The following is a 72,089-nucleotide window of genomic DNA, read 5'->3' as shown; positions in this document are numbered from 1 at the left end:
AGGAGTTATGAACAAAATTAATTTTATTCAGGGCGACATCTTTTAAAAAAAAAGAAATCAAGCTAGATATTTGTAATTAAAAACGCCCCAGTAAAAAAGCAATAGAGTTCAAAATTAGAGTTTTTAAGTTTATTTTTAAATATTTTAACTTGCTATATTATCCTTGCCTCAAAATATGTAAGTGTACACATTTTCAGCTTTTCGTTGCACATAGAATAAAAACAAAGACCAAACCATTTTTTAAAACGGCGGATTATGCTGTTTCAACGCAAAGTTTGAATGTTCATATCTTTGACACTAGTTAAAATTTGATAACAAAATTTTGGAAATGTTTATAACTTATTAAAATCCTTGAGTGGTGTTAAAATCGACATAATCTAAGACTTCGGGTTGTATGACCTGGATGATTTTACATGGATTGCACGAAACTGATTTTTCAATTGCGGAGAAGTGAGAATGATCTTATAGTAAAAATGATCCTAATGGTTAATGCTAGAATGCTTTCTGAATATTTTTACCACTCTTAATTATGTTAACTAAATTTGCCTTTACATTTATTATAGTGGATGTGCTATTAAGGTGGAACTCAACATTTTCCATGTTAGAAAGTCCACAAAAAATAAAAATAAAATATTTCTTACATTTTTATGAGGAATTAGGTATGCAATGCCTCCATTCTTACAGAAAATCAATAATTGTTATCATAATTCACATCTTAATTTTGAAATATTATTTGTTTTTAAGAAAAATCAATAACAGCAAACAGCTGTTTATTTAAATGGCTGTTTATACTGTGTTTTTTTTAAATTAAAATTTAAGTAAAAAAATTAAAAACTTGAACTTTTTTCATGTGTAAATTTTATTTCAATATTAAATTAAATTCTATTTCAATAATATAACGAGTTTTAACTGCGTTAAGTTTCATTCAAGCTTTATATTGTTAGAATTTAGAACTGAAAGTTTCTTTACAGTTTTTTAAGTTACAAACAGGATTTAAACTCCCCTCTAACGAAATCATCGTAATGAAACTTATGGACAAAATTTTGATAAAAAGCCAAAAAAACAAGATATGTTGTTAGTATATATGATAAAACTGACATGAAAAAATGGGAATTATTATAATTTTAGGTTCATGCAGTTCGCATAATTGTATGTATATATATATATATCTATATATATATATATATATATATATATATATATATATATATATATATACATACATTATATATATACATATACATAAATACATATATACAGAACATGTAGCAAATCAAAAGGATTTAAGATTCAGCAACTGCACTAAAGCTGCATTAATATATATATATATATATATATATATATATATATATATATATATATATATATATATATATATATATATATATATATATATATATATATGTATGTATATATATATATATATGTATATATATATATATATATATATATATATATATATTAATGCAGCTTTAGTGCAGTTGCTGAATCTTAAAATCTTTTGATTTGATACATGTTCTGGCCTAATAAGCACCATTGATAAGGAAGTAGGTGTGAAATTCCTGGTTAAATGCTTTCGGCAGTGCTCTGTGATAAAAATGTTAGGTCTTCTTGAAGCACCTAAGAAGCAAAGAAGTCTGAATGATCTCCGATCACCTAAAATATATAATTATATTTTAGGTGTGTTTGTTATCTTAATTCTTCAAATTTGTTAAAGTTAATTTCAAACAACAAAGAAGTGTGAATAATCTTTTAGCAAAGGCTAGCACAGTTGTGAAACATTTTTTTGATTCTTTGTTTTCTATGAACATGCTTCATGAAATGAAGCAACAGCTGAGTTTATCATTACATTCAGTTCTAAACATTTTCCATTCTAGGTAACCAACTTTTTACATGCTAAGGTAACAAATGAAACAACAATTTGTTTCAGTCAATAATTTAGTTTCTAATTCAATTTAGTTTCTAATTCAATTTAGTTTCTAATTCAATAATTTGGTTTCTAATTCAATTTAGTTTCTAATTCATTAATTTAGTTTCTAATTCAATTTAGTTTCTAATTAAAAAGTCAATAATTTAGTTTCTGCTATCTTTCAGCTTACAATCAATGGTTGAATCACTTAATTTATATCTTAACAACTTAAAATCAAAAACTGAAGAGCATTATATGAAACTAAATAACACTGATTTTAAAAACAAACCTTTCTTTACTGACTTGTTTGTATTTTTTTTTAATAATGAATACATTGACTTTTGCGGAGGTTTGGGAAAATGAATATAGTTAGAAAAAAAAAGAAAATGTATCTTATATTTAAAAGTGAAACTAGCACTGCTATTACTTATCAAAAGGGTTTTCTATTCAAACTAGTTATAAGTATATTTAATCAATGTATATTTTCAATGATTGATTCATAAATAAACAAAATTTTTAAAAAGTCAAAAAAAACATAAAACGAAAATGGAGAAAAGTGCAATTTAATCTCAAATCGGTCCTTATATGAAATACTGTTGCCATATCCGGAGCAGATCTTCCAATGATTTCCTTTCTCTTTTAGGCAAGGTGCAAAAACGCATTGTTTACAACTGCATTTGCAGCAAACTTTCAACCATTGTCTCATTGTTGTAACATTGCTTCTCTTTCTCTTTTCTTTAAATACTTTAATTGGCGTTGTTCTAAAGTAGCTCTTTAGCATCTTTTGTGCTATTTACTAAAAATCATTCTTGTGTTACTCGTCATTCAATAAAGTCTCATTCTTTTACTGTGTTTGTTCTTCAGTGCTCCAAAAATTCTTATTAGTCTTTTTTTTCCCTCAAACATCAGTTTTTTGGAATTCGCTTCCTTTTTCTTGTTTTCCTGATGTATATAATTTGCAATCTAATAAGTTGTCTGTTAATCATTATCTTTCTTTATAAACTTTGTATTTTCTCTTCCAGTAACTTTCAATTCTAAAAATGGTTTTTGCAGCCTTGTTGGATGTAATGATGTTAAAAAAATTTAAGATGAGGCTATTGGAATATTTGCAAACCAAAGGATAGTACCTATCAATACTGAGATCAGATAAAAGTACAGTTGAGTTTAAATTAGGTATACAATGATCAAGCAAGTCTGTTGAATTTAGCATGGGATAAGATTTATATTATGGAAGGTTACTTCAAACACCACATAGTTCTTTGAAAGGTTAAAATTGAACCAGTTATCTGGTAGAAATGATTTTTATGTTTAATATTTTAGGTTAATTTAGGTATGATTTAATTTTAAAAATAACTTGTTTTATTTGTAGATAGAGCCTGGCATCCAAAGCAATGAGCTATGCAATTGTCTAAGTCCTGCTAGTTAACCTGAAGTTGTAACATAGGACTTTTTGTGTGGCACATCAAATCTAACAGGGACATAATCCATGCGCAACATTAAACTGTTAATACTCTGATACTTTACACCTGTTGGTAGATTCAGCCTCTCTATATGTATCTATATGAATAAATTATAAATTCATATTTAAAGAAAGAAATTATTACTTGAAAAAAATATAATAATTTTTATAAAACAGAATAAAAATTTAACTAAAACATGTTTATTGTAAGTAATACTTCCTTTGTCAGAAGTAAGATGATAAAATGGAAAATTTGAAGGTTTTCTAATAGCCCTGACCATATTGCTGCTCAACCCAAACTCTCTGTTGATATTAAACTACTTTTTATTATCTTGTTCCAAAATCAATGTGTGTACTGAATCCTTTGGGCTCCTTACCCTATTTCTTTACATTATTTCCACACTTTTTGTTAAAGAGTTCTGGATATCAGCGTTTCTCTAAATGCTGTAAATCTTTCATTGAAATTATTTAATTTAAGTAAATTCCAGAAATTCACGTAAGTATTCATTTAATTAAGAACATATCTTAAACAATTTGTCACTCTCTCAGAGATTTTGTTATGCAACTCTAAAGGAGATTCTTTTTGTCCGCCTTGTAACTAGTTTTCATTAAAAAGAAAAAAAAGTACGGTTATGCAAAGAATAAGAAAGCGCTGAGAAAATCAATGCTAAAGAAAATGAAATATCAGATATTGATTAAAAAAAAATGCAATATTACCAAAAGATTTATTTGTTAAAAAATGTTTGTTGCTCTGTCTATAATTAACAAAACTATTTAAGTTTATCTCGTCAGGGGCAAAATGGGTATTAAATGCAAATTTGTTTTGGGGCGTAAATTATATTACTAAGATGCCATAAACTTATGAAAAGAATCCAAAAGTAACATACAATAAAAAGAAGTTAAAGCAGCCTGTTAATAAAAAGGAACAAGGCAAGTTGTGTCAAAAATAAGAAAGCACTGAGAAAATCAATGTTAAAGAAAATGAATTATCAGAGTTTGATAAAAAAAAGACTGCAGTATTACCAAAAGATAGAGACTTATTTGTTGTTAAAATTAAGCAGTGTACAAAAAATGGCTGGCCTTGTAAAAGATCTGCAAAAAAGAAAAGACATGCTTAAACGGGAAGGAGACAGAATATAAGAAATGTATTTCATTTAAGCAAAAAATGAGATCATAACTGCAGAAGATTTAAGACTATGGTAAATAAAAGAAGAGATTTGTCTTCTTTTATTTACCTTTTTCAACCAAAACTGCTGAAAATCAAACTAAAAAAAACTTTATCTAAAAAAGATTTCATCAGCATTCAGCATTTTCAATGCTGAATGCTGCTGAAATTATTGTTTATAAACTGATACCCTAGTCGCAGGGTAAAAACACCTTCAACTTTATAGTTATACTTAGTCCCATAAAGAGCAACACAAAAAATTGTAATAACTTCCTTGCAGAGTGTATAATTTTATGTCTGCATAGTTAAGACACTATATTACATTATCAGACTGTATTACAATCTTCAAAACTTTGGCTTTAAACATAAATGATAAAATATGTCTTATAGGTACCAGATGTAGTCAAGAGATGTATTCAAGACCAATTAATTATTGCTCAGACCAAGACATAACACTTTAAGATCAAAATCAAGACCAAGACATCACAAAATTAACCAAAAAACAAAAACAAGGCTTTTCACAAGACCAGGATTTAGATTTAGACTTATAAATGTCCAACACAAGAAGGATTCACACCTGCTTGAATACTACTAGGCCGTTAGCTAATGTATTGTTTTACCATTTATTCATCTTGTAAAAGTACCCATTTTCCTTTTACTTATAAATTTAACAAAATAGAGTAAACCCTACTCTACTGTTTTTGTTTATACTATAACATTAGCTTTTGTAATAAAAAAAAACTGGGAATGACTTTTATTTTGTCCTTTTTAACTTTTACAAAGTATATGAAACATTTACAAAAAAGTAAAACATGCTGTTTGCCATTGTGGGTTTATAATCATTTATAAAAATAGTGTTTCTTTTGTGCAATTTAGCATTATGATGTTATTTTACAAATGGTGCAAGCTCAATATGTGAAGAAGTGATTTAAAAAATATATATGGACACACTTTCTTCTGCAAATAAACTTAGAATGATGTGAGTTCAACCACACTTTATAATTTAGATGTTTCCCTTCGGTCTAATAACCTAGTATTGCACATTTAAAACGCCAAAGAAGAAGAAAAATACTGGGTACTTTGTTTACAACAAGTAAAATAGTAAAACAACCTGATAAATAAAACCACTATAAATTAAAAACCATTCTATTCTTTTTGTAGTGATGTTAACATATTATTTGCAGGAGTAAAAATAAGAAATAAAGAAAACAAATAGTTTAACCTAAAAAATATTTTTTTCAGAAATTCATTTTTAATTTTAGGTTGATTTTGACAATAGAACTGTAATATTTCTTTAAGAAACAATAGTTCTTTAAAGTCTATGTTGTTTATGAAAAAAATTTTAAACCATAAAAGTTGTTTAAAGATTTAAATTCAGCATACAAAATAATCAATTATAGAAATAAAAACAACATATTAAAAAAATTATAGAAACAAAAAAAATATAAATACAAAAAATTTAAATAAAATGTGTGAACAATCTTTTAAAACTGATAATGACTTTATTTTAGAAAAATTAATATTTTAAGTTATTTCTTCAAAATGCTATTACAAAAATTAATGCTTGTTCATATAAACGTAGTTTAAAATAAACTTTGCTCTCTAAAAGTTTTTCGATGAAGGTTTTTTTTTCCAAAAGGAAAAAAATTTAAATTTCTTGTCAAAGAGGTTTCTAAAGTGATTTCATGCTAAGCAAAAAATTTAAGTTTTTTGAAGTCTCAAGTGAACTCAAGACATATATTCCTCTTGTGAATAATTTAAAAAAAGTATTTATATGTACTAAATCAAAAACAAAACATTTTAATTAACACTTATTTACAAATAACTTACAAACACTACAATTAACTTACAAACACTGCAATTACTTACAAACACTAAAATAACTTATAATACCTTATTAATGATAATAAAAAAGATATTTTGTCCGCAAAAAACATATTTTCGTATACGTAAATATATGAAAAAATATTTGAAGGTTTAAATTATTTAATTAAGGGTTTAATTAATTTTTAAGGATTAATATACATATATAAGATTTGTGCAAACAGTTAGGAAATTTTTAAAAAATTTGTTTCTAAAAGATTTTTTTAACCCTATTTTAAAAATGCACCCCCCCCCCTCCTCTAAAAAAGTTGAATTAACAATTAAAAAGTCCAATCTAAAAATAACCAAAACCACATCATTACCTTCAGCATTTATGAAGCGAGCAATATTAACAGAAATAATTTTTTTTGTCAAATTAGATAAAATTTATATCTTTGAATTTTTTTAGAAAACTTGCCTATCATTCTGAAACATATCAAACATAAAATAATATTTTATACCATTTAATACATTGTAAAAATAAAAACAAAGTGAAAAGCTTTTTATAAGGGCTTCCCAACCTTTTTGTACTCTAGAGCACACTCTAAAACATTGGTAGGGTGGCGGGCACCACCTATATTTAATCGGGATGGTACGAGCATTTGGCTACTTCAATAGCAATCCCGTTCCAGGCCATAGTCTGGCCCGCAACTAGACAAGTAGCGACAAGTACTGTCAGCAAAGGATGCACTCATACATACAATACCGCAAACAGATGAATGTTTTTAATAAACCTAGGCACTGAAAAAAAAAAAATTTTAACAAATAAATAAAAATATATCACATTTTAATCATTATTTATGACAAAAAATTTCCACTGTCGAATAAAGGATGGCACAAATCATTCCACAGGCGTCTTGGTGCCCGGGACAACAAGGTTGGGAACACCTGCTCTATATTATTTACATCTTTTTGAACACCTGAATGACTAGCTAAAATTGCCTCACAGCAATGAAACAAAGTTTTTTGAACTTACCCAAAATCGGAAACAAAATTGAAGATTCTTTATAGGATTTATTTTGAAGGATCCAGGTTAACAAGAAACTTTAATAAACTTTTGGGTTTTTATTTGTTAATCCACAAATCATTAATAAGCAACTCTTCAGCTTCTCATTGGCCATAGTGTCATCACTACTTAAACAATTATATGCATATACAGATGCACAAAACTCCATTATTGTCAAGTGTGCAAACTGATAATAACAACTGAGATCTGTTTCAATCCTTCCTATAAATCCAAAAAAATTACCTTCATTTCTGTCAAAGTTATTAATAAAACCTTGTATTTCATCTTTGGAAAAAAATATTTTATAGTTAAACATTTTATATGCAATTTTACAAATATTTAAAACATATTTTTTATTGAAACTGTCTTCCATTATCTCTTTTATAAATTTATTATTATTATTGTTTTTAATGATGTGTTTTCGCAAAAAGTATAAAAAAAGATGTGTACACAAATTAATCATTGTTAAGAATAAATTTTCATCAGTTTTTTTCGAATCACTAATAATTTTACACATAGAAGATAATTAAAACGGAACAGATGCCATGGCTTTTGTAATCGGAGACTCCTTTAAAGTTGTTTTTACAACTTCTTTTTTTTCTTCTATAACATGATTTTCTACATAATTATTTATTCCATTTTCATTAAACCCCATTATTTGAATGGTTAACTTATCGCTATGTGCTATAGATATACTTTGGTATTGATCTATTGTATAAACTCTTCCAGCAATTACATATTTGTATTTTTGAATTTCTGCTAAAGCATTAACAATCGGATAGTTACAAGTCAAACTTGGGTTTAGTAACTCATTAAAATATCCAAACTCATCTAATCCATCAATTATAAACATTGCAGTATGATTACTAATGTTAAAGTCGTTTACAATGTCGTTGTAGGAAATATTTAGGACAATATCCAAATATATTTAATATTTATTATTTTTAAATATATTTGGATATTGTTTAATTCTCTTGCAATACAAATAAAAAACAAGTTCAACATTTTTCTAAATTAAACCATTCGACCAATCAAGCAAACATTTTCTAAAAAACCATGTTTTTCTAATACCAGCTATTCCAGATATTAATATTACTGAGTTTTCTTTCATAATTTTTTCATTATATGGAATTGGTGTGTTACGCATTTGCGCTTCCAGATATTTCTTTCGTTCAACACTAAAAACAGCATTCACTTGAGCATTTACTGCATCAACAATACATAGATCAACATATTTTTGTATCAGATCAACATTTACAGATGCTTTTAATAGTGGTTGAAGTTCATCAATTTTCCCATAATTCTTAAGATAAAACTTTTTAGTTTAGCAGACAATCTTGATAAATCTAAATAAAACAAAACATTTTCTATTAAAGTCATAATCATAGTTTTGCTAATGTTCATGATCATGACAATACTGATCATTATTACTTTAATTTTATACAAACATAAAATGATTACCATAATATACTTTTTATTTTATAATTTTCTGATGAATTTAATGAATAATTTTTTGTAAATTTGATCTTTATTAACTTAAGATTGAAATCATTTTGAACAAACTTTTTATTTAGAGTTAATGCTCTAAAAACTCTTATTCCACTAGTTTTTTTTCCTTGAACCTTATATCTTTTGAATTCGTTTCCTTCAACTTGCATTCCTAACTCATATAATTTGCAATCTGTCAATCGTTATCTTGCTCTACAATCTTCATCTTTTCTTTTCCAGTAACTTTCAACTCTAATTGTGGTTGCTTGCAGCCTTGCTGGAAGAGAAGATGTAAAAAAAAAAAAGAAAAAAAACAGAAATAAGGTGCAGATGATACACATACTGATTGTGTTTGTTCTTATCAACAAATTGTCTTATTGCTAGTGGATGCCGTAAATAAGGTAAAACATAAGGATTTTAAAAACTGTTTGTTCAGTAAAAAACAAAGAATGTTTTATTGCAGACAATAGTAGTTAATCAGAAAACTTACCTGTAAAGACTTGAAAATAAATAGAATAAAAAATGTATAAAAAAAACTTCGTAAAAACAACATTTTAAAATTGGACTATAAAGTAAAAAATAAACTATTTCATGGGAACTAAGGACTTTGTATGTACACAACCTGAAATATCCATTAAAGTCAATGACTAAAAATACTGGGCGCCAAAAGAAACAAGTTGTACTTAGTTGCCCAATATTTTCAGTCATTGACTTTAATGGATATTTCTGGTTGAGTACGCACAAAAAGTTCTTGGGTCCCGTGAAATAATTTTTTTTTTACTTTTCAGTCCATTTTTAAAATGTTGTTTATAAAAAGTTTTTTTATATTTTTTTTTATTTTTCAACGGCGATTATATTTATCTACGCTAAACTAAAGATCAAAAATTTTGTTGTTTATTGCTTGTTTTAATTACTTTTCTTAACGTTTTCTTTTATTTATGCTAAATAAAGTCTAATTTGCGTTGTTTGTTAATTACTTTTTTTAACGATTTCTTTTATTATTACCGCTGACCTCGTATTTATTTTGCGCGGACACCAAAAAATAAATAAACCGACAGGAAAGCAAATTAAACAAAATGTTGTAAAAAGACTTACGTTAACTTTATTTTGGCATATTTTAGAAATTTTTAGATTTTTTCAAAGTCGAGGAGAATTTAGTTTAGACATTATTATTTAGATATAATTCTCTAATATGATAAAAGTTAATAAAAAACCCTTTTAAAAATAGAACTCTCCTGATAATACTTCTACAAATAATAAGACACTTTTTATTGAGGGAGATATATTGTCATGTTTATAAGGTTATAATTTCTAAACTGCTGCAATTTAACCTAAATAATGCAGATAACAAAAAATTATATGACTTTAAAATTGTCTGTTTTTATGATTTGTAGATTTAAAAGGAAACTTTGTTGTGTTTATAAAGCTATAAATTTTAAGCTATTGCACTTGGAATTCTGAAAAATCAAATATAATCTAGGCCTTCCCAGGAAAGCTGTTCAGTCGCATGCCTTGGTTGTCCAGGCATGAAACAATTTTTTCAAGATATTTTTTAACTTAAAAAGCAATATAAAAAATACAGTAACTTAAAAAATATAGTGAAAATAAATGCACATTTTTTATTGTTGAAATAAGCCTCTCTCAAAACAGTAGCATCATGACTCTAAACTTCAACAACAAAACTCAAAACTCAAAAAAAACAAAAAAAACCTCAAGTGAGTTAGAATGATAATTTTAATAAGTTGCTTTTAAACTTGTTCTAGTTCAATTGCAAGCATACTTTCCAAACAATTAGAATACTTTTAGAGCAATGGCCATTTCACAAAGGAACATTATTTATAAATTTATCACAGGCTGAAAATATATTAAAGCGTCTCTTTAGTAACCGATTCCCCTAAAACCACCTACAAAATTGATAGTCCATCTAGATATATCTAGATCAATGTTTATCAATAAAAAAAACATTCATGTCAGATAGGATTTGTTGTTGTTAGCTATCAAAATAAAGAGTTATTTATCATTACTATATAAATTGTGATACTGCTACATCTAGGAGTTATAACGTACTTGATGAATTCAATTAACATCTGATTATTTTATTTTATTGTGTTAACACTTTAGAAGCCAAAGTGGCCACTAAAAAAAATCTTTAAAAAATTGCAGTAAAAGTAAAAGCACATTTTTTGAAATATATCTCAAAGCATCACGACATTAAACTTGAGCAACAAAAAGACTTCACCTTGACAACAAGCTATCTTCTTGTTAATGATATTACCATCGACTTGGGGTCTTATTTATAGTTTTAGATAAGAATAAAACAGTTAATTGCAATTTTTGTTTTATCTATATCAACCTTAATAAATTATATAAGAAATTTATTTTTAAAAATACAGATAATGCAAAACTTAATATAGTAATACAAGAGATTTTTGTTATTCATCAGTAAATTATTAAGTGAGCATTACATAAAACCTATTGATTTAAAGCGACCAATGAGATATGAGTTTACATAAGCCAGTAACACAATGAACAAAATTGATGATTAGTAACAATAATAAAATAAGCAACTGAAGTAAACATTAAAAACGCATATTTAATGAAAATTTAAATAAAAAAATTAAGATTTATTGAAAGGAAATTATTTGACATAAAAAATTTTCCTATTTTTAAAGCAACCAAAAAGTAAAACAATTTAAATAATTACCTTTTTTGGAACAAACATTGGAATTTTTGTTTGGTGAACTTGAAATCTCTAAAAAAGATAAAGTTCTTACTTAAAACTAAAACTTTAATTAAAAATATGGAGTTGAAAAAAACTACAACACTGAAAATGTAGAACTATATAAAAAATATATCGAAACGGGTTTAACTCATTCCCGCAAGGCTTAATTACAAAGGTATGAAACTACAAATGTATGAAATTACAAATTATTTTTTTTTTTTGTAATTTACCTCCCCAATGCCAAGAAGGCCAATACAGATTAGGAGGCTACTTGTGGTTATAACCCTCTCCCAACTCTATAATTCCGAAACACGAACCTTGACGAACAAGGCCGCTGCGCGGAGAAATAAGTTGAGCGCGGTACCACCAGGGACGTGGTGGGAACCGAACTCGGAAACTCTCACATATGAAGCGAGCGCTCTACCACTACACCACTATTGCATGTATGTACTACAAATGTATGAAACAAGTTTGAAGCTGAAACTCAAAACAAAAACAAATGAAACTGCACCCAACAAACTGAGCAAAAAGAAAATAGTGTTGTAAACTTACAAAAAGCCTAATAATTTATCAAAGTCATTCAACTTTATCCATGACTTTATCAAAACTATAATTAAGTCATAGAAAGTGTCTGTAAAAATGCTAAGAGCTTACGGACAAATCAGGTCAGGCTGCTCGCCAAGACTAGATGTCTAGCTTTTACATAAAAGAATACTTTTAAAAATAATACTTTTTTCTTCATAGAAACCTGAAAACAACAATCCTAGTTAAATATGTTTTAAAAGAGCATTTCACTGTTTGTCATTTACTTATACCAATGCCGATTTCAAGGTGTGTATATATGACCTAACCCAATCCTAATAAATTGATTTTGCCCAACTGCTCTCGTAACATAAAATGTGACTCATCTGAGATGATTATCCTGCAATTTGTACACAATTAGGTTAATATTGGTATAATATTTGTATAATATTTATATAAGTGTCTTGTAAAATCCTTACCTAAAAAGGAAAACACCAATGTTTAATTCTTCCTAAAATTAACATTAGTGTTGTCCATGTAGGAAATTCAACGGCAGGTTTATAACGCTTACAGCGCTAAGTGCTGTTTCTAACAGTTTAGTGAAGTAAACAGAGTATTGTTCCTAAAAGTATTTTACTAACCTTATTTTACTAGCTATTGGTGAAATACTGATAAAATGCATTTAATTGTTAAACTTTTAATTGTTAATGATCTTCTGATTGTGTCCAAGTAATCCATAAATGGCAAACTGTTTAATAGAGCAGACAAAATGAGTTTAGTCATAATGAGCACTAAAAAAAAGCGTAACGATGACTGCTTTTAAATATGCCAGTAAACGTCACATCAAATGCTCACTCATTATTTTGACATAATTTTGTACAAATTGTGGCATTCCTACCCACCACTTGTAGGCATCTACTACATCCCTGGTAGTGCTGTGCTCAACTCACTTCGTTTTAAAGCAGTCTTGTTTGTCAAGGTTTGTGTTTTGGAGTTGAGAGAGGGTTGTAACCATAGTTAAAGTACCCTCCTTGACCATAGTTACACTCTTGACCTTTGGGAGATTTGACATAAAAAAAAAATTCTACCCACACTAAGAAAACTATGTTACAAGAAAAAAAAAATGAAATTTATAAACGCTGGTAAAAAAAAAAAGGGATTTTTGAGACATAATCTAATCTTTTTAAAAAGAATATGGATTAAATTGGTAAGATCATACAACTAGAAAGAATACTCAGAACAATAAATAATCTGAGAAATAAAAACATGGATAGATAGAAGACATAAAAGATAATATATTAGTTAAGATATATAAGAATAATTTATATAATAAGATAAAATTAAGATAAATGGAAATAAGATTTAAGTTATTACTAAAGTATTAGAGTTGATCACTAGTTTAAAAAACAAAAAATTAGAGTTGAAATTATTTTAGTTTTACTAAAATATCAATAATTGTATTTACATTTGTATTTGAAAAACTCTAATTACATATATTTGCATTTAGGAATTTAGAATTATGTATTAGAATTTGATCAAATGTATTTGACCCCAACCTTGGTTAGTAGTCATAACTTTATTATATCACTTAGAAACATCAACTTCGTCAGAAAAAGACACTAGGATTTCCGCCAAGAAAGATAATTGTAACACTAGTTTTTGTAAAATTACTTAAAATATAGAAACATCAAGATTATAAAACATAGAGACCCAGAGAATTGTTAATAAATAATTATTAATAATTGGGTTTTGGTGTGTTTTGTTCTTTTAAAAAGTTAGATAAAAATGAATTATAGTTTATTCAATTTTTATTAGTTCGTTTTATTTTTATTTATTTTTTTATTTTATTTTTTTTATTTTTATTTTCCATTTTTAAATACTTATTAAAAAAAAGTTATTAATTTTGTTTTAAACAAAAATACAAAATAATACGAACAAAAGATAGAAGTTCATAAATTTGCTCCGTATTTATTTTAATGTGGAGGTTTTTGAATGTTCAGAGTAATAACTTTAGATTGTCCAGAAATGTGAATAGTCTTTCTGCCACAAAAAAAAAAAAAAAAAAAAAAAAATGAAAAGTAAAAAAGGTAACCAAAAAATAGTTATTAACATTGGTGTTTCTGTTTGTTTTGTTCATTTAATTAAATAATAATGAATTTTAGTTTGTGTCTGCTCAGACCACGTATGTGTCTGCTCAGACCATGTATGTGTCTGCTCAGACCATGTATGAGTCTCAGCCCGCAATGTGGCATAACAATTTAATACAGTGTTTTAGAGCCTGTAGCTTCTGATAAAGGATTGAAAAAGAGTAATGAGCACATCATAGTAGTGCCAGGTCATTGGCATCACTCCAGGAACAGTTGAAGTAGTGGCACAAAACACTAGAATTATCAACAAAGATATCCACCATTTTGCCGTCAACCATACTTTTATCTGTTTTTACAAATAAAACCAATATCTGAAAGAATATGTTAAGTTGCATTTTTTTGCCAGTTTACTAAGAGATGGTTCAAAATAACTCTTCCCACTATCGCTAGTTAACTTTGCTTTCACTAGAGCAACAGGACTGGCATAAATAATTGAGTTAAAGATTTGATTAGTTCAGATTTCTAGGTTGTTTGCATCTTTAATTTTAAGAGGACACCAATAGAAACTAATATAATTTGTCAGCATCTTCAGGATCAGAAATCTGATGTTGATGATTATGGTTTCAAGTCTGTTTGAAGATATCCCCGTCTCTATGTGTCTCAGCTCTTAAGGAAAAAGTATAAAATATAAATGTACATTTTTAAAAGTATTCTTTAAAAATAATAAATATCACCCAATATATGTATGAAATACATATATATGCAGCATTCAAACAACTAAAGTTAATAATGTGTATGTAGTTGCAATATTTATAAAAAATTTAACCTGATATTTATTCATAAAAAGATATAAGTTATACACTAAAGGAGTACTGATATTGTTAATTTTAACTCCTTTCCACATCAATGCTCACGTCTCTGTTGAGTTTTTTTAAGAATGCTGACTTATCTATTCTTATCTATAATCTATACTTATCTATTATCTATTCTTATCTATTACCTTTTCTTATCTATTATCTATACTTATCTATTATGTTTTCCTCAATATCCACAAAATCATTTAAATTTTGTTGTAGGTTGATTTCTTAGGTTGATCACTGAATTAGATAAAAATGTATTTTAATATAAAATTAAGTAAAAGTAAAAAATATAGATTTTAAAATTGTGTTTTTTTTACCTTCCGTCAAAATAAACATGTTAAAATATCCGGGCTCTTTTAAGGTACAATTTGTAGCCAAATATTTATGTTAGAAAAATAAATTAGTTTTTATCGCCGTTTATAAGCCTTATTTGGTTTCTCCTTTTTTAGTGACTGTCGTTCTCTTTTCTGCCATATCACCAGCCACTTCTGCAGCCGCTGGAGTTGGATTACCAGCCACTAGAATTTTAACTTCCTCCTTCTGAGCTTTCCGCAAAAAGTTTACTCACTTTTACTTAAAAAAACTTTAAATTTAATCAAACATACTTTATTAAATTTGATTAAATTTTAAAATATGAGTTAACAGTTTTTTCTGTGCATTTAAAAATACTGAAAAACGTTTTTCTATATATTTAAATGTAAAAGTAATTAATTAAAAAAGATTTACATAATGAAGCATACTAAATTTACCTAAGTCTGATTACATATATTTTTGAAATTATAGTTTAGAATTGAAAAGTTTATATTTATTTAAATGTCTAAAGTTAGAAATAGCATGTTTATACTTGTTTAAATGTGTTTGACCCCAAGCCTTAATATTAGTAATAACTTAACTATATTTTTTAGAGACATCATGTTCATCAGTAACAGATAACAGAGTTTTTGTCAAAAAAGGCAATTATAATACCGTTTTTTTTTTTAATTTAAATTATTTAATATTGAATATATTTCAAAATAATAATTAAAAATTAAGGATCTGTGTGTTTTGTTCACTTTAAAAGTATGATTTAAACAAATTTGAGTTGTTTCATTTATTATTTAATTGTTTAACTTTTATTTTATTTTCTTATATAAAAATGTGTTACGTCGATAGAGTAATATTACTTACTACTTTTTTGATGCTCTTTTGAATAAAATTTTTTTTGTACTTTACAATTTTAATAATATTTATGATCTCAAAGTTTTACCTTTTTTATAAACAAAACTTATAACTGCATTTGCGATTTAACGAAATTTTATGAATAATCATTTAATTAAAATTAATAATCAAATAAACATTCAAAAATTTCAAAGCGACTGAACACAAACATGCATATGCGTAGTGAAGTACGAGTGGATGAGCACCATACCTGAACTTCAAACAAAACATACCTTCATATAAAGTGACTTATGGGTAAACTAGCAACTTGCCAGAGGTCCATACAGAACAAAAATACACAGATATGTAAAGTGGGTTTAAGTTAAAATTAAAAAGCCCACTCGCTAATCTTTATTTGCAGTATTATGAAACAGTTCGGCATCCTCTTCATAGATTTTTTTTACCTTTTTAGTGTAACCATAAAAGTTTGCTTTCAAATAATTTGATGCGATAGTAAATTTCTTTTCGTTTGCTAAATAAAAATCAAAGTTATAATTTATTTAGAATGTATTATGCTCAAATATATTAATTTATAATATAACTTATATCATGATATATATATATATATATATATATATATATATATATATATATATATATATATATATATATATATATATTATATTAAACACCCAATAATTACATAAATTATAGGTAAAAAAAAAACAAATAAAGAAAATGCTATGGGCGTTCTTGTACTGTTCCTGGAATGTTTTCTGCCATCAAAGTTCTAAATATAAGTCTTTGTTCCTTTATATTCCATAATTGGACAGATTGTTTTAAAATTGCGGCGACATTGGCATCTAACACTTCCTTAGGGTGTGCAGTTTTAATTTTATTGCCCTCGATCATACATTGCAACATATTAATACCAAATTGCTTGCATATATACCAATGGTAAAAAATAATGTTGTTAAATGTGTATTTAGTCTTCAGTTTGGATACTGATTATTTTAGACCGCTGAGGGTCTAGCAAATTGCCAAATTTTATAAAAATTGAAAGACGTTGCAAGAAAAAAAAAATCATTACAATAATTCTATAGTAACTTAATTGTTTATTTATTTATTTTTTTCATCTTACTATGATGAATTGTTTCATGTATTTTAAACTTTTCAAACTAAGCAAAGCTTGAAAGAGTTACAAAATATACTGACTTTATTTAATAAATAGTTCAAATAGCATTAGTTTTATTAAAATCTTGTTAAAATAAAACATAAGTACATAAATAAAAGGAATTATTTTATATTCTTTGAAATTAAAAAAATGTTTTTTTCTTTATTAAACGATCATTAAAAGTAAGTAACAATCGTTAAAAGTAACTTTTTCTAAAATATGATGCCTAAATTTATAAAATATTATAAAAGAATGAAGTTTAGAACTTTTTATTTCTAAAAATAATTTGTTTTGTTTTAGTTTTTTGTTTGTTTAGAATTCTTTTCTTTTTTAATTAATTTTTTATTTTAATTATCTTATTTTTTAGAATATTTCTTCTCCCAGTCAAGTTAGGCTTTTTTTATCTAATAAAATGTTCTCAAAAAATCTGAAAAGCTGTGGCCAAGATATCTTAACTAAATATTATATGCGTGGTTAGGAATAGATAGTGATTGCACTCGCTTCTCTTAAATATAGTAACTATTCAAAAAAAAATCTTGTTCCAAAATCAAAGTCTATTGTTTAAAATTTTCTAAATTTTGGGTGATTTTATGATTTTTCTTTAAACATCTTTACATCCAACAAGGCTCCAAGCAACCACTATTAGAACTGAAAGCTACTGGAAGAAGAAAGATAAGCAAATTATATGAATCAGGAAAACAAGATGAGCAAATTCCAAAGAACTGGTGTTAAGGTAAAAAACCAGACAAAAAAAATATTTAGAGCACTTTGGAACAGTTGCAGTAAAAAGATGAGACTTTGAGGAGTATCATAAGAACGATTTTTAATAGATGGCACAAGAGGCGCTAGCTCTTTAGAGCAGCGTCTCTTGTGGCGTCTACTAAAATACATTTATTTATAGAAAAGAGAAAGAGAAGCAACATTATAAAATTGTGAGGTTGAAGGTTGGCTTCAAGGTTCAACTATGTTTACATTGCGTTTTTGCACATTGTCTAAAAGAGAAATGGCACCATTTTAAGATCTGCCCCTGATATGGAAAACACTATTCCATACAAGAACAGATTAGAGATTTATTAAGATAAAGAATCCTGAGTAAGAAAGTGGCAAAATAAAGAGATGCAACATTAGATGCTTATTTTGCAATGGATTTGATATATAGTTTCTCAGAAAGATCAGAAGTAAGAGTTTTATGTTCAAATTCATTTACCCTTTATCTTTCAATTCTTCAAGACAAAGGGTAAATGTCTCATCGAGTAAAGTAACATTCATAAAAATAGATCTAACTTATTATGATAATGATTTGCTAAAAAAAAATGAGTTTTTATCTGAATTAGAATTCACGAGCCACTGAGAGCCCCATGCTGTAGCAGAAGTGAGATCCTTTTCAAGCTATAATGTCAAAAAATCTAACTAAATAATCACTTCAGATTCAGAAGCTGAGTGAGATACAAATGAGAGTGATACAAATGTCAAGCAATGGATCAACCTGTTTATTGGCTATATCATGTAGAATTTTACTCGTGGAATCAAGAGATGTTGTAAGATAAAGTGAGAAGAACTTAGCAAACAATTTAGCTTTGTCTTTAGGTGAGGTAACAAATATTTGGAGATGACATACCAAGTTTTGTAAAAGGTTTTATTTTTTTTTATAAAATTGTTGCTTAAGTACATTCCTAGTTACATTACAAGTTAGTTTTATGTTTGAGCAAAACTTACATAACAATTAAATGTTAATGCGTTATTTTTAATACTGCTTAGAAAAGAAATTAGAAAATATAAAAATAATAAACCTTGAAGGATTTGATTTGTTTAATTTAGATAAACCTAAGATATATACTTTCTATCTTTTAAAAAAAAAAAAATTTAACTGGGGCTGTTTGAAAAAAATAATTTTATTGCATTTGATTTTTAAACTTTTTCTCCATTGCAAGGAGTTATTTACCACTTCTTTCCAATATTTCGAACTGCTAAATTTTTAAGTAATTTTTTGGATTTTATATCAAGAGTGTTTTATTGATTTTCTTAGATGTGTTGGTGATGCCTCATATTTTATAAATGATCCTCCACTGTTCAATATGATGGTTTTTTGAGTGTTCCTTTCCAACCAGAATGGGTTTTTTAATTAATAAACAGTGTGTATAATTGTATGCAGGATTATATATATGGAAACCCAAAAAAAAGCTCTTAAAAAAATTTTTTTGTTTTGGATTTTTTATTAAAATTAGGAAAAAAGTTTCAAATTCAGATGTTAGATTTAAAAAAGGAGTTAAAACTTATTACAAAACTTAATTTAAAAAATTTTTTAAAAGTTAAAATAAATTTAAAATATTCATTGAGAGGAAAGTTTTTTGTTTATTTGTTGGCAATCAAGAATTTACTGTTATTTTATACTAAACAAATAAAAGTAAAATGTTCCTAATAAGTAGTAATTAATAACAATTATATAGACAATATAGTAATCTATATTTTATATATATATATATATATATATATATATATATATATATATATATATATATATATATATATATATATATATATATATATATATATATATATATATGTATATATATATATATATGTATATATATGTATATATATATGTATATGTATATATATATATATATATATATATATATATATATATATATATATATATATATATATATATATATATATATATATATATTATAGGTTACTATATTGCCAAGAGTCTGGAGGTTTCTCCAATATAACTGGCATTACAGACAGTGCAAGAAAATTTATAGACAACATTAGATTTAAGTAATTTAGGAAGTGACTCTTTTGTGTAATTAGAGTGCATTCCAATCATGTATTTTATTAGTAGTGAAAAATAATTTTATTAGAACATCCTTGCAATAATATGAACAATTTTTGAAATTTTCATCTTAGTGTAATTAGAGTGCATTCCAATGTATGGAAGCTTAAAGTATCTTATATTTAAGCTGTTAACAATGTTAGAAACAGATGAGTTCATTTTCTTTTCAATATAGAATTTAATTTCATAGTCAATACCTTTTTGTGGAAGTTTATTATTTTGTAAAACTAATGATAGATTCTGAATATCTTTATCAAAACCAACCCAAGAATTATTAGTTTTCAATGTACGATCAATCAAACAACGAACAAGTCCAAATTTGTGGCAAGAGAGAATAAAACTAAAAAAAACTATTTAATTTTACTGTCAGTTTATTTATTTAACTATTTTTTTTGGAGTCGGTTATTTTGATTGGTTATTTACCGAGTTATTTTGCAAAAAATGTATTGGTTTATTATGTATAATTTTTTGTCCGTTAATTTTTCTCTATAAAGACTTCTATTTTTATTATTGTAAAATATACTTTTGAAAAAAGATTATTTTATAATAATAAAAAGATTATTTTACAATAATAAAAGAGTCTTTTATTATTGTAAAATAATCTTTTGAAAATGTAAATAATTGTTACAAAACATGTCAAGAATAAAAAACATCGTGTTATTTTTAAAAATAATTACTTATTTTATGCTATTACAAGGTTCAAGAAATATATTTCACGATTTAGCAAACTCTTCACAAACAGGTTTAACTTTGCATATTTTACAAAAACTTGAAAAACTTCATATTAAAAGCAACAAAGCTCGCTTAGACAGAAACTTTTTACAAAATTGCAAACTATTTAAAGTCTGTCATAAATATGTTGGTTTCAACATACCACATGCAAATTATAATGATATAATCTCGGTTAAAAAGCGATTGCTTAAAAGTGCTTTACATAAAATAATATACAAAAAGAAATTACTGGACAAAGAGTTAAAAAATTTAAAATCTTAAGTAAGAAAAAACTGTTTAACTTTGTTCAAATTTACGCGTTACCTAAGATGCATAAAATTAGTAAAGATAGTTCTCTTCCAACATTTCGACCTATCATCTCAACAATAAGAACATATAACTACAACCTCGCCAAAATTTTTTCTCATTTATTGTATACCTAAACAATTTTGCACTTCAAACTCATTTTTCTTATGTTGAAGAATTAAAACAAATTAATATAACTAATAAATTTATCGTTTCATATGATGTTGAAAGTTTGTTCACAAATATTCCACTTAAGGAAACCATCAAAATTGCAACTGATTTATTTTTTAAAGATAAAACTAACTTAAAACGTTTTTTAAAACTTCACTTTAAAAAATTACTTCAGATTTCCATATCCGGTTCACATTTTCTATTTGGCGGAAAATATAACGATCAAACAGATGGTGTTGCTATGGGTTATTCTTAAGCGCCCATCTTAGCTTATATTTTCGTTGAAAATCATGAACAAACATGGGTCAATAACTCCTCCCTTACAGCATCATTTTTTTATAAACGGAATGTGGATGACATAATTGAAATTTTTAATTCTGAATATGAAGCTCAAGAATTTTTCAAACGCCTCAATAAACAACATGAAAATTTGAAAATTACTATGGTAAAAGAACAAGATAACCAGATTGCTTTTTTATAAGTACTTTTTAAAAAATCCAAATCGTTTTTGACTTCAGTTTATCTCAAAAAAAACGTATACAGGTCTTTTACAAAAAATTTTTAGTTTCATTCCCTCTTGCTACAAATTTGGACAATTTTGTTTTGACAAATTTGTTTGTTGTTTAATTGATCATACATTTAAAATTAATAATTCTTGTTTATTAAGGGTACATAAAAATTTATAAAAAGTCCCATTGTTTTATTCTAGTTAGAATAAACTAATGGGACTTTCGAATAGACTTTTCTTAATTATTCTTTTCAACGACAAATTCGAATAGACTTTTCTTAATTAGTCTATTCAACGACAAATTCGAATAGACTTTTCTTAATTAGTCTATTCAAATTTGTCGAAGTCAGTTTTATGTCTTTTGCAATTAAGTTTTTTCAACATTTTTTGCACATTTAGGAATCATTTTTTGACATTGCTTCTAATTCATCCCATAAAAGTCTGATAGAAGAAAGCTCTCGTGAGTGGGGAAGCCAAATCATTCTATTCAATATTTGATATTTCTCTAACTCAGTTAAATAACATATACATGTTTTAAAGCATTTATTTTGGATTTAAGCTTTTGGTCAATCTCTTTTAAAAAAATAAATGGCTTCTCATTAACTTGACTTGCAACTCTTATTAACTTGACTTACTATATATATACAACCGTCGAAATTAGGGTCGGCATTCAGCAATGTCGGCCTTACTGCCGACCTCAAAGTCTTTGAGGTCGGCAAAAAATTGCCTACCTCGTTACAATGTTTTATGGTCAGATTTTTGTATCAATTTTTTTTTGCCAACCTGATGCTGACCTCTGAAAGGTTGAGGTCGGCAAATTATTTTTGCCGACCTCAATTTTCCTAACTTCGAGGGTTATACATATATAAATATATATATATATATATATATATATATATATATATATATATATATATATATATATATATATATATATATATATATATATATATATATATATATATATATATATGGGTGTGTGTGTATATATACATACATACAAGCCTTGGAATTTGGAAAAATGAGGTCAGCATTAATTTGCTGACATCGATCTTTTAGAAGTCAGCAAAAAAAAATTGAAACAAAGGTCTTACCATAAAGCATAGAAACAAGGTCGGCAATTTTTAGCCGACCCTAATTCCAAGGGTTGCACAGTGGGTCAGAATGCCCATTTTTGTGCCAAAATTATTTTTTTATTAAATATTATTAAATTTGATATAAATAACATACTAAGAGCTTCTAAACATATTTGTGACTAAAAAAATGATTTAGTTAATTTTTTTTTCTTAATAATTATAAAAACAGCAAAAAAATAAAATGCATTTTTTCACATCTTATCAACTCAATTCAAACCCAATCCACAGAATAAACATTAAAAAATTACATTTTATTGTTTTTAATAGGTACACAATCTTATGAAAAAAATACTTTCATGTCTTATCAACTCATTCAAACACAATTTACAACTTTAAGGCAATCATCTATGTCTGTATATATTTAAATGAAGTATTTACAAATTTACAATGTTATCTCCTGATAATAATAACTCCGAAACCTCAACAGGAAAGTGTTTCTTTTTTGAAGTGCAGGTTTGCCTCAAAGATGCTATGACAGGATCAGATGAGCATAGCAATCTTTTTAAAATGTCCTCATTTGCCATACATCTTGAAGCTTTTCAAGCATGACGTTCACGAAACCGTTTGAAAAATTTGTTTATTGCCTCCTGTGCTTCTTCACTCATTATTCCAATTGGCAGTGAGATTCTATTAATGATGACTGGGCCGTGGATCAGCAGATTGTGGACGCTTTGTGGCATATAGTAAAATGGGTACAGTTTCACAAACAACTTTGCAGTTTCTGTACTCATCATGGTAAACTTTCCAATATTTATTTCATAACCACTTGATATGTTTGACAAAATAATGTGCAATTTTAAAATTAGTTCCTTATTGACACCTGTTATATTTGCAAAAGAAATGGCATCAGTAAATGCTTGTCGAGAAGTGTTGCCATCATTAGATGTACCAGATCCTCCAGACTTTGGTTGATCAACAACAAGGCCCGTCTGTTGAAGAAAAGCTTGTTGGATGTGAGGCTTTGTTTCAGCAACTTGTGCTTTGTCTTCTGCTGTTCTTGCTTGCCACTTTTTGATATGCAAATTGTAACCAATATGCAGAAGACATTCAAAACATCGAATCCAGCAATGCAGTATAGATAAACCATACTGCAAGTCTTTTGCCTGGTAATTTCTTACTATGCTGGCATCAATGTTGTTCATCTCTTTTGGTGAGCATCCACAGATAGAGCAACACTGACTTGAGTTAGTGGCCTCAGATAAAGCTGTGTATACTTTTCCATCAATCATTGTTATTTCAATCACATGGTTTACTTGAAGTACTTTTCCATTGTTTAATATAATTTTTGTACAATTTAAATTCCTTATTTCTTCTTTTAGTTGAGCTTCTTTAGAGATTATAATATCTTTAGACTCTTTTTCAAACTGAAAACGCAAAGGTCGACAATACAGGGTTGATGATGGTTTTAGGTTTTGCCACAAAGTTGTCTTTTTTCCATCAGCAAATGAGCTCAAGTCAAGTGGTACTATGCAAGTTAAAAACAATGACTCTTCTATTTGTATATTACGGATACCACCTTTAGACACTGTTTGCTTATAGACAGTTTGTCCTGTTGAGCCATCAAATCCTGCCTTGTGTCTTAAAGTAGCAAATATGGTTGTATCACCAGCAACTGTTTCAATAACTTCATTCTGTTTTTGACGTAGTCTTTGTGCAGTGTGGTTGACCAAGCTCTGCATTGAGATTTTAGCAAAAAAATCATATATCTCTATTTAATTTGGATAACAAGATAATTTTGCTGCCTTTATTATGTGATATGAAGGATAAAGTTCACAGTTTTTTCTTAAAGCAGCATTTCGATGTAGTTGATATCCATCTTTGGATATCAACTACATCAACAATAGTAACAAAATATCTCAGCAACTCTCTGGCAATGAGGCTCTAGCTTTACTTTTAGATACAAATATCCATATTTGTATCTAAAAGTAAAGCTAGAGCCTCGTTGCCAAAGAGTTGTTGAGATATTATGCTACTATTGTCAAAAATTCTCTTTAATGCATGTACCTCATCAAGTTTATTTTCTTTTTTAAGAGAAACTTTTGCTGCAAAAAGTAGTTCATTCGATGAATGCCCATGTTGTAGAGAGTTGGTACGCCTGTACTTTGTTCGGAGTGAACAGTCATCAAAATTCTCAATTGAAGGCCTGCCACGTGTATTTTGTTTCACAGGAATATCAGTAAAAACATCAATCTCTGTCTGTAGCCACTCTTTATGCTTTTTTTTCGAAACAAATACGGTTACCTTTTAAGTCCTGCCATCTCTTTCTTATATGATTTAGCAATGTTTCCAGCTTAGGGTTAGAGTTTACCAGATTCATACCATTGATAACATCCTTTAAAACACCATGGTCAGAGATTTTTAATTTATTTTCTAGCATGTAGGTATATATATCAATGTATTTCATTTTAACCTATAAATTCTAAAATGCATTAATTAGAAATTATTTAAATGACAGTATATTTATGCCAAAAAGTTTAAAGATGATGTGTTTTATTTTTAATTAAAAAGCCAAGTGATTAATTAAAAATTAACTAATTAAAAAAACTCGTGATTTGTTTGTCGCGGGCAAAATTTTAGTTATAACCTGCTATCTAAAAGATAATTTGTGTGCAAGGTAGTACTTTGTTGAAGCTAAAACTAACTTTAAATTATAATATATATACTTAGTAAAGATTTTAATGCATTTTCAGACTGGGGGATATTAGAGGTTTTTTTAATTAAATAAAGTAAGCAAAAATTTACACTAAAAAAACCTGTAAAAACACATCATCTTAAAATTTAAATAAAATTTCTTACTTACAAGCAAAAAATTTGCAGGGAAGTTATTTTGTTTCATAGAGTATCAATCTATCAATATATACAAAAATTATAGCGCAAATAATTTTAATTAAAAAATAATTGACAGTTTCTGTGTAGCAACACATATATTTTATTAATTTTTATTTTAAAATTTACAAATCTGGTAAAAAAAACTAACTTCAACAGGCCATATAAAATTTAATATAAAAGCTAGTGACTAAAAACTATCTTTTTTTTAAAGCTTGATAAGTATGGAAAACAACTATTACCATTAAACCTACGTTGAACAAAAGTTTTTTTTTTAATTTTTGCACACCTTGACCCACTGTGGGTTGTGTATATATATATATAAATAATCTATATATAAATATATATTTTTATATATATATATATAAATATATATATTTTTATATATATATATAAATATTTATATATATTTATATATATACATATATATATATATAATATATATATATATATATATATATATATATATATATATATATATATATATATATATATATATATCCAGGCTTAAAGTAATTTTTTTAGACAATTTGACTACATTTTTATATAGTAAGCATTTAAGAATTCACTGCAAAACAAAGAAATAAGAAACTAGAGAATAAAAAAGCAATACTTGAAGAAAAGAACCAAAGAACCAAAATACTCAAAGAAAAGTACGGAAGACTATTGCAAATAGAAAATATGAAGATAATAAGCTAAAAAGAACTTCATAATAGAAAAAAAATTATTCTCAAAAAAATAATATATACCTAAATAATATACTTAAATATTTTTTATGTGTTTGTTATTTTCCACTACTTAAATTAATACAAGCTGCGGAAAAATGTAGATAAGAATATAATGGAAATTAAAATATTTTTTGATATACAATTCTTTCAGAAATACTTTATAAATTGCGCTAGAAATACGGACAAATTTTGAAATTGTTTTTCAAACGTCCTGAAATTTACTTTTTTAACAATGAAAAAAAAAATTTTTCAACAAGTTTTTCATTTAAAAAAAAGAAACGATACAACAAATATTTGTAGGGTGTTTTTACTGAACTTTAATAACAAAATATTTAGGAGCCTATTTAAAACTTTTTTTTAAGTTTTATTGGCTTATTTACATTTTTAGATTAAATTACAGGTTAGCTAAAGCAGTAACTTAGACTTCTCCAACTATGTATTAGACAATATAGATACCACCATAGACATGACATATATTAGATAGTATTGATAACAGGAAGTACATTTCTTTTAGCCTATAGGAAGCAAATTGTACAAGGCAAGAGGCCACGCGACAGATGATACTGAATTACATGTTACCAGTAGCAGTGTGATCATGATTGTAATAAGTCTGACCTGACCTTGGAAAAATCAAAATTAACAAAAAATCTTTTCAAACTTCTTTATAAATGTACTTATAATTACTTATAGTTAGAGAGTGAAGAGTTCAAGTTAACATAATGAATATTGATTAATAATTTATTATTCTGGGTAACATAATGAATAATGATCAATAATTAGTTATTATTATAAATAATTAAGTATTTTATGCAAAATTGTTTAGGGAAATTATAAATTAATATTTTAGGTTTTTAAAAAGATAAAGTTTATCAAAATAAAAACAAACAGCGTTAAAAGTATTATTTTTTTAATTCATTAACATTAAAAACATTAACTAACAACATTCAAGATTTCAGCTTCAAAGTTGCAACACAAATAAAAATCAAGTCTACATTTTTATTTTAAAATTTTTTCCGAATAAACTATTAATCAATATTCAAAATAATTTTTTTATAAATACATTTTTTTTCTTTTTTTCTGTTTTAGAATCTTCGCATACAACAACTAAAGTCCTTCTGTCAGCAATCTTGGTTTTGGTTATAAGTTATCTTTTCTTAAACATCATTTTTTTATTTTATTCAAGTATCTCAAAATCTGGTTATTTTAATTTTAATTTTTTTTTCTTTGCATTAGAGCTGCTTCCTTTTTTGTTTTTTATTTGGAAGAAATTACGGTTATTACAAAAATAATACTTACGTATCTTATAAGTATTTTTATCAAGATACCATTTTTAGCCTTTACTCAACCAAGGCAGAGAAATTTTAAGTCAGAGTTTGTTTCTTTTAGTTTTTTCCTAGAAAAACTAATCAGTTCAACATTTGCTTGCGAATAGGACATTTTTTTTCAGCTATTTATTTTTTTTGTTTAAAAAACTTAATAGCTGACAAAAAAATTTGTATAGTCAGATAATATAGCTTAATATATGACTAATTTTCAATAGTGATGTCATTAAAGAAAAGAAGTTGAGAAAATTTCAAACCCTTTTATTTGCTTAGAAATTTTAAAACCTTAATGTCAGGGTTAATGTGCGGCCGTGGTGCAGTGGTTAGAGCGCTAGCTATATAAGCAGGAGATCCAGGTTCGAAGCTCTTGAGCACTGGACATATTTTCGCCAAACGGTAAGGAAGGAGGCGTGAACATTCTGGTTAAATGCCCTTCCGCGGTACCCTGTGACAAGACCGTTAGGACTTCTTGGGACAACTAGAAAAATAAAATAATGTGTGAAAATTTTAAAACCTTACATTTACTTTTTAATGTTTAGAATTGTTTTAGCACACATGAAGTCAGAAAGGTATATGAAGTGAGTGGAATTATGGACCAGCATGTTTATCAAGTTTTCTTAGTTAAACGACACAAATCTTAATTAAAAAAACTTTTCCCTGACATTGATTATATGTTTTAATAAAAATGTAATCACAAATCATTTTCATATGCATCATGTATATACTTGTCTTATATATCACAATTTGATAGCAGATTTGGCTAGCATTTTCTTATCAACATTTTTCTGTATTCATCTTCTCATGGTTTTTTTGTTTTTTTCTTGCATAACTTTTTCATGATTATTTATTGCCTGTTTTTTTTTGTCTGCTACTAAAAAATTTAGTTATTGTTGTTAAGGGCACCCAATAATCAACAGCCCAGTGAGCAAGATCCTTTCTGAATTATTAGTTAATAAATGCATATATATGTATATATATATATATATATATATATATATATATATATATATATATATATATATATATATATATATATATATATATGAATATATATATATATATATATATATATATATATATATATATATATATATATATATATATATATATATATATATATATATATAATTATACTTTTGTATATTAGTGTGACAAAAAGAAATCAAAGTGCTTGAAATTTCACTCTCAACTTTTTATTGTGTTCTTTTTAACTAAAAAATAAACTGTGCAAAGTATTATTAAGATAATTTTATATATCTCAATGGGTTGCTCAATGAACTTGATATAATTTGAATTAAAAGTCAACAGATAATATAAAGCAATGTATTTTAATTTTTTTTTAAACAAAGTTTTATCTATTTTATTTAAATTTAGTGCTATTTATATTATTATAATCAATGTTATTTATTCAGATTGAATTAAAGGTCAACGGATAATAAAAAGAAATAAATTTTAATTTTTTTTAAACAAAGTTTTATTTATTTTATTCAAATTTAGTGCTATTTATATTACTTCAATCAATGTTATTTATTCAGATTGTTAACTTGTTTTTACTTGTTGACTATTGACTTTGTTTCATTAATGCATTTACAATTGTTGACTTTTACCTATTTGGAATTTGATGTTGATGTTCTTCCACGATTTGTGAAACATACTAAAAATGATACAGTTTATCAATCAGTGCCAGTTGATTGCGAGGAGCAGATAAAGACATGAGATCCCGAAACCAATGTTCCATGTAAATCAAAATTGAAAAAATCAAATAATGTAGAAGATTCTTTTCTTAACTTTTTGTTAAATAAAGTTAATTTCAAAACAAGTAGATTTGAGTACAGTGTTTTCACCATCCGTGCTTGGTCATAGCACTCCATCCGTCCCTCCATGCTTGGTCCGTAGCACCAGGAGTACAAAAAGTTATTTTACTTTGACCTAGTGGATTTTTCCGAATAAATTGTTGCAAGATTGTTTTGTACCTTAAAGCATATTTACAGCTTCTACTGTTGATAGTAAAAGTGAACCATACACTTTAAGATCTGCATTAGTTAAGACCCATGATTTAGAATTTAGTGATCTCCACTACTGACGAAATCATTGAAGCAATTTAACCTCTTGACCAATAGATGGTCCAAAACAAGTTTTGTAAACATGGGATAAAACCACTTCATAAATATGATGGCAACAGGCTGTGTATAATAAAGTCTTCCCAATTAATTTTTCCAGCAAGGTCCAAGTACCTTAATGTATGCCTTTGTTGGTTGAAGTAATGTCATAATAGACTGCCAAAATTTTTTATATAAAATGTTCCAATATTTTAAACCTTGTTTAATTGTGTAACTCATTTGTTCAGTTGATCCACTGTATCTCTGCTGTTCAATTAGAGTAATAACGGGTGATGCGGAAGTTATTTAATTTTATTTAATCAATGATTTTTAAAGGTATTTAATAGAATAAATACAAATAAATAAATATAAATATAAAAAATTGGATTAATAAAAATAAAAAGGTGTTCTAAAGCAAGCTAACAAAAAAAAAAGAAAAAGTAAAATATAACTAGATAAAATGTTTATAGAATTTACATAGTATAACTATACAGTATAATTATATATTGGGTGTGTGCAAAAATAACTTGACAATTTAAAAAAATTATGTGTGTTTACATAAATACACATGCATTTTATTTACAAAACTTATGATTTTGTGTATGCTATTTAGGTTATGCTAAAATCCTTTTCATTTTGTAATATTTAAATAAAGATTTATTTTAGCGCTTTGATAAATGAAGTAATTAACATTATAAAAATTGCAAACAATTCTTACAAAGTTTGAATAACAGTTTCACAAAATATATTTGTTATTTATGAAAAGAATTTTTTACAAAATTTAAGAATACATTTAGTATGCTTTTTTAATCAACAACACACAAGTAATCAACAACAGAAAAAAAATTTGGCCATTTTTTTAATATCAAGTCAATAAACAAAACATTAAAACAAAAAAAATCTGCTCAGTATGGTGTTGTTCTGAATTCGAATTTAACAATAAGAAAAGTATTTTTTGAACTAGTTTAAGTAGTTCATGGGTTGTGGCCTATCTAGTAAGAACACGCAAGTTTTCTAATTCAATACATTATATATATATATATATATATATATATATATATATATATATATATATATATATATATATATATATATATATATATATATATATATATATGTATGTATATATACATACATATGTATATATGCATATATATATATATATATATATATATATATATATATATATATATATATATATATATATAAATTAGTAAAAACGCTTATCTAATTTTTAGTTTTCTTCAACAGCTTGTTTCCTTTTGTTATTTGTTTTTTCTTGCTATTGTTGGATTTTTGAACTAACACTGTTTCATCGAATTCATTGCATATTTAGTTTTTATTTAGATAGTTTACAACATTTAAGATCCGTCATTTGTATAAAACTTAATTTTAAGCGTGTCAAATGTAATTGAAATTTAATTTAAAAACTGAAAACCAAGAAACATTAAAAACAAAGGTTAATAATCATAAAACTCTTAAACTATATAGATAAGATAGAAAATTTAAAAAGACCTGTAAAGCTAAAATAAAAGAACTTTTATATAAATTTTTATTATGAAACCGCCAAGGTAGTTTTATAGTTTTTGCGGAAGTTTTATAGGAAAAGAGAAATTTCCAAAAAAATTATCAATGTAGATAGCCATATCTGATAACAGATGATACTAAATTACGTGTTACCAGTAGCATTGTGAAAAGCTAAAATAAATAAAAATCCTTTCAAATTTTTTTTTATATATTTACTTAGAATTACTTATAGTTAAAGAGAAAAGAATATTGGTTAACATAATTAATATTGAATAATAATTTAGTATTCTGGGTATCATAATGAATAATGATCAATAACTATGTATTTTAGACAAAAATGTTTCGGCCAATAATAAAATAGTATTTCAATTTTTTTTTAAAACAAAGTATATTAAAATAAAATTAAACAGCACTAATAATTTTTTAATTCATTAAAACATAAAAGATAAAACAATATCTAATGAACTAACAACATTTATAAATGTGGTTCAGCTTTAAAGTTGCAAAACAAAAGTCAAATTTACATTTTTATTTTTAATTTTAACACATTAATTTTCCAAAAATTTTTTTTTTAGAATCTTCACTTCATTTAGAATCAACAACAAAAGTTCTTTTGTCAGCGATTTTGGTTTTGATTATAAGTTATCTTTTCTTAAACATCAATTTTTTATTTTCTTCAAGAATCACAAAATCAGGTTATTTTAGTTTTAATTTTTTTTTCTTTGTATTAGAGTTGCTTCTTTTTTTGTTTTTTATTTCGAAGAAAATATGGTTATTACAAAAATAATACTTATAATACCATTTTTAGCCTTTACTTAACCAATAGCCTAAGGCAGGGAAATTATAATTATGAGTTTGTTTTTCCTAGGTTGAGTTTAATTATTTAATTATTTCTTAGATGACAATCTTTTGCATAAAACTGTAGTTTTTTCCACAAAGTCTTGTTATAGGTTTGATTCTCAGGTTGATCACTGAATTAAATAAAAATATATTTCAATAAGAAGTTAGATCAAAACAAAAAAAAAAAGATTTTAAAAATATATTTTTCAATTTTCTGTCAAAATAAACATGTAGAAAAAAAGAATCTGTGCTTTTTTAAATTATATTTTGTTGGGGAATATGTTAGAAAAAAATTAATTTTTATCTAAATTAAATGAAGAACCAAATTATTTATGTCGGCTAAAAATAGCAATAATTATACTAGTCTATAACATAATAAATAAAGTATATATAGTATAATACATTACTTTTATGTATACATTAATTTATCGATGAAAAATATGTCACATTGAAATAACATTCACCCTTCTCTTAAAAGGGTTCAGTTGTATTTACAAGTTAAGTTTTTCTGGTGCTTTAGAAATTTATCTATTTGCTCTACAAGATTCAAGAACAAGATTGAGAGAGTTTCATTGTTACCATTTGTAGTTTTAGTATCATTGCTATGTTCATTCTGCACTATCTATGTTCATTCTGGACGCAGATCCTCATTAAGATCTTCAGAATTAAGTTAACTGCACTGGTTCTTATCAAAAGGGATCGCAACTAGTAGAATAACCCCTAACAACCCGACCGAAAATGGGCAAGTTGAAAGATACAATGGAAATATTTGGTCAATTTTACTCACTCTGAAATCTCGAAATCTGCCTATATCACAGTGGAAAAGAGTTTTACCTGATGCACCTAATACTACAAGATCTCTTTTATGTACTTCTACTAGTTGTAGTTCATCCGAATATCATTTAATTTTTCAACAAAGATCATCATCTAGGTCCTTAATTCTATCATGGCTTTTTAACCCAGGGTCTGTACTTATAAAAAGAAATGTAATGCAAAGTAAATATGAAGATTCAGTACACAAGGTTTAGCTATTGAAGCAAATCCTCATTATGTTTATGTCAGATTTTCTAGTGTTCATGAAATTGTTGTCTACTTAACAGCTGGCTCCCATTAGAACAAGACCTATAATACAAACATTAAAAAAAAAGTTTGAAATAACATTAGAACAAGAACTATAACACAAAAATCAAAAAATAAGTTAGAAATAACAGCCATTGGTAACAATCCATCAGTATTCAATTGTTTTTTATTGTTTAATCTCAATCAATATACTTTAAACCATTAAACTGTTCAAAAAAACTGGAGTGATAATTTGATGGAAGAGTAAAATTGTTTTTTTTTACTTATTTATAATGTTTGTTTGTACCTGTACATTTTAAAACATTTTACCCTTACTTCCTTATTTCATATTGTGCTTTTTAGTAGAGCCCTTCACCTTACCTCACTCCAAATTGGAGACATTTCATATGAATAAGCCGCCCATTAAAAAAAAAATTCATCTAATATGCCATTGTATTTTTTTAATATGATAAACTTTTAAATTTAAGAAAAATAAATATTTACTTTGTAAAGACTTGTAAACCAGAAATTCACAAATAATTTTATTAGCATTTGTACTAGGAAGCAAATCCTCTCATTAATGTTAGCTTTAAAATGTAGAGGTTAACTCAAATCCATCGCAATTATGTTTTGTTGCTTGTTAAAGTCCAAGGTTTAAGATACATTGAACTAAAACAAATAAAATTATGAAGGCGAATAACTCCAGGATGGCAAAGTGCAAATCATATAATGATATAGAACTTGTTACTGCACATGTAATACGAGTATATGAATGTGGACCACTTTTACATTGGCCAGGACAATAATGGATATTCAAAGGGTATGTGAATGGAAGGGTTTCCATCTGGTTAAGTGTAGCGGATATGGCAAAGTCTACAGTAAAGGTATATTCTCATCAATGGTTTGCATAGAAGATTGAACAAGCTCATTTTTTATTGTTTCAAATGCTAATATTTGCTGCTGATTGAGTGGGAATCGGGTAACGGTTTAATGTTCTATTTTTAACTGAAAAATTTCTTATCTATTTTTAAATTGATAAGAAATTGACAATGACAAGGCTCTTCTCTAATTCATTATTATATCATATTCTCTTTTACTGCTTGATTTAAAATCACTCTAATAAATTGCAACAAAAAAAGACATTCTAATATATTGCCACAACTTTTTGTTAGCTTCGAAAGCAGTACATAGTTGATCTCTTTTGGATAAATGTATTTGGTAGTATGCTGAGTGAAGGTCGAGAGTACTATAAACTTTGTATTTGGATATTGTGCTCACAATCGTTTCAATCTTAGGTTAAGGATTTACTTCCAATTGATTATACTTGTTAATAGTTTCAGAATAATGAACTACCATACAACATTTAGCCTTTTCGTTTGCTACTAAGACCTGGGTACACCAAGGTGAATTACTTAGCTCTATTATTCCTGCTTGAACCAGGTGGTGAGTTTCATATTTAATAAACTCTCTATCTCTTTAAGAATATTTTCTAGATCTAGTGGCAATAGGTAGACAATCTTTTGTGAGATTAGCAAACAATTCAGGAGGTTCAGTTTTCATTGTTGTTAAAGCTGCCAACGTTATGAGTGGTCTTTTCCCACCATATTATTTGGTAATATTTTCATGCAACTCTTGAAAATCTGTACCAAGAATAATATCTATAAATAAGTTATCTTGTACATGCAACTTGACTTTGTTATAGATTTTGTTTTAAAGAGTCATTGAAACATAACAATATTTATCTAATTTTGCTGACAATGAAGCTGATGCCATTTCGATTACACTCTGTTCATAGATATCATCTAAATTGAATAAAGCCATTAGATTACTGTTGATGAAACTTTTGTTTGTACTCCCACTATCAATTAAAGCTTCTGCTTTATACTTATCATTAATAATGACATAGGGACTGACTCTGAAGAGAGTTTGCTGAAGCTGATATGGTGGCAAAGATGAAATTATCATCAATTTTAGGAATAGCAGCAGAAACATTAGATGACCTACCAAGTTTTTTAAAATGACCAATCTTTTTACATTTATGAAAGATAACTTTACAAAAATTTTGTATGTGGATGTCGCACATTTCCACAAAACTAGCACAATGGTGTTAATTTTACTGTAGCAGCTAAATGATTATCAGTTGTGGATTGTTTTTGTAAGGATGATTTGATTTGCTGAATAGAGGCAGAGATAGGAATGATCAATTGGAAGTATAAGTTTGAATTTTGCTAGGCCACATCGAAGATCTATCTTGGTCAAAGGTTAATGAAAGGTATAATGTCTTGTTCTCAAGCAAATGTTAACAATGATGTTGGTCAGTAGACCATTTATAAAAGCATCGCAAACCATTTCAAATTTATATTGCTCAGCACTTACAGCAGTGAACTTACAGTCATTAGATTTTTTTGTTTGTTTGTTATTCACCTCATCAAGGCCGAGAAGGCCACTGTAGATGAGGAGGCAACTTAATAGCGGTTATAACCCTCTCTCAACTCTATAACTCCAAAACACGAATCTTGACGAAACAGGCCGCTGCGCGGAGGAACAAGTTGATAAAAAAAGATAATAAAAAATACTTATATAATATTATCAGAAAACCTTAAAAAAAGAACATCTTACTTTTAATGATTGTTTAAAAAATATTCAAATAAGCCTTGAGATAAGTGAATGACAAGCAGTGAAAAGCTCTTTTAAAGACATCCTAAAATTCCGAGACAAGTTGTGTTTATATCCAAGATAAACATAAGAAATTGATTTAAAATTAATTATACTTCTGATCATCAATTTGGATTTCGATCTTCCCGTTTTACAGCTGATTTGCTAACAGTAATAACTGATATGTTTTATCATGCGTTAGATAAAAGTGGATTGGTTATGGCCATCGCTCTTGACATTTCTGAAGCTTTTAATAAAGTTTAGCATGTTAGTCTTCTCCATAAGCTTTCTTTTTACGGTGAATCTGGGAGCATTTTTAAGATTGTTGAGTCCTTTCTTTCCAATCGTAGTATAAAAGTTGTCCTCAATGGAAAGCACTCTTCTTCTTATACTGTAACTTCAGGGGTTCCTCAAGTTCAATCCTTGGCCTTAAATCTTTTTAATTTGCATCAGCAATCCAGATATTCTCAAATCAATGGTGGCATTGTTCGCTAATGATACTACCATTTATGCTTGTCATGACAAGCCAACACTCTCTGATTGCTTAGGGGAGCATTTAAACTGGCTGGCGAACTTTTATTTAGATAAAACTCAATTTATTCAGCCAATCTTTATTGCAACTATTTAGATCTTCTTTCTTCCTATATTTATGAATGGTAATGTACTCGATGAGTCATCAACCCTTCATATTCTAGGATTAACTCTTACTTCTGATCTTTCTTGAAAACTGTATTTCAAATCCGTTTTAAAATTATCATTCCCTATGGTTGCATCTCTATATCAAGCTCAACACTTTCTTTCTCGGGATTCTATTCTCTATTACTATAAATCTCATATGTTGGACCTGCTCTTGCAGCCAATCTCCAACCATTATCACATTGTCGTAATGTTGCTTTTTTTATTTTTTTCTACAAATGCTATAACGGGCACTGCTCTAAAGACCTGGCGTCTCTTGTGCCATCTATTAAATTCATTCTCGTATTACTCGTCATTCAATCAAATTTCATCCTTTTTCTGTGACTGTTCCTAAAATCTCCAAAAATTTTTGTTCCTCTAGTTTTACTCCTCGACATCTGTTCTTTGGAATTCGCATCCTTCATCTTTTTTTCCTGATTCATACTATTTGCGATCTTTTAAGTTTTCTGGCAATCGTTATCTTGCTCTATAATATTCATCTTTTCTCTTACAGTGTTTTCCAATTCTAATAGTGGTTGATTGCAGCCTTGTTGGTAGCAAAGATGTTAAAAAAAAAATCTTTCCAAAACAAATTATTGAATAAACTATTTATAAAAGGATTTGTTGTTTTGCCATTATTATTCTGGTTGAAAGCCTAATTTTAGGCTCTCAAATCTGCATAAATATTTTAGTTAAGAAAACATTTGGCTTTGATAATTAATGTTTTTGCTCACTGAAGAGTTTTTTAAACTCTGCGGTGAGCGAAATATAAAATTGTTATTAAAACCTTAAACCTTATACTTTTGTTTTACCCCAAAAAAGATAAGCTCATTTTAAACTTGCTTAAAGTTTTTTGAAAGAAACTTATTTCATTGAGGTCAAATATAAGCACATTAATCAGACCAAATGTAAAAAACAAAAACAGTCAAAGAGCTGGAGCTTTCCTTTGTGAGAAACAAAATGGCTCAAAAAATTTAAGAGGTTTTTTTAGTTAATATCACATTCAATAATTTGTTTTGGAAAGATCAATAAGCTTTTAACTTATTTTCTAATGTTTATCTATGATAAGAATACAACTCGTTTCGGGACTTGGGCATCCCTTTAAAACATACTTTGTTAGGGTTTGGGTTGGGTTATATATACACACCTATAAATTGGCCTGTTAGAGTCGTGAAAAGCTCGTTTTAACGGACTTGGCTAGGGTTGTTAGACATCAGGCTTTTACAAAAGTAAAAGTACCAAAATTTTTATAAGTTTGTCATTATATTCTTCTACGTAAAAGACAAACATCTAGCAATCTTAGCGAGCCTCAGCTGACTGACCATATTTTTCTGTAAGCTCTTAGCATTTTTGCAGATACTTTCAATGTTTTAAATAAAATTTTGAAAAACAAGGATAAAATTGAATGGTTTTGATAAATTATTAGGTTTTTTATAGTTTCACAATGCTATTTTCTTTTTGCCAAATTTGTTGTGTGCAGTTTCATTTATATTTGTTTTGCTCTGGTGGTATTCTGCATTGTTTTAACTCTACTTGTTTTCTGAATTTTTTAATTTCATACCTGGGTCATTCTGTGTCAAACCAACCTTAAAAAAATTTTTAAGGCTATCTCAGATTTTGATGATTTTTAGAATACAATTAATGAAAGAAAACTTCACTCCAAATTTTAGTGACTCCTTACAGTCTCAGAGATATAGACACTCAGTCCCAATCTCTTTTTGATTAATTTTTTCAGCGCTGTTTACTTTTTAAGCTAATCGCATAACACAATTAGCTTTAACTTATGAAATACTTGATCAATAGTGTTTAAAATTTGTACCTAACTATTTTTAAGGGAGAATTATTTAAAAAATTTACCTAAAACGCTAAAATATGAAAGCTTCTCTATGAAAATTAAATTACAAAATGGTGTAACACTTTTTAAAAGTTTTTTGACGCCCCATACAAAAAAAAGTATATTTTGAGATGCCTATAAGATATGTTTCGGAAATATTTTTCTCTAGTTCTATATATAACAAACTCCTTATTACAAAAAAAACTGCAGATGTTTTTTTTTTAATCTGATTTAATTGCATTGATAGTTTTATAAAAAAAACTCAGAAAAAGTGTTATTTAATAATGAAAATATAGTAATATAAATTATATTTTTTTGCTTTTTTTTAAAAGAATATTAGAATCTCAGGTACAGTTCTTATATATAAACTTGTTTGCATTTCACATTAAAGATCTTCACTTTATACAAACTTTATGTTAAATGAAGGATTTTCTATTTGTGACATTATTTTAGAAGAAAAACTTGAAAATGAAGCATATATAAAAATTTAGTTTAAAAAATGTAAAGATTTTGTAAGTTTTTTGATGCCCTGTACAAAAAATGTTTATCAAGAAATGCCTGAAAGATATGATTATGAAATTTTCTTCTAATGTTCTATGACAAATGCCATAAAACAAAAAAACTTCAGGGGTAATCTTTTTTAAATCATAAACTTTAAATTTATTTGCATTTAAAGTTTTATATTTCTAAACCCCAAAGATGTTGAAATTCTATATAAACCATGGATAATTAAATTGTAATAAAAAAGATTAAAATAAAGCAATAAGAACTAACAATCTTTAACAGTTTTGTAAAAAGTTAGTTCTCTGGTTTAAAGTTTGCCCAGTTTTTATTAATGCTTTAGTGATCAATTTCACTGGTTGTATTGTCTTCCTGTGACAGTTGTTGGAATATTAATCATTAAGAATAAGTTTGTTGATGGAATTCAGGACACACAACCTCTTAAAGGCCAAAAATATCACCTTGTAGGTTAAAATGGAAGCATGAATCCATCTTGAGAGTCTTTAATTTCAACATCAATATCCTCCACTTGTCCAATCCAATAATAAAGTTTTGCATTAATTTAAACTTATAAATAACTTAATAAATAAAACTGATAAACTTTATTAAAAAAAACTTATTCACGTTCTATATTTTAATATCCTAACAAGTATGCAACCAATTGCAGTGGTGAAAAATATAAAAAGTTTAAACTATTTTTGTATGTATTTTATGATTTTTATACTATAAATGTGTTTTATGTTTCATATAACATTTCATATGTATATATATATATATATATATATATACAGTCTTGGCCATAAGTTTGGAACCGATTAGGTTTTTTGATATAATTACACTTTTTATACCCAAAATATCAACAAAAACTTTTGAAATCATTTTTATTTTAAATATTATATACAAGTAAATATTCTGTCATGTAAAAAATGGTATCAGTATTTTGAATAATGTCCTTTGGCACCCAGTACTGCTGGTATTCTCGCTGGCATTGAATCAGACAATTTCGCGCAGTATTCTGGGGTTATGGCAGTTGTCCATACACGCTTGATGGCATCAATCAGAGACTTCTCTGACGTTGGATTTGTGGCAGCAACCTTCTGCTTAATCATTGTCCACATGTTTTCTATTGGGTTTAGGTCAGGACTTGAGCCAGGCCATGGACCCAAGACTTCGATATGTTTCTGTCTTAGCCAGTTGGTTACAACTGCTGCTCTGTGGCAGGGTGCACCATCATGCTGAAATACCTTACATTTCAGAATGTTCATGTGAGTGTTCAACTTTTCCTTTAATATCCCAAGGTAAACTTGAGCATTGATGGTTGTATTCTTTGGCATGAACCATATGCCACCTCGACCTGATGCCGAGAAACTTGCCCACACCATAACGGTAGGCGCCTGCTTCACAGTGGGCACAACATACCTGATGTTGTATCTTTGTTTTGCAGGTCTCCTGACATGTCTGATATATGAGGCAAACTGAGAAAAAGTTGACTCATCTGAAAACATAGTTTTTTTCCAGTCTTGTGCAGTCCAGTCTTTGTACTTGCGACAGAATGTCAAGCGGTCACGGATATTCTTTTTACTTAACATGGCTTTCTTTGCTGGACGACATGATGGCAGCTTGAATTCCTTCAAAAGGTGTCTTCTGATTGTTCTTGTACTGGCAGGAAGTGATGAATTTACTGCTATCTGGAGAGATGATCATGTTGGATTTGCAGCAGCAAGCCGATGTATCACCCGATCCGTTGTGGCAGAAGTTATGCGAGGTCGTCCAGACCTCTTTCTGGATTCCAGAGTGCCCAACTGCTTTGCTCTTGCAATGCCTTTGGTGACAGCAGACTTAGATATGTGCAGTATACCGGCTATTTTACTGTGAGAATAATTCTGCTGGTGTAGGATCATCATCTGTGCCCTTTTCTCCTTCGACAATTCAATACTTCTAGTCATTTTACGCACTGTACATGTTAATGTAGAATACTTACTGCTAATAATATAAATAATTATAAATTAATAGATCTATTTTTATGAATAGTATATATTATTGAATGATAATTTGCAAACATTTATACAAATAAAGCGATTTATTTGCATATTTTTACTTCTTATATAACAATAAAAGGATAAATTAATTAATTTTATACTTATAAGAAGTTAAGCCTTACCTTTCGCACTGATATGCAGTTAATATATATGTAAATCAGCTAATTAATTGATTAAACTATAATGTATAGTTTGTTAATATAAGTAAGTATATTTCAACATTAGTTCAACCGAATATTAGTTCAGGTAAACATTAGTTCAAGGGAACGATAGTTTAGGCATTGAACAGTGTATAATGCAGCTTAATGAGGGTCATATTGTTCACAATGCTCTGCTGCGGTGTAAAGTTACACAATTCACGTTTTGCAACGATTAAGAAGTCGCGAAGGCATTTAACTATGCAACTGATGCTGCATAAACACGATGCTGCAGCAGTTAAATGCCGTACGCGTCATAGAAACGTTTCTATGAGAAAAAAATTCATCGGTTCCAAACTTATGGCCAAGACTGTATATATATATATATATATATATATATATATATATATATATATATATATATATATATATATATATATATATATATATTTATATACATATATATATATATATATATATATATATATATATATATATATATATATATATATTTATCTATATATATCTATATATATATATCTATATATAAATATATATATATATATATATATATATATATATATATATATATATATATATATATATATATGTATATATATATATATATGTATATATATATATATATATCATATTATGTTTTATATAAGTATAAAAGCATAAAGACAGTTAAATATGTATTTTTATAATATTTCCAGACTGCAATCAGACATAAAATAAGATATAATTATCATTAAGAATAAATTTGTTGATGGAATTCAGCCCACACCGTCTCTTGAAGGCCAAAAATATCACCTAGTAGGGTAAAATGGATGCATGAATCTAACTTAAGAATCTTTTATTTCAACATCAATATCCTCTACTAGTCAAATCCATGGGTTCTTATTATAAATCAAACATGCAAACTTTTTAATGCTCATATTAGGCAAGTAATCTTTAATAATCTCATCAGTTTGAAAATTAAAAACAATTGAATACTTACTTTGTTAAGAAACAACTTTAGTTCCAATTTTTGTGTTACCTTTTGGAATGAAATTGTGATAGTTGTGGGTGCTAACGTTTTTGTTGACAATTTTTGAAAAAATTCAATGTTTGTTATCATGTTTGACTCCTTAGATACGTATCAAAAACTAATTCCTATGATTTTATTTTGGTAAAAAAAAACATTCCAGATGCTGTAAGTATGATTTTTTGTTACTCAATGAAGGCTAGCTATTGAAGTTAGTCTTATAACAGTCCCACCAAAACTATCATAGGAGGATTTACTATGACTTGTTGCAAAGAAATACCATGTACATTTCATAGCAAAATCTTGCTCATGGTGGCATATATTTAAGTGTCCGCAATTTTGTACTGGCCAGCACACCCATCTGAAAAGTAATGAATAGCTTCTATTTGATGCAAAGTATTGCTTTTAATATGTTCGATTCTAAACTTCATCGCATAATGTATCATATCTACATCATGCAATAAATCATTTGAAATAAAACAGATTGAATCACATTTGAATACATTAACCACTTTATAATAAACTATTGTAGGATGCAATGTTGCCTGAATTTTGTTCCAGTGAAAATTTTGTACAACAAATTTATAATTATCTGAAAAAACACAAAGGACAATGACCTCAGTACTACCTAACTCATTTTTTAATTTCTATAAAAAATCAGCCATGTAAGAATGTTTTGCTGGGTAAACATGAGCTGTAAGTTTTTGTAACTTATTTATGAAGGTATTAAATAAGTTTTATGATTTCTATAAGACTTACTGGCTCAGATCGGTCTATTGTCTTCCATTGTTTGTAATCTATACACTAACCATGATCTTCATCAATATCTTCTTGAGAGTAGAATTCTATTTCAAGATGTCTAAATATAGAATCTTCTGGGCACAAAGGCCAACAATGTAACATTTGATTTTTGTAAGCCCTAATACAAAAAAATCAACAAGTTCATGATAAACCTTTGATAATTCAACTGTTCTAATCACTAACCAGATGCTCAAACTATAATGCACCATTTTGGACGACTTTTGCAAAAGTTAGAAAAACAAGTCTTTATATCAGGATAACTGGTTTTAAACTTAGCATACAGTAAATGCACAGAAGTACATATGAGATATTTCCTTTTCTTTTTTTTTTCAGCGAAAGATAAAATACCTTAGTTTATGTGATATAATTAGTATCACTAAATTATTATTTCTATGTATTTGGTATTGGTCTAACAAATGAACCAGTAGTGATTAAATTTTCTTTTTCAATTTGAAAGTTTTTTTAAACATATTTTCTATAAGTTTAACTATAAGTTAAGTATCAATATCATTTGCTTTACATTTAACTTTCTTAAATAGTTTATTGAAGGAATCTTCTTGGGTTAACTCATCTTAATTTAAAGTCCTCGAAATATCTAGCTTTACTGTTTTTGAACATGTAATGGTTTCTTTTTACCGAGAGCAACTCTTAAGTGACTATTCACAGTTTTGACAGAACTTATGTTCGTAGCTGTCAAAAAAGAATTGAGATTTAAGAAGTTCATTATCTTCATCTTTATAAATCTAGCTGCAAGTCAGTTCTCTTGGTCCATCATCCTTAAAATTCATCAATTTAATTATACAATATAGATATCTTTTCTTTTTTATAATATTTTCTTTATTGATAATTCCTATTAAACATCTTTCTTTATCATTATTATTTTTATATTAATTTTAAGTTAGGTAAAAAATATTTTTAAATTAACTATTTGAAGATTTGTAAAGAAAAAATCCTTAATTAAACTTATAGTTTGTATAAAGTGAATATATTTATTGTGAAATGCAAACAAGTTTATATATAAGAACTGTACCTGAGATTCTAGTTTTCTTTTAAAAAAATGCAAAACAAAAATGTATATAACTTTATTTTTATTATTAAATAACACTTTTTCTTATTTTTTTTAAATAAAACTATAAATGCAAATAAATCAAATTTAAAAAAAAAAATCATCTGCAGTTTGTTATATACATGTTAACCATGTATTTTCAGGTTTTGATAGATGGTTGCTATTTATAAAAAAACATTGCACACAAAATTTTAGGTAAAAACCAGCAGTTATCAAGATTACCAATTTTTAGATTGACCTGGTTTTTTATAATGACCCGGTTTTTATGACATTTTGAAAAAACGTTGATCTTAAGAAACTAAAAAATAACAATGGCAAAAATATGAAAATTAACATTTGTAACTTTTTTCATGGAGTGTTTAATAAATGTAATTGAAATGCTGAAATAAGAAAGGGACATTCATAAAAGTTATTAAAATAACAAGTTTATATTACCCACTTCCAGTGCCCAATATTTTAATTTTTTTCTTTTCAATATTAATATTTTTAGTTACTTAAAAGCCTACATGTCACCAAAGATCTAACTGAAAAAATAACAGTAACATAAAGAACTATAATTTCAAATATATCACTTTTTTAAGACATTAATAACAAACTATAATTTCAAATATAATCACTTTTTTAAGACATTAATAACGAAACATTTGCAAATACAATAAAAGTAAATTAACTGTAATTTTAAAATTTACCTGATATAAAAGATGGTATTGAAGCGACAAATTATTTTGATTGCATCTCCAATAGTTTACTATATTTTTACTATTTTTCTTGCCCTTCTTTCATTTCAACTTTTTCAAATTAAAAGTTCCTACCAGAAATAGAGCAAGCTCTGGAGCATATAACTTTTTCAATATGTTGAGAATAAAACATTCATTTTCTCTATGAAGCCACTTAAAATATGTTAATGGAATTTTTGGTGGAGAAGCTTAACTACAAAATCAACTTCCTCTAGGTTGATTTCAGATTATGATGTTGACCCACCACTTATCGTCATTGACTACATAACTTCCTAAACTGACTGCATCAGGTTGAAATATATATTGTTTCTTTTTAAGATGTGGATTATTGTGTAGTTAGTGTCTGCACAACACATATTTGCCCCAACCCTTTTGCCTTCAATATAAACTGATAAAACCTACAAGTACCAGAAATACTGCAATATTGTACCTTTCTTGTTGTGCTTCATGTTGCAATTGTATTTCCACACTTTTTATGTCAATAAAGTTAAATATTGATTGTATTTTGTAGTTCTCAAATCTCAAAATCATAATTAGTAATAAAATGTTTGAATACTGTATAAACAATATTAAAGAAACTATTTTTTTCAAGATTAAAAAAGATTTACTGAAGAATTGCACACCACTTTAAAAACACGTTTTTAGATAAATAGAACAGTTTTTAAAACTAGGAGCTATCATTAATATTACCCAGAATCTCCAGATATTAAGTGCTTTAAAAGAACAAGTGAAGATGCTAACTGAGCAGGCATTTTTTATTTTTATAATATTCAAAGTTTTCAATCTGCAAATAAACGTTGACACATTGATACATCGGTGAGGATGCATAATGGAATTCTACAAATTTACTGAACATATTGGTTGAACTGGATGAAATTTAGCATCCTTGAGTCGATAATTACTCAACTACTTCACAAATTTTTTTGATTTATTTGCATACGGATGCTAATGCATTGTGGTTTAACTTTAATGGTAAAAAAAATCACGAGGTAAGCATTTTTTTACCAGTAAAATCATGACACTGTGCAAGCGTGCACTCTTTGATTTTTACTGAACAACTAGTTTTTGAATTTAGATCCTTATATGTTTTATCTTATTTACGACATCCACTAGGAATATGACATTTTGGTGATAAGAACAAACACAATCAGTACGTGTATCATCTGCACCTAACAAAATTTTCAAGCATTGTTCGACATAAATAACTTAAGTAAGAAAATTTTCTATTGGAATCTTTTTGTAAGATATCATAACCATTGTGAGAAGTTGAACAATAGTCCTTTTGTGAAACAGAATTTTTTTTTCTAAAACTCAAATATATGTTTTTTATAATATATAATTTACCTATAAACTGCAAGAAGTTCTGAGTTTGATCCCCCCATTTTCCTGGTAGTACCATGCTTCATTTGTGTCCTTGCGCGGCGGCCTTATTTGTCAAGATTTGTATTTTGGAGTTAAAGAGTTAAGAGAGGATTGTCACTACAATATTATATTCTCCTTGATTGTAGTGATCCTCTTGGCCTTGGTGAGGTGAACAATATTAAAAAAAAAAAATGATTAGTTAAGTTACTACAGATAATATATTCAGTTATTAAATCCACCTAACATGCTCAGTTGTTAAATCTACCTAACATGCTCAGTTGTTAAATCTGCCTAACATGTACTTGCAAAAGTTAGCCGTAGCAAGGTTTCTAATTATTAGTCTTCCTACCATTATTATTACAAAGTCCTAAATCATTAGTTAACAAAATTAAAATATCTAACTCTATAGAATAGTTATATTGTGCATTAGGCACCAATCTACTCATTAATCTTGCTTCAAATGGTTTATCTGGGAAAGTTTTTCAAGTTATTGAACTATTATTCACTACTGACTTTTAAAGGAAATCATATATACAATATATTGCAAAGTTATCACCTGCTTAATTGCCTCTTATTATCATGGTTGCCATTTTTTACTTTTGATTCAATTCTCTTCCTCTATAAATCTCTAATTCCTCTCTTGTTCATATGGAATGATGTTGTCATATTTGTTCATGTGGAATAATGAGGAAAAAGAATTAGATAAGTTTTTTTGAAAATAAAAGGTTTTTTAACTTAAAAGAACAATTACAGTAAAAAAAAGGTGCAAACTAGTTGAATTATGAGTCACAAAAGATTGAGTTTCAGCTGATAGAACAAATGATAATAGCTTGTTTGAGCAGCAGCCATAGAAAAAAGAAAGAGGTACAGGTAAATAGGTATTTGGGTCATATTTGAGCCATGTAATTTTTCATACTTGGGTTGGTTCTTCTCTGATTGCTAATTTTGTCATATTTGGGTCGGGTTGTCTCTTGTTTCTAATGTTGTCATATTTGGGTTGTCGTATTTGGGTTGTCATATTTGGGTTCGTTCTTCTCTAATTGCCAAGCTTAAGCCTGTCTCTTTGTTGGCAGATGGCATTTCTTTTTCACTTCTATTAATACTGCTATCAAATATAACTCTTGATACTCCCCATTCCTTTAGCTGTGACAGTTCCTTCATATTCTTAAACTATTGATTATCTAGTATTTTTCTTCAAATATTGAATTTTTTCCTTGGACATCATTTGGTATTTTTACTTGTTTTGATGTTTTTCTAACTCATAAAATTTGCAGTTTACTGTACTTTAAGTCTTTTGTTACTGCTTTCTTGAACTTCTTGTTTTTATTTCTTTCTTGAACTTCTATTCTGGACTCTCTTTTTAGGTTTTTATTAACTAAGGTACTTATTGTGTAATAACAATAATAATGATGATCTTAAACTTCATTACAATTATTGTGACTTGACTATAATATGTTTTTGAAGAAAAAGAAATCTCACATTCTGCCTTTCATTGTAATTTAATGTTTTTGATGTCAGAGAACTTTTATAATAACCTCTTATTAAACTTATGATAACCTCTTATGATCCTTATGATAATCTCCTATGATCCCTATGATAAGCTCCTATGAACTTTATGATAACCTCCGGTGAACCATGTTAAAAACTCCTATGTATCTTTTGATAAACATTGATAGTTTGATGTTAAAGTTTTTAAAGTTGTTATTTATCTTTTTTTTCTTATAAAAATGAGCTTTATATGGCTTAATTTAATTTTTAGTAAGAATTTCTATACTTTAAAAGAAATTTCAGTAAAAGAAAGGATTTTATAAGTAATAACTTTAATCAGTTATTAAAAGAAATTTCAGTAAAAGAAAGGATTTTATAAGTAATAACTTTAATCAGTTATATAATTAAAAAGTTTGTGTTTGAACTAACAACTATATGCTTAAGTAAGACATAATAACAGATAAAAAAGTTTATCAAATATAACATTAACTCAAAATAAACTTTTGTTTAACTTCAACTCTTATAAATACCAATAAAAATCATAAAAATTAATTTAATTCAAAATATTCAATATAAAATATTTGCTATACATATACTTAATATTTTATTTTACCAGATTTTTTTATGTTGAGATGTTTTAGTACTTTATTAGATTTAATAGTGTTAAATTTTTTGAAAAGTTTAAAATTTAAAAAAAGTAAATTAAAATTTCAGAAAAAGTTGTTTAACTTTATCTAGCCTTTTTTGTTTATATGTTTTTCATATTTGTTTTTTAATGTTATTCACCTCTGCACGACCAAGAAGACCAATACAGTAGAGGAAGCAATTTTTTAAAAATCTTTTAATTATTATTATTGTGGTTATAACCCTCCTAATTTAACTTTAAAACATGAAACTTTCCAAGTGAGGCTGCCGTGCAAAACATGAAACTTGACAAGTGAGGCTGCTTTGCAAAACATGAGACTTGACAAGTGAGGCCGCTGTGCAAAACATGAAACTTGACAATTGAGGCTGCTGTGAAAAGTAAAAATTTGTGCAATAGTCTTTGTTAAGGTTTTTTTAGAATTCATATCTTCAATAAATTTTAGTAAAAAAAAAATTGGTTAGTAGTGATAAATTTGTCAACATAATAACAAATAAAAAAGTTTATATATAGACATAGTTACAAATAAAAAGTGTATCAAATATAATAACATTAACTCTAAATAAAAAGTGTGTTAAAAATGATTTCAATCTAAAGTCAATAAAAATTTACAAAAAATTACTTAAATTCATTAAATTTATAGAAAGTTATATAATATAAAATTTATTATGATAATAATTTTATGTTTGTATGAAATAATAGCAATAATGATCAGCATTGTCATGATCATGAACATTAGCAAAATCTTGATAATGATTTTATTAAAAATTGTTTTGTTTTATTTAGATTTGTCAAGGGTGTCTGCTGAACTAAAAAAGTTTTACATTCAGAATTATGGGAAAATTTGTGAACTTCAACCACTATTTAAAGCACCTGTAAATGTTGATCTGATACAAAAATTTGTTGATCTATGTATTGTTGATGCAGTAAATGCTCAATTGGATGCAGTTTTTAGTGTTGAACTAAAGAAATTTCTTGAAAAGCAAATGTGTTATACACCAATTCCATATAGTGAAATATTTACAAAAGAAAAATCAGTAATATTAATATCTGGAATAGCTGGTATTGGGAAAACATGGTTTCTTAGAAAATGTTTGCTTGATTGGTCAAATGGTTTTATTTGGAAAAATATTAAACTTGTTTTTTATTTGGAATGCAGGAGAATTAACCAATATCCAAATATTTCTAATATTAATGAATTACTTAATATTTTCTACAAAGGTATTGCAAATGAATTTAACATTAGTAATCATACTGCACTGTTTATAATTGATGGATTAGATGAGTTTAAATATTTTAATGAATTACTAAATCCAAGTTTGACTTGTAACTATCCGATTGTTAATGCTTTAGCAGAAATTCAAAAATATAAACATGTAATTGCTGGTAGAGTTTATGCAATAGATCAATACCAAAGTATATCTGCAGAACATAGCGATAAGTTTACCATTCAAATAATGGGCTTTAATGAAAATGGAATAAATAATTATGTAGAAAATCATGTTATAGAAGAAAAAAAAGAAGTTGTAAAAACAACTTTAAAGGAGTCTCCGATTGCAAAAGCCATGGCATCTGTTCCATTTTATTTATCTTCTATGTGTAAAATTATTAGTGATTCGAAAAAAAATAATGAAAATTCGTTTTTGACAATGACTGATTTGTATACAAGTCTTTTTTTATACTTTTTACGAAAACACATCATTAAGAACAATAAATTTGTATATGAGATAATGGAAGACAGTTCTAATAAAAAATATATTTTAAATATTTGTAAAATTGCATATAACATGTTTGTTAACAATAAAATAATTTTTTCCAAAGATGAAATACAAGGTTTTATTAATGACTTTGACAGAAATGAAGGTATTTTTTTTGGATTTATAGAAAGGTTTGAAACAGATCTCGGTTGTTATTATCAGTTTGCACACTTGACAATAATGGAGTTTTGTGCATCTGTATATGCATATAATTGTTTAAGTGGTGATTACATTATGGCCAATAAGAAGCTGAAGAGTTGCTTATCAATGGTTTGTGGATTAACTAATAAAAACCCAAACAGTTTATTAAAGTTTCTTGTTAACCTGGATCCTTCAAAAAAATCCAATAAAGAGTCATCACTTTTGTTTCCTATTTTAGGTAAGTTTAAAATATTTTATTGCATTTTTGTGAGCCTACTTTAGATAGCCATTCAATTGTTCATAAAGATGTAAATAATATAGAGCAGGTGTTCCCAACCCTGTTGTCCTGGGCACCATGATGCCTGCGGAATGATTTGTGCCAGCCACTATTCGACAATGAAAATTTTTTTTCGTAAATAATAATTAAAATGTTATATTTTTTTTTTTATTTGTTAGAATTTTTTTTTTTGAGTGCCTAAGTTTATTTAATACATTTATATGTTTGCGGTATTGTATGTATAAGTGCTTCCTTTGCTGTCAGTACTTATCGCTACTAGTAGCGAGCCAGACTCTAGCCTGGAACGGGGTTGCTATTCGCACATCACTTTTTGTACACGCAAAAAACCTGAAGTAGCTACATGCTCGTACCGTCCCGATCAAATATAGCTAGTGCCCGTAACCCTACCAATGTTTTAGAGTGTGCTCTAGAGTACAAAAAGGTTGGGAAGCCCTGATATAAAGCTTTTGACTTTATTTTTATTTTTACAATTTATTGAATGGTATAAAGTATTATTTTATATTTGATATAATTTAGAAAGATAGGCAAGTTTTCAAAAAAAAATTTAAAGATATATACTTTATCTAAACTGACAAAAAATAATTATTTGTGTGACCGTTGCTTGCTTTATAAATGCTGTAGGTAGTGATGTGGTTTCGGTCATTTTTAGATAGGACATTTATTAATTATTTATTCAATTTTTTTAGAGGAGGGGGAGTTATTTTTTTAATTTAGGGTTATTTAAAAGATTCTTCAACGAACAAAATGTTATTTAAAAATTACCTAACTGTTTGCACAAATCTTATATATGTATATAAATCCTTCAAAATTAATTTAACCTTTAATTAATTAATTTAACCCTTCAAATATTATTTCATATATTTACTTATATGAAAATATGTTTTTTGTGGACAAAATATCTTTTTTAATATCATTAATAAAATATTATAAATAATTGTAGAGTCTTTATTAAAATATTTTGTTTTTAATTTAGTACATATAAATATTTTATAAAAATTGTTCACAAGATAAATTTATGTCTTGAGTTCACTTTTATGAGACCTTTAACAACTTAAATTCTTTTCTTAGCATAAAATCACTTTTAAAACCCCTTCGACATGAAATTTAAATTTTTTCTCCCTATGGAAAAAAAAACCTTCATCGAAAACCTTTAGAGAGCAAAAATTATTTTAAACTACGTTTATATGAACTAGCGTTTATTTTTGTAATAGCATTTTGAAGAAATAACTCGGAAATATTAATTTTTCTCAAATAAAGTCATTATCAGTTTTAAAAGATTGTTCACAAATTTTATTTAAATTTGTTTTTACTTATTTTGTTTTTGTTTCTATAATTTTTTTTATATATTGTTTTTATTTCTATAATTGTTTATTTTGTATGCTGAATTTAAATCTTTAAACATATTTTATGGTTTAAATTTTCTTTAACCATAAAAATGCGGACTTGAAGCAATTTTTAATTTTAAACATACCGGTCTAAATATCCTATCTACATTTAGAGGATTTTTTTTTTCTAGAAGACAAATTTAAAAAATTTGTATAAAATATACCTTGCCTTAGTATTATACGTTTTTCAAAATAAAAATATAAATAAATAACCAAAATAGCCATAAACGTTATATTTGTTACAATATGACAACTTTAACACCAACATTGATTCGCCACTAATTTTCTCTTATAGGTTTTATTCGCTATCTAACATAAAAAATAAAATAAAATTTATTTCATAATTGCTTCTCCTAAGAAAGAAGCATTAACTATAACATTTGATAAACAAGCAATAACTTTAACATTTAAAAAAAAATGTTGAGTTTAAACAATAATTGTTTCTTAAAGAAATATTACAGTTCTTATTGTCAAAATCAACACAAAATTAAAAATGAATTCCGAAAAAAAATTTTTTTTAGTTAAAACTATTTGTTTTCTTCATTTCTTATTTTTGCTCCTGCAAAGTATTATTTTAACATCACTAAAAAAAGAATAGAATGGTTTTTAATTTAAAATGGCTTTAATTATTAGGTTTTTTTATTATATTACTCGTTGTTAATAAATTACCCAGTATTTTTTCATCTTATTTGGCATTTTAAATAGTTTCATGTGCAACACTAGGTTATTAGGCTAAAGATAAACATCTAAATAATGATGTGTGGTTGAACTCACATCGTTCTAAGTTTATTTGCAGAAGAAAGTGTGTGCATATGTATTTTTTTCACATTCTTCACAAATAGAACTTGCACCATTTGTAAAATACCATCATAATGTTATGCTAAATTGTACAAAATTTCACTTCTTCACAAATAGAACTTGCACCATTTGTAAAATACCATCATAATGTTATGCTAAATTGTACAAAATAAACACTGTTTTTATACATGATTATAAACCCACAATGGCAACCACCATGTTTTACTTTTTTGTAAATGTTTCATATACTTTATAAAAGTTAAAAAGGACGAAATAAAGGACATTCCCAGTTTTTTTTATTACGAAAGCTAATGTTAAAGTATAAAGAAAAATATTAGAGTAAGATTCACTTTATTTTGTTAAATTTATAAGTAAAAGTAAAAGTAATGGGTTACTTTTCCAAAATGTATAAAAGGTAAAATAATACATTAGCTAACGACCTTATAGTATTCAAGCAGGTGTGAATCCTTCTTGTGTTGAACATTTATGAGTCTTAATCTAATTCCTAAAAAGTCTTGTTTTTGGTCTCGGGTTGATTTTATGATGTCCAAGTCTTGATATTGGTATTAAAGTGTTATGTTTTGGTCTGTGCAATAATTAATTGGTCTTGAATACATCTCTTGACTACATCTGGTACCTAGAAGACATATCTTATCATTTATGTTTAAAGCCATAGTTTTGCAGAATATTGTAATATGGCCTGATAATATAATATAGTCTCTTAACTGAGCAGACATAACAATACACACACTGCAAGGAAGTTATTACAACTTTTTGTGTTGCTCTTAATGGGACTAAGTATAACTATAAAACTGAAGGTGTTTTTACTCTGAGACTAGGGTATCAGTTTATAAACAACAATTTCAGCAGCATTCAGCATTGAAAATGCTGAATGCTGATGAAATCTTTTTTAGATAAAGATTTTTTTAGTTTGATTTTCAGCAGTTTTGGTTGAAAAAGGTAAATAAAAGAAGACAAATCTCTTCTTTTATTTACCATAGTCTTAAATCTTCTGCAGTTATGATCTCATTTTTTGCTTAAATGGAATACATTTCTTATATTCTGTCTCCTTCCCGTTTAAGCATGTCTTTTCTTTTTTGCAGATCTTTCACAAGGCCAGCCATTTTTTGTACACTGCTTAATTTTAACAACAAATAAGTCTCTATCTTTTGGTAATACTGCAGTCTTTTTTTATCAAACTCTGATAATTCATTTTCTTTAACATTGATTTTCTCAGTGCTTTCTTATTTTTTGCACAACTTGCCTTGTTTCTTTTTATTAACAGGCTGCTTTAACTTCTTTTATTGTATGTCATTTCTGGATTCTTTTCATAAGTTTATGGCATCTTAGTAATATAATTTATGCCCCAAATAAATTTGCATTTATTACCCTTTTTGCCACAGACGAGAAAAATTTTAATAGTTTTGTTAAGTATAGACAGCAACAAATATTTTCTATAATTTTTTTAGCAAATTTTTGTTTTTGATGATTGTACGGAAAATTTTTCCTTATAATCCTTTACATAATTTTCCCATATCTTGCTCAACATAAAATATAATATAAACCCTGAGAGGGTTGTAACTTCAATTATAGTAGCCTCTTTGACTATAGTTGCCTACTCAGCCTTGGGAAAATGATTCAACATGGAAAAAAAAATCTGTATTGAATTTCAAATATTAACTTTTTTATATATATATTTTTTTCTTTGCAGCTTTTCTCATGAACATACATGTTTTTGCAGTGTAAAAATTAGAATAAAATCAGTTGTAATCATAAAACGTTGCAACACAGTTGTAATTATTATTTAAATCATACATCTTAATTTCAAGTGAAATGTTATTTTAATATGGTTAATATGCAAAAAGGCGATTGATTTATTTATTTCACATATTGAGAAAACTGAGAAAGCTCAGGCTGACAAAATTAAGTCAAAATTTGTACTTCTTTGCTATCAAAAGAAACTAATGTTTATTTTTTTTCATAATCAAACTTGCAGAGATTAGGGATGTAACAGCGACGAGGTGAAATTAATTATGATAATTCAAAAGAATCAAAATTAATTAATGCAATAGAATAATTTAAATTAATTAAATTAAGTTTGTTATTTTTATATCAGGAAATGTGAAAAATAAAAGGAAAAACTCCTAAGAGCTAAATACACAGAAGTTAGTGTTTAATAATTTTTGGAAAGTTTTTCCAACCACCCTGAGCTAATTAAGATCTTTCTTCCTATTTATTAAATTTTATTTATTATGAATAAAGAAACTTTATCTTAAATTTCAAAATAATTTAGTTACTTTTTTCTGTTTTTTGAGTCAGTTTAGGTCTTGAAAATTAGAAACTATGAACTCCCTAATGGGAGAAAAATAAATTCCCAATCATCTGTCAGTTAAGACTACTTTCCTCTGTCCCCTCCTTCCCTTCCTATGTCTTCTCATTTATTACATCTGGATAAAAATTCCCATCTACCCCGCATTGTATTAAGCACCTGAGAGTAACTTGACAGTAATGAAACTGGAACACCTTTGACCATATCAAATCGCTCCTTTAGTTGTTACTGACTTAATTTTACTGTTTCCTTGGTAGTTTTAAAAACTCCGAATATAAAAATTTATTATAATTTTACCTGGGGTTACTTCATTTATAAAAGTGCAAATGTAAAGGCTCAATTTTTTTCTTTTAGTTATCTTGAATAATTTAGTTGAAGTTATCACAATAAATGAAATTATGGTCTTTCCTTAAACAAAAATAAAAAACATTGTCAAACGTGCATCATTAGTAGATAAATTTAAATGAGGAAGTTTAGAATTTTAATCTGACTTTTTTATATATTGTTTCTAAATATTTTAATGATTTTTTTATTACTATACTCAACAAGTTTTGACTTACATAATTAGTTTTTGCGAATAACAAAAAGTTTTTATTTTATTGACCAGTGGCTATCACTGGTCAATAAAAAAACAGAAAAATTATTATTTCTTTGTATCTCTATTTTGTCCTGGTCTCTGGTGTCTAGAAGCTCTAAACTTGTTGGTTGACTTATGATCCGCAAACATATGACTTTTTAGAAGCAACTTATCTAGGAAAGAGCTTCCTTTAATTGAGCATTACACTTTTCCAACTTATCTTTTTATATTGATAAATTTTGGTTGTTGAGCTAGAGTTCTATCTTAGTAAAAACACCTTTAAATTTCTTAATTTAAAGGTATTTTTACTATATCCTTTGTTAATTTAAAACCTAGATATTCAACTTCGGGTGACATGAATACACATTTACTTTCCTTTAATTTTAGTCCTGCATTTTCTAGAATATGTAAAACCCTTTCATCGTTTTTTAAATGCTCCTCATCCGACCGGCCTGACACTAAAATGTCATCAACTCGAACTTTGGTAAATGGCCAATTAGCTTCTCAATTTCTCGTTGAAAAATTCCAGATGCTGAATGCACCCCAAACTGTAATCGTGTAGGTTCAAATAGACCTCGATGAGTGTTGACTGTCAACAACTCACAGGAACTTTTATCAAGAAGTAATTGTTGATAGGCAAATGCTAAGTCCAGTTTTGTGAATTTTTGTCCGCCGGCCAAAGTTGCAAATAAATCTTCTGTCCTCGGTAGATGATAAAAATCGCATATTGCTGCCTGATTTACAGTCTGTTTATAGTCTCCACATAATCGAATGGTGCCATCTTTTTTTAGGGCTGGAACGATTGGAGCTGCCCAATGGGAATGACTTGCCCAATGGGAATGACAATGGGAATTTTTCTCAGCCAGTTTCTGCCAATCAATGAAGGTCTTTTACCTGGAGTGATTATTAAAGTTAACATATTAGTCTGCCCATTTATTTTGACCGAAAGCTCAACTTTCCCCACTGGTGATACTACTTCCCCAGTGAATGTCCGCAAAAAAGATTTGGTTGGATAAGCTTCCTTGCTCATGAGTCCTTTCTTTTGCAAGCTCGTAAATGTTTCTAGACTCATTACTGACACAGATGCTCCAGTGTCGAGTTCCATTTGTATACAAATACCTTCAATTTCCACGTCAATCATGATTGGTTTCCTTTTACTCGACTTGTTTTGAATGCGATATAGCTCTTCTTCATCTTGATTTACATTAATCTCGTCTATCTTGTGTTGGGTTGTTGTATTTTTAGACACCCTTTTCTTTTTACGACATTTCCTTGTGGTGTGTCTCTTGTTGTGGCAAAAAAAACACTCCTGATCTTTGAAAAAACATGTCTCTGGATTATGTTTGCCTCCGCAACGAAAACATTCACGCTCATAATGTCTTTCTGATTTGATTTCAACTTTATTGATTGCTGCTGGGCTGGTAACGTTTTGATGGCATTAAATTATTGCTGCTTGATTTGCTGCTGCTTCCATGGTTAGCACAATGTCTAATGTTTTTGTAACGAAAGGTTAGATCCTTCACTTAGTAGTCTCTTCTGAATTCGAGAGCCGTTAATCCCACACACTATTCTGTCTTGTAGCATTTCATCCAGTGTATTTTCATAAGCACAATGGGTGGTCAAAGCTCTGAGATCAGCAATAAATGTTGCTACTGATTCACTAGTGTCTCTATTTCTTGAATTGATTTTGAAACGTTCGGCTATTGGATTTGGGGTTGGACTCTTGTGGTTGCTCATCAACCTGCATAACTCAGTGTACGATCTATCGCTCGTTTTTCCCGGTGCTACCAAAGACTTGAACAACTTATATGTCACATATCCACATGAACTTAAAAGGATAGCTCTTTGTTGCTCTTTATTAATAATGTCGTTAGCAATAAAGAAAAAATCTAGTCTCTCGACATAATTGTCCCGATCCTCATCTGAGTTGAATTCTGATAAATTTCCGAAATGAGAAGCCATCACGTTAGTGCACTAATCAATTTGTACTACTCATAATAATAACCATAAAACACCATAAAATAAAATCACCAATAATTAAACCATCAAGGAATGCAATAAATTTATCTTCGTCGCCAATGTTAAATGCGTTGTATACGGGTATATGAAAATGAACACTATGAATATTTTTAGTAATAAATCTCTTTGTTATCATTAGCACAGTTTAAGAGCTCCCCATTCCGGTGTACTAAAATACAAGAGAGCTTTTTAAATTATATTTGTTATAAAGAAAAAAATAAAACAAAGTTACTGGTCTAACGTGTATAATGTTGCTAAAATATTTTCTATTTAAGTAGAGAATAGATTAAATTTCACTTTATATTTATTCTTATATTTTCGTGATAATAATGATAGTGTAGATAATTTTTATTGTGTAAATTATTACTCAATTTCCAAGTTGTTTACTTGTTATACTGATTTTAAAATCACAAGACACAGATTCTCTTAGATGTTTTTAAGTAATATTATTTTTACTTTAGGTTTTTTTATAATTTTTTGTTCATCTTCAAATTATATGGTTTTATTTTTTATACACCAAAATTCAATTTGATGAAATTTATTTATAAATTATGATCCTTTTTAAAGTAGTTATTATTTTTTTGTATATTTTATAAATTTTTTTTTTCAAATTCTCTTAAGGCGAGATAAAAATCTTCATGTTTTTTTACATTTTTTGGTAATATAGCAGTTCTTTTGCAATCAAAATCTGATATTTTATCTTCTTTAGCATTGATTTTCTAGGTGCTTATTTATTTTTGCGCAACCTTACCATTTTACTCTTTATATACAGCCTGTTTTTTTTTTTATTGTATCTCATTAGCTTTTTTATATATGCTTTTGGCATCATAGTAATTCAATTTTGGACCCAAATAAATTGTTTGATCATACAGAAAATTAAATGGTTACTTGGTTTTTATGTTACCAGTAAATTTCCTTAAATTGTGCATACTTGTATTTTTTAAATAAGTCAGAGTGTTTTTTTTTTTACTCTCTTAAATCTTTGTTATTTATATGCATAGTTTTTGTTTAGGATTTTACTTTCAATTGTTTTATGTTTTAAGTAATATAATTATAATTTTTGTTTGAGCTTTAAAGATTTATATAGACTGTTTGTAATCCATGGTGATATTACATTTTTGATTTTAAAATCAAAGTATGTATATATGTGCACATATATGTGTGTGTGTGTGTGTGTGTGTGTGTGTGTGTGTGTGTGCTTGTCCATATATATATATATACATATATATATATATATATATATATATATATATATATATATATATATATATATATATATATATATATATATATATATATATATATATATATGTATGTATATATATATATGATAAATGATTGTTATATTTTTCCATGCATAATTTAAAGCTCATTTCAACCTTTTAGATGTTTGGCGTGTTTTGCTAATAAGTAGAAAGTTAATTTTATTTTTATATTTCAACCTTTTAGGTGCTGGCGTGATTTGCTAACGAGTGGAAAGTTAATTTTATTAAATTACTAAGATTTTTTAAATCATTCTTAGATTTTTTTTACTTTTATTGTTTTGTCTGAGTATGTTTGTGTGATCTTGGCTTTTTTTTATTTTACCACACTTTCATTTTTTCTGAAAGTTATCATCATGTAGGTTCTGTTTTATTTTTCTCTGTTTTATTTTCTTTTCTTTATGTTTTTGTCTAAGCCTTTAAATAACATCTTTGGAGGTTAGGAATTTACTAGTTCTTGCTTAAAACTGTTGTTTTTTTATCAGTTTTTGTTGCTATAGTTTCAGTTTCTTTTCTAAGTTGTTGTGTTTCTGAATATATCACATCATTCTTTTTCAGCATTCTTGGCAAATCATTTTTGAATAAATCTAGGTGTGTCAGTCCCTCTGCACTACCTTTTGTAGGCTGTTTTGTTTCCCTTTTTTATAAGTTAAGCGTTGCCTGCTAAATGAAACAAGCCAGGTCTTGGCCAAAAATTTATTTTTTATTTTATGTCTTTTTTTCGTTAATTCGTTTAAAGATTTGCAAAATGATACGTCGCTAGAATAGCCAGATTTTGGTTCTCCTTATAATATAATATAAATTTTTTATTATGTTGTATATTTACCTTTGCAATTGATTAGTTGCCCTTACCTAAGATTGTTCTTCTTAAATCAAAAAATAAATGAAGGAAATTTTTGTTTTCATTGATCAGACAGAAAATTAGTTCTTTTGTACTTCTTTGTAACCAAAACAAAATATTTTTGGTGTTCTTAGGTTATCTAGACAATCAAACTTGCATTGATTAGGGTTAAAATGGTGGTCAGGTGAATTTACCCAGTAAACACAGATTGGTTCAGAGTTGGTCAATATTTAGTTGAAATTGGTTGAAAAATGAATAAAATGTTTAGCGACCTATTATTGATTAAAAATCGACGCTTGATTTGAAATGCGTATTTCAAACTTTTTTATATATAAGTTTACTAAGCGTTGGTCTAACGTTTAGAATATCGACTTACATTAGTCAATATTGTAAACCTTTAATCGACCTTATTTAAATTAAAATATTTACAGATTTAAAATCTACACTTTAAATATTTTAATATATACGTTTATTAAATGTCGATCAAACGTTTACAATATTGACTAGTGTAAGTCGTTATTCTGTTTGATCGAGGTTTAATAAATGTTTATTATATTATAATAAAGTATATGCCATTGGTCAGAAGGCTAACAGCTTAAGTCACACGGTTTATTATTAAAATGTAATGGAAAACGTTAAAAAATTATTGTTTATTGGCTTAATAATTAAATTAGACTTTGCATTTGCGTTTTCAAGATTCACTTCCTTACAACAACTGAAAGCAAAATGACTTATAAATAAATAATAAACAAGTGTCAATTGCGCCATTCTAATTCATGGAAGTTCTTATTGCAACAATCTTACGTCCTAAATCCCAACAAATCAATGGGCGCAGACGTTTTATGGATGTTTGCTTTAAAAGTTAATCTGGATTTAATTCTAAACGGATAATTGACCAAATCTGAAGTTTTTTCTAAACGTTGTTTTGACGTTTAATAGACATTTGTGTGTTTACTGTGTAATTATGCAAGTAGACTACAAGTTTTCGGGTTAAAACCATCTAAATTTTTTTTGTAATATAGTTTTTTAAAAAGTATTCAAAATTTATTTCCACAAGAATAGATATGATATAGGCGAAACCAAAGTTATTATCTAAGTTTCGAATCTACATTGCTTATGTTGCAATAATGTACATTCATAATGTCTATGTTGCAAAAATGTACATTCATAATGTCTAAGGTGCAATAATGTGCATTCATAATGTCTGTGCTGCAATAATTTAAATTGGCATTCATAACAATAGTTAATAAAACTAAACCATAAATAAATAAAAATTTCAAATGAAGAGCAAATCTGCTTTTGGTTGAATTTGATTTGAGATTTAGTTTAAAATTGATAAGATTGATCACAGTTTTGGAGCTCCCCGTTTAACTAAGCTACGAGAGTTTTAAATTATATTAGTTATAAAAATAAAAAGAAAACAAAGTTACTGTTCTAACATCAATAATGTTGCTAAAATGTTTTATAACTAAGTAGAGAACAGATTTAGTTTCTATATATATTTATTTTGTGTATTAATAATGGAAATATAATAATAGTTGTTGTGATATTAATATAATGATTGTATAAATAATTTTTATTGTGTAAAATGTTTCTCACTTTTCAATTTGTTTACTGGTTATACTGATTATCAAATCACAAGACACAGGCTCGTTTAGATGTTTTTAAGTAAAGTTATTTTTGCTTTAGGTTTTTGAAACAATTTTTTGTTCATCTACAATTTATATGGTTTTTATCTGTTATGTGCCAAAATTCAATTTGATGAAATCAATTAAGATTCTATATTTATAAAATTTGACCTTGTGAAAGCAATTTGTTTTTTTGTTTTTTGTTTTTTTTGTAATTTGTCTTAAGCAGAGATTAATACTTTTATAAAGTTATTTTTGTTTTTAAATCAACTTGTGTGTGCCTCAAACAGATCTCAGTTTGATTTTTAATTTGTGTCTTAAATAAAAGTTTTAAATCTGATCACAAACCATCAACTGCAAAAGTACAAATAGATCATAGTTCAGATAAGTTATTCCCAATAAATTTGTCTGATTGTTTAAATTTGTCAGAATATTGGTTTATAAAATCAAAAAAATCTTTTGTAGAAATATAACAAAAATGTTTTGTTTCAAAATATAAGTATGCAAAACAGATGGCTTCGTTCAGGAAATAAGAGATTTGTTAAGCATTTTTTGTCAATTAAGATATAAGAGGTCTTTTATTAGATAAGAATAGTATTTTTGATACTATCACTGAACCAATTTGTGGACCATGAATTTAGATGGGATATAAATTCTCATCCGAATTAAATTTAGTGAAGATGCAAGAAACCAAATTTACCAGACAAAATCATATTTTTAAACAGAAATGTAAGGCTATCAGTAAAGCTATAGTTTTACTGATAGCACTACCAGATTATTTTTTGTCTGAATGATTGTTATCAAAGTTAAAAGTTAAAAAGAATGAAACAAGGTGCATCTGCTCTTGTAATATATCCTCAATCGAAAAAGGAAAGACAGATTAAGTTTTTTAATTTTTTTTTAAGTTTAAAGCTTTTATAAAAAAAAAACATTATTATAAAGTTAGTTAATTTATTATGCTTTTTAAGCAAAAATATTTTTTTGTTAAACTCGTAACGTCAGGCTCGCTTTTACATGGAGTGTAAAAGCTGTATAAGCTAATACGATACCTACAATAAATATCTCGATGTTTGGGATTTTTTAATGTCGCAGTAAACAAAATATAACATTTTTTTAAAAAGGAACTGATTGTGTCGACACACAATAAAAGCAAAATTTATGTCACAATAAAATATAAAATTTATTAAAACTAACTACATGATTTGAGTTAGTCATCAAAAGTTTAACCTTCTGTCGGGCGCGCTTGATCGAAATGATACACGTCAATCATTTCTCTCTTGTGCAAGTTTTTGAGTAATGACTTAATGTTCTGCTTTTTAGTAGCTTTATTTTTTTTTCCTTCTGTTATTGTTCTACATCATCAAACATGTTTAAATCACTTCATATGAATTGATTTTGCGGCAGTATATGTTACATTTTATAAGTTTGATTATAATAAAAAAACTTATACCTGGTTGATACATTTTTAAATTTGTTAACATAATTTGATATTATTTATTGTTCAATTCAACGGGGATGGATTTTTTTTTAAATGAAAATATCAAATTGAAACATTGTACCTTAGAGCGTTAATGGTTAAAAAAGTCTTTATTACTAACGGTTAGATATAAATCTAACCTTTTGTACATATAATTAAAACATTTTTATTTATATTTTTAAATATTTTTTTTTGTTCATTTTTTTTTATATATAATTTTTAGTAATTCCTCCTATTTGCCTCTAAAATGGATGATAGTGTGAGATTATTTAATCGTGAAAGTTCAAAAGATATAGCGGAATTTTTTTAGTCAAACAAAATCTATTACTCTAACAAAATACTATATTTTCTCGACCTTTTGTTAGAAGAAATGTTTTCTTTAAGAGATATTCTCATAAATTAGTGATGTCTTAACTTATTTTAAGATGCTCAAAAAATAAGGGTTACCAAAAGAATTCAGCGATATTTTACACCGTTTTAGAACAATCCCAATTTATGAACAATCCCAAGATAACATAAGAAATAAAAATAAAAGAAAAAGATGCCAGATATTCACAAAATAAACGATTAACAAGGTATAATGCCATCCACCTATCTGTTTGACACACCTAAAAAGCCATTGAGGAAGTTGCGTAAAAACTGTACCTGGTTTTGACGTTTAAAAAGTTTGAGCATGATGATTAACATATTAAATTAATAATATATAAATGCTTCTTCTTTTTTTAAAGAATTCAGAAACTTTTTTTTTTTAAAATTTTTTAATTATATAATTAGCTTTTTAAAATACTCACTCGAAATTTATATCGATTTGATAAATGCGCCTCTTTTATTTAAAATAGCAATTGTGATGGAGTTTTTAATTATTGTAAATATTTCACATTTATTCAAAGGATTGTTTAAGCATTTTATAAAAAAAAATGGTTACGGTTTAAAACTGTTTTAAATAGGAAACATCAAGAAACAATAAATACAAATTTTACATATATATATTTGCTTGTCTTCGTTTTATATAATATGATATTTTTTATGAAATTATTTATATTATATAACTTTATATTCGCTTCATTTATAGGTATTACTAAAGTAACTGATAATAATTTACAAACTGTAAATTGTGTTTTTAAAAAAACGCGTTTTTACACATTTTTTGTGGCTTTTATATTATGTTAATGACGTCAGACGAAATAAAATTAACCAAGTCTATTTTTTAATTTTTTATTTTCGTTTTATTTATTTCACACCAATAAAATTATTAGTTTATGTTATCCAACGAAATTATATAATTTATTATTTATTTCACATCAATTAAATTAATAGCTTATGTTCCCCAATGAAATTATATAATTTATTATTCGACATGTTATCAAGCTTTTAACGTGATCTAAACATAATGGTGAAGCCTTAAATACTTTCATTTCAAATATAATTAAACTAATTGCTTTAAACGCAAAAAATATATCATAATTAATGTAATAAAACTAAGTAAATAAATATACTATAATTAATGTAATAAAACTGAACAAATAAATATACCATAATTAATCTAATAAAACTTGAGTAATATATTTCAAAAAATTCTTTGCAGAAAACATAAAAAATATTTATGAGACCTGGAAAAGCATTAATTAGATTAGATTTGGTTCAGTTAACTTATTTATGTGTAACTAGTGTATGTTTTGTTAACTTTTAAACACTTTGGAGGTACATTATTGACATTTTCAATATTTATTAGACTTTATATTTCATAAAAAAGGTTCCGATAGTTACGATATTATTCTATAAAACTAAACGGTTGATTCAAATTTTGTTCGAATATGTAAAAAGATTTTTTTAAAGTTCCATCGTCGAGTTTTAAGTATGTAGAACATAACGCTTTTTTTTTTCTTAAAAATGTTTTACTCATAGCGTCACCATTGTTTATTAAAACATACACGGGTAACAAAACTTCCTAAAATTCGTAAGTAACTTATATATAATATTATATATTCGCAAGTAAATTCTTTGGTTTTATATTCATTTATTTGTTTTTATTAAAAATGTTTTTGTTTTAAAACTAAATTTATTTTTTTCTAAAACAATAACGTACGACGACTGTCTTTTGTATAGGATTGATGATAATAAGTATTTTTTTTTGTTGTGCATATATTAGTTAAATTATATTATAAATATTCAAGATTAAATTACTAAATTATATAAACCTTAAAATTTAATATAACATTTTTTATAATATTTTGGTATCTATTTCTAAGCTTATTCTTTTTAATATAACATAGCATATAAATACGTGTTTATAATTTTCAAACTTTTAATATATTTATTTGTTATATGTTAATGGAAAGAGTTTTAGATTAATATGAAAATGTTGAAATATTTTATAAAAACGAACGATTATATATTGTTTCATCTCCATTTAAGTATGAAAATTTTTATAAGAATATTGCAACTTGAAAATATCGCTTTCACGAAATTGAAGTTTTGTATTCGTTAATTTGTTTTCGTTTTTTTCAACGTATGAAAATATAATACGAGTTTCCTCTTGGAAATACGATAATTGAGTATGAAAGTGTAAGTTTTTCAAAAAAAAGGTAGAACGAAAGTAGATGTAAAAAATTAAATAGATATGTTGAAAAGAAATCAACCTGGCTCCCTTATAACTATGCTCCTTAATATGCTCCCTGGCATATTATTATATTTTATCTTATAAAATTTATAAAAATACATCATATGGAAGACAGATAAAATGCGGATATTTTCAACGAGTTAATTATGGGAATAAAGTGCGAAATATTTTTTCTACCTTTTTTTTCTGTCCTTTTCCTGCACTTAACATGTTGAAAGATTCATTATATTACGAATTCACTAATAATCGTCCTTAAAGAAATAAATTTGTCAAAGTTTTTAATCAACGTCGAAATCGAATGAACAAATATTCCTTTTACAAAAATTTTTTTTGAAAATTGATTTCTAAATAACGTTCACTTGTTTAAAAAAATGTTTTATGTTTTATTAAAACAACCGAACGACGAAATTTTCTTGGAATATATGAATAAAAGAAAGTATATTTAAGTTACATAAATGAATAATTTTTGTTATGTCATTTTAAATATATTTAATTTATAACTTATATTTAAATTACTTCGTTTTAAAAATGTGATAAAATGTTTATATGAACGAAATTAAAAAATTGTGTATATTTTTATAATTTTTTTAAAGAATTATTTTATTTAAAAGTTTCACTATTTTAATACTTTTATATATAATTTTAATATAACATTATTTATGTATATAATATTATTATGTAAAATATAATCTATTTAATAAAAATAAAAAATAGCATAAGATTTTTTATTCAATCATTAAATTCATATAAATTAATAAAATTATATGTGTGCATATGTAGAATATTATAATATATATATTATAATTTTAATATTTTAGTAACTTATTTGTTTATTTTTATAATAATTATATTTACTTTAGATCGTCTAAGTAAAAGTGATGATATTAAAGATTACCATTTATTGATTGAATGTTTTTATGAAAGTCAATCATCATTTACTTATGAAATAAAATCAATTGTAGATAAACGGAAGCGGTGGAGTATTTCGATTTACGATGGAAAAACTTCTTACTTAACTTACTTAACTTCTTGCGAAAATTATTTTATAAATCATTACTTAAAATCTGGTAGAAACTTATCGGCGTTACATGTTCATAAAAATATTTTAAATAATGAAGAAAAAAAACTTTTAATACAATGTTCAACTAATGTTCACAACGTCAGCTTTGATCGTCCAATTAATTTCGAAGGATGGAAACCGAAAGATGAGATTAAAAGCTTGAGGATATGGATCTCGCGTTATTTAATAACAAAAAATAATTTTGAAAAGAATTTTCTTCCGTGGATTAATCTTTGTGAAGAATTATATCTTCACCTTCACAACGACATTGATTTTATTAAAGAAATTTATGAATGGATTCGTTGTTCGAATATCAAGGAGTTTAAGATAAATTATCGTGGAGAATATTTTCGTAACCTCGATGAATTAAAAACTTTACAACACGATAAAACATTTAATATTTTGAATATATTAAAAAAAAACAATATTTATAAATATATAATGAAATATTTAATGTAATAATTTATAATAATTATGTTTTTGATTATACAAATTAACTTAACCAGTTTGTTAGATTTATTATTTAAAAGTTTAAATTTTTATTCATATAATATCATAAATTAATTCGTTTTCAAATATATTTAATAAATAAATTAATAGTTATAATTATAATATAACTTATTGAATTATTAATTTATTAAGTATAACTATTATTATGGTATATAAATTTTTAAAATTTTTTTATCGTTATATTTATTTTTTATTGTTATTATTATTAATAACATTATACTTTTTAAATTACGGTACATAATTTATTATTGTTTTTTTTTTAATATTTTTATATTTTCAGTTTTTAATTATTATGTTATTAATGTATAATTTTTTATATTATATTGTTTATAAATATTTGTTAAACATTTGTTGTAATCTTAATTAGTATCGTACTATATTTAAGATAAAGTCATAAGTTTTTGATTTGGTTGAATTTTGAAAAAACTTAATTTTATAATAAATATAAAAATTATTTTTACATTAGATATGCACTCTTTATACACTTTTTACGCAAATTTACGTTGATAAAAAATAATTTTTCAAGGTTTTCGCCATTGTTTATTTAAGAGATATGCGTCGCCAAGGATATAAAAAATTCGATGTTTTAGTAGAATTTTTCTTCGAAGCTTTTTATTCGAAATTTCATGTTTCATCTCACGTTTTTACTTTATTTTAAACCGTCTTTAAATTTTATTTAATCGATCGAAACGTTATAAAATATAAAATTTCAATAAATATTAAAAGAAATATTTAAATCAATATATATGTTTTTTTTATAGTTTTCAATTTTTTGTGAAAAGTTTTATTTAAAAATTAATTAAACCTTTTTTTTTACGACCGACGAATAGTTCATAGGGGTCGTCCAATAAGTACGTACGCTCATAGGGGAACGGGGGAGGGTATTCAAAAAGCGAATAGGGGGAGGGGGAAAGGGTTCAAAAGTATCAAAAGTACGTACTTCGATTTTCTAATTTATCACAATTAACCAGCTAATCAATAAAAAGTTAAAACTCTGACTAAAGTTCCTAGTTTGCCAACAAAATGATGTATGGTATAGGGAGTAGAGGGTATATTTTCCCTCAACGCACACACATGCATAAACGCTATCAGGATTTTTTTTGATGTTCTACATAGGACACCTTCAGACATGGTGCAAACTCCAAACTTAAGTATGTTTATAACTATGCCAAATAATGAGGCCTTGTAAAAAAATTGGAATGGCGGAGGCCTGGGAACAAAGAGCTCTAAAATGCTAATCCCTAACCATACGAGAGGGCTTTAATGTAGTAAAATTTTCAACTTTACTACTTAAATTTATCGACAGATTTTATTATTTGTAGAAAAATATTGTAAATTACAAAAGTTATTTTTCGATCCCCTAAAGGAGGAGGGTGTAAATTTTGCAGGGTCGTAACTTTTATTAATTACAAAGTTTACAACATAAAATGTAAAATCTGTCGATAAATTTAAATTTTGTTTAAGATAGTAACGTTGAAAGTTTCACTACATATTGCCCTAACGTATGGGCAGGGGCACATGCTACATCTTAAATGCTGGCCCTGAGTAAAGCATATTTCAGGCAACCTATTTTTTTAGTTGATAAAAAGCAGATTTAGCAGTACTGTGGTTAATGGGTTAGAGTTCCCCTTAAAAAAACGTGTCATTAAGGTCTCAAAAATCTTCAAAATTTACCGCTAGGTTCGGCCAAATTAAAAAGCTCCTTAAATTAGCAAAAAGCAACAAAATTTGCTGTCCCCACCCCACTAACACCTTAAATTAAGAGGTAATTTTAGTCTTTCCTCGGCTCTGGGTTTTAGTCTTTGTTTTCAATATTACTGATCTCGCGTAAGACTCGTTTTTAACGGACTTACTAAAGAAGGGTGCCTGATACAAACGTCCTTCTTAAGTATGATCTATCTTTATTTAATTCTTTATTCAAACAAAAAAAAAAGCACAACCTGGAATATTTAGGAATTGAACTCCGGTCTTTGCCGCCTATGTCCTACACATTAACCTCAAGCCCATGCACACACATTTATAAAATGTTACTAAACTTTATTAAAATTAATATTTGTATATATACTTGAAGACGTTTTAAAATCGCGCAAACAAAGGGCTTTGGGGTCGTATAAAGCATCTAAGGTACCTCCTCCACCTTTTTTTATTTAATAAACTTTTTTATTGGAAAAAAAAAATTTATTGAAAAAAAAAAAAGGGAGGGGGGGTGGTGTTTGAAAAACGTACGTACTTTTTAAGGGGGTGGGAACTTAAAAGTACGCATGGCAACAGGGGAGGAGGGAGTCATATATCAAAACTTTTGGTGAACGTACTTTATGGACGACCCCTGATATCATGTTTTTTACTGGTTTTAAGTTCTTTTTCAAAATATTTTTATTTTCTCTCTCTCTCTCTCTCTTCTAAATATCGGTATCAAACCGTCATTATAAGGTATAATAATTTAATTTAAAAGAATAATTTTAATTCTTTTACTTAAAAATAAATAAAAAATATAATAAAAAAACTCAAGCTAAAAAAAATACTTATAAACATTACTAAAACTTGTATAGCTCTCTTAAATAGAAATGCGTGCAATATAAAGATTTTATTAAAGAAAAACATTAAGAAATTAAATAATGATGTTATGACTTGTTTCTGACTTGTTTTTAATTTAAACAAAATAATTGGACTTTAGAAGTAGAGATTATTAAAAATAAAATAATTTGACTTTAATAGCAGAACTAAAAAAAAAAATCTCCAGAATAATAGTCCGTATGCAAGTATCTCTGAACGTGGCTGGAAATTAAGTTTCGTTGCACAAATTTGGTGTCTAACTTCTAATCTTTCTAAAAACTAAAATATAAATATTTTGTTGTAAAAACAAAATGTTTACAGTTTTAACTTCATGATATGGCTAAATATTTGTCGGGGAAACACAAGGGATAAAGTATGGGAGCGGTATTTTGCATATGCGAAAACTTTATTGAAAACAATATAAAAATATTCTTTCACCTATCTGTACAATTATTAAATCATTGTAAGTAGTTATAAGAGAGAAAGCATTTCCATTATAAGCGCCCTTCCCCTACTCCTCCCTCCTCCCCACTCCTTTTATTTTTAAACTAGCTGATATTAGTTATATAAAAAAAAATCACACCACATCAAAAAAAATTTATTTTTACATTTTAAAAATTTTTTTATTAAAAAAATTAAAAATAAAAATACCAGGAATAGAGTTTTAAAAATTATATTCAAAAAGGTCATATTTATAAGTCAGTGTTTTTATTTAAATTCTCTTTCTTATTTTTTTACTTTTGAAAAAATCTGAGCATCACAAACTTTCTTTATGTCATGAACATTTGTTTATTTTTTACCTTTACAACTTCAGTTATAAAGGTAAAACGAACATCAAATGTATTCCTTTCATCATGCATGGCAAACAAATACTTAATCTCTGTTATATATTAATGACCAAAACATTATGATTTTTATTATTTACAGCAAATTTCAATGGGACAATGATCAGAAACAAAATCAACTTATGATAATTTATATATATATATATATATATATATATATATATATATATATATATATATATATATATATATATATATATATATATATATATATATATATATATATATATATATATATATATATATATATATATAGATATATATAAATATATATAGACATATTTATATATCTACATATTTATATATCAACAAGAAAATTGGCGATATATAAATATGTATATTGTGCTGTAGACAAAAAAATGTTGCAATATCTGCAACACAAAGTCTATATTAAACAAATTATTATAATTATAAACTGTATTATATTAATTTCATGATTTTAAATTAATAAAATAAATTTACCTAGTCCTCCATAGATAATTTAAATTGACATATCATTAAAAACTCCAGGTGTGCAATAAACTCTATTTTTAACCATTAATCATAACCTGTAGACAATCCCTGCAATAAATAACTTCTAATATTATTTTTCATTACTTTTTTCTAACATTATTGATGGCAATACTTTTCCATTCAAATACTCAGTCAATGAAAAATTGTAATATTGTTTAATGTTAAGAGCACCAGCTTCAGGAAATGGTGTTTTTAATATCTAAAGAATACTAAATATTTAAAAATACTAAAACAACTAAAATATTATCTAAAGAATAAAATCTCCATTATCTGAAAAAAATCTCTGAACATATATTTTTGTTACTAACTCAAAAAGCGCAAATTTAATAATTATGAGTCAAAAATAATTCTTTATATGAAGTATTATAATTACTGAAATCATATTAATACAACTAATTGTTTTTCGCCAATAGCTATTTTAAGTAAATTTATATGGGATAATTCCAATAAAAATAGTGTTTATAACAAAGTTGTTTGTTATTAGAAGTTTGTTATTACAAAAAGTTTAACTTAGGTCATCAGAGCATAATTAAAGGACACACCATGGAAATAAAAAAGTTCCTAGTTCTCTATATTTAATGCGAAAAGAAATTTCAGTTGTAATGTAAGAAGAATAACTTTTAATATTTAATTTCCGCACTTTGAATATATGCTTTTTATTTTTTGTTAAAATTTCAAGAGTTTTATATAATTCTAATTTATTTCCAATTGTGGCGAGAAACAACGTCAACTTGCTTATAAAGTATTTCGTTAATAATTGCAATTGAAATGAAACCATTCTTTAGTTTTAATTGATCAACCTTTCTATAAACATCACATCGTCTTTCACCTCAAGAATTAAAAAAATAATTTACAATCGTTGATTTGCAAGCAGAATATGGTATATTTTCAAAATCAAAATGTATAACATTTTTTATTACTTCATTTTTACGTTCAAATGCAAGACAAAGATGTCCACGTTATGAATCATATTAAGATGCTTGTGATGGATAGTGTACAAAATAAAGTTTTGGAATAAAACTGTGTGAATATAATTGACGGAAACTG

The 72,089-nt window shown here is 26.6% G+C and overlaps 1 protein-coding gene across 1 annotated transcript; it reads left to right on the top strand.

The window, feature by feature from the left end:
- The first annotated feature begins 24,819 nt into the window (after positions 1 to 24,819).
- On the top strand, positions 24,820 to 67,119 carry LOC136074301 (NACHT, LRR and PYD domains-containing protein 14-like). The gene is made up of 4 exons (XM_065786607.1): positions 24,820 to 24,838; positions 32,141 to 32,260; positions 49,216 to 50,565; positions 66,422 to 67,119. The coding sequence occupies exons 1-4, from the start codon at positions 24,820 to 24,822 to the stop codon at positions 67,078 to 67,080; spliced, it is 2,148 nt and encodes a 715-aa protein (XP_065642679.1). The 3' UTR covers positions 67,081 to 67,119.
- The last annotated feature ends 4,970 nt before the right edge of the window (positions 67,120 to 72,089 follow it).

This window comes from Hydra vulgaris, chromosome 01, assembly GCF_038396675.1.
Source record: "Hydra vulgaris chromosome 01, alternate assembly HydraT2T_AEP".
Lineage (NCBI taxonomy): Eukaryota > Metazoa > Cnidaria > Hydrozoa > Anthoathecata > Hydridae > Hydra > Hydra vulgaris.
Note: the sequence above shows the minus strand (reverse complement) of the source record. Positions and strands in the feature narration are given on the sequence as shown.

What these genes read in the sequence shown, in the direction of transcription:
- LOC136074301 (XM_065786607.1), top strand. An exon ending in TTCAAGAATCACAAAATCAG is followed by an intron (nt 32,261 to 49,215) that starts GTTATTTTAGTT and finishes TGTTTTATTTAG; the next exon opens with ATTTGTCAAGGGTGTCTGCT. An exon ending in ACTTTTGTTTCCTATTTTAG is followed by an intron (nt 50,566 to 66,421) that starts GTAAGTTTAAAA and finishes TATTTACTTTAG; the next exon opens with ATCGTCTAAGTAAAAGTGAT.